Source organism: Tubulanus polymorphus, chromosome 2 (genome assembly GCF_964204645.1).
Source record: "Tubulanus polymorphus chromosome 2, tnTubPoly1.2, whole genome shotgun sequence".
In the NCBI taxonomy this organism is placed as follows: domain Eukaryota; kingdom Metazoa; phylum Nemertea; class Palaeonemertea; order Tubulaniformes; family Tubulanidae; genus Tubulanus; species Tubulanus polymorphus.
Window position 1 is genome coordinate 7,935,194 of NC_134026.1, and position 60,948 is coordinate 7,996,141.

The window sequence follows — 60,948 nt, forward strand, 5'->3', positions numbered from 1 at the left end:
TTGATATGTACCACCGAGATTCGCTAGATTTACTACCCAACATCGATAATTACTGCAGTGAATGTACTGGTTCTAAGTTGGGATTCAACGTTTTATCTACTTCATGGTTAATGGAATTGTTTTAGGAATAAACAGCTGCCATTGAGAACTGCTGGATACTGCCCTGTACAATTATGAGATTTAATAATGAACTGCTGCTAATTTACCCAAGTACTATTTTACCAACCTGTTCAGGTCTTTTACTATAACATTTCACCATTTGCCATGCACAACGAACATTGATATTCAATTCAGTTACATTTTTATTTTGTACAATAGTCAACTTTCACAAAATCTGAGAGAATTGTGTCAGTGTTCTAAGAATTTGTTTTCTATTCGACGTTAATAAATCTACAGATGAGTTGTAGCTGTTATAGAGACTTAAATGATACCTATATATTAAAGTTGGATTAATTTTCCGATACGTGAGAAGACACGATCAGTTCCAGAACATTCTCAGACAGTCAGTACACTCTCAGGCAATCGATACTGTCTCAGACAATCAGTAAACTCTCACACAGTCAGGACACTCGCACACAGTCAGGAGACACTCTCAAACAGTCGGTACACTCTCAGGCGATCAGTACACTCTCAGATAGTCAGCACACTCTCAGACGATCAGTACACACTCGCATTTGAATCATGAATTCAACTCAGATAAATATGGGCAGAACTTATAACAGTTACATCGTTCTCTTGACTGTGGAGAACAGATCTGGGATCTACCGCACTGTGTCACTGGTCATTCTGCCTATCGTGTTCATGTTTGGGGCGTTTGGAAATTCAAGTACCATCCTGATAATGATAAGTCGTAGATTTCGCAGTTTATCTTACGCTAACTATCTTATCATCTTGTCTCTCAGTGATTCCATGATCTGTATGAATCATACACTGATGCCTGTTTTACAGTTTGTTCTCTTGAATTTAACAACAGGTCCAATATTCATCATGAATTCTCTGATCAGTTGTCAAATATATGAATTTGTAATGGCGCTTGCAGCCTGCAATAGTTCGTGGTTTATAGTAGCAATATCTCTAGAACGTGCTTCAGTTGTGCTTTTCCCGTTCACATCTCGTTTGATATGTACACCGAGATTCGCTAGATTTACTATATTGATAATTACTGCAGTAAATGTACTGGTTCTCATTCTTCTACCAACTTTGACGATTCATTTCACGGACCAGTTTTTCGGTTGTTACTATAGATTAGTTGACCAAACGACATATTTCACGATTACTGCCATCCACGTTTATCTCCTACCATTAACTTTAATCATTACATCAAATACTGTTATAATAATTCAGTTATTCAGACGTTCCGGAATGGTTTCGTCTGATCAGAAAGCTTCAAAATCAAAACGTACAACAAAAATGCTTATAACGGTTTCACTCGCATTTGCAATGTTTACACTTCCAAATACTACCATCGCATTTTCACCAGTCTCACCGGAACAAAGCGAATTTCTCTTCGACATTTTCAATCAATTCCTGTTGTGTAATTATGTGGTAAATTTTTACATATATCTATTACTGGGGCGAGAAATTCGTGAATATTTCTGTATGAAAATCCACTGTAGAAATTCAAACAACCATTAGGTTCAATTTGAATCACTTCTTACAACACTTTTCAAACCGTTAGTAAACTCCGCTTACCTCAGATCTCGTTGGACCAAAAAAGGTTCTCCGAGAAAAGCAAATTTTGAGGCAGCCAGAGTGATGTGATCCCGATCACAATTTTTATTAGAATTAAATGTCAACTTCCTTTTTACGGCCTTTGTAGCTCAATGGTCTTCACAATAACCAGACAAACTACGAAACTAGAGCTCAGTAGACGCGTGGTTCCCGTATGTCTCCTGATCCAACCTAGGTTATGATTCTGGTGTTTGTCTCTTCAATAGAAAATGGAGCGTTTCTCTATTTGAAATAACAATAAGGAACTTCCCTTGAAAACTCCTTGACCACTCCTAGCTGCTGTCTTGTGTCCTGTCTCTCTCCCTTTCATTCGGGATCTCGGGCACTCTGTATCTCTATCAGCATCTAATAAATTAGACTTTAAATTATATATATCATTGTCTGTGTTGGTGCCATCCGAGGACCTTGTATCACCATTTCAAAATTCAAATTCAAACTAACTTTATTGGTCCTTAATGTTACACCAATACATTATTGGTTTAACAGTTCAAAATGAATTCTGATACAACGTACATTTTTCTATATTCAATTTAGTGACATTTAAGTTTTACACATTAATAAACATCACAGATTGTGTCAGATTTCTACGGAAGCGATAAAGGGCCTCGAGTTGTCGCTTTCCAACTCGCCAAGTCGCCATATTTATGTCGACATATCGCGATATATCACGTTAAGTCGACATAAATATGTCGACATATCGTGACGTTTTGACGACATATTTCGTCTTCACGACCATTTTCCTCGTGACAAGTCGACATATTCATGACGACTTGAAACTCAGTCGTCATATCACTGTCGTCCTCATCTTATATTTCGACGTGTCTTCAAATGACGGCTTGTCCCGTGGAAAATGGGCGAAAAAGCGAAATTTGTCGTGACCTGTGTTTTCCCGTATTGAACTGATAGATATTTTCCAACCTATTCAGATTTTTTTCTATGACAAATATCACCATTTACAATGAATTCTTTTACAATGCATATTGATCTGAAATTACGTTACAATTGTAGTGTACACAACGATAAACTTTCACAAAATATGAGTAAATTGTGTTAGATTTCGGAGAATTGATTTCATATTCGCTAACAATAGATCTTACGAATGAATTATGGCGGTAATAAAAGCTCGTGATATCTTTATATTCAAATTAAATATTTTCTAAATCAATTTTTCAATATGCGATCAGTTCCAGAACATTCTGACAGACAGCCAGTAAGTTCACTATCACACAGTCAGAACACACTCAGACAATCAATACACTCTCACACGGTCAGTACACTGTCAGTTGATCCTCATGAGTCATGAATTCTACTCGGATGCAAATCGGCAAAGCTTATAACAGTTACATCGTTCTCATGTCTGTGGTGAACAGGTCTGGAATCTACCGTACAGTGTCACTGGGCATTCTGCCTCTTGTGTTCCTATTAGGAGCCTTTGGAAATTCAGCTACTTTTCTGATAATGATAAGTCGCAGATTTCACAGTTTATCTTACGCTAACTATCTTATCGTTCTGTCAGTCAGTGATTTTACGTTTTGTAACAGTTATACACTAACGCCTGTTTTACAGTTTTTTCTCTTGCACGTTCAAGATGCTCCTATATTCATCATGAATTCTCTGACCAGTTGTCAAATCAATGAATTCACAGTGAACCTTGCAGCCTGCCAAAGTTCGTGGTTAATCGTAGCAATATCTCTAGAACGTGCGGCAGTTGTGCTCTTCCCGTTCACATCTCGTTTGATATGTACACCGAGATTCGCTAGATTTGCTACATTGATGATTACTGCGGTGAATGTACTGATTCTTTATCTTTTACCGACTTTTTCGATAAATATGAAGGATCCATCGTTCGGATGTTACTATAAACTAATTGACCAAATAAAATATTTCTCCATATTTGTAATCTACGCATATATTTTACCGTTATCTTTGATAATAACCTCTAATGCTGCTATAATAATTCAGTTATTCAGAAGTTCAAAAATGGTTTCGTCTGATCAGAAAACTACGAGATCAAAACGGACAACAATAATGCTTGTAACAGTTTCACTTGCATTTGCCATATTTACACTTCCAATCACTATTACTACATATTTACCAATCCCAGTGGAACAGAGAAATTTTCTTTATGACATATTTGTACAGTTTCAAATGTGTAACTATGTGGTAAACTTCTACATATATCTTTTACTGGGACGAGAAATTCGTGAATATTTCTGTATGAAAATCCGCTGTAGAAATTCAGTCAGATAACTATTGATTTCAAGTTCGATACAACAATTTCCATTATTCATTTAATCATAAAGTACTGTAACTCTAGTCTTATTTAGATACGAGCTTTCGCTAGTAATCAACTGTGGTTTTACCGGTAAATGAGTCCCTGAATGGGCATTGCCTGTCTTGTTACTGTTTGGGGCGTTTTGAAATTCAGCTACTTTCCTGATAATGATAAGTTGAACATTCTGCAGTTAATCTTACGCTATCTTATCGTTTTGTCTCTCAGTGATTGCAAGTACTATATCAATTTTACACTGATGCCTGTTTTACAGTTTGTTCTCTTGCACGTTAGAGATGGATCTGAATTCACAGATTAGTTGTCAAATATTTGAATTTATAATGGTGCTTGCATCCATCGCTAGTTCGTGGTTAATAGTAGCAACATCTCTAGAACGAGCGGCAGTTGTGCTCTTCCGTCCACATCTCGTTTGATATAGTTCTTAGGTTTAGAGGGTCTTATGTTTAGTAACACCCCTTGAAAACATATATCTTTTACTGGGACGAGAAATTATTTATGCCCCCCCCCCCCCATATAACGCCAACCGCCAGGTTTTCTCAATTGTACGTACATATCTGTACAAATACAAAGTAAACCGCCCCGTTATACCGCCAAAATCCGTTCTGCACCGGTGCAGGGCGGTATATCGGGGGCTGACTGTATTTGATCTGATCAGTTTTATATGATCTCGTTCTGGATATCTCTAGAACGTGCTTCAGTTGTGCTCTTCCCGTTCACATCTCGTTTGATATGTACACCGAGATTTGCTAGATTTACTACATTGACAATTACTGCAGTGAATGCATTGTTTATATGTTTCAGCCCTGCTTTGTCGGTATATTTTAACGATCGGTTTTTCGGATGTTATTTCAAATTATTTGAGCAAATAACTTTTTTCACCATAATCACCATCGACGTTTATCTCCTATCATTAACTTTGATTATTACATCGAATGCTGTTATAATAGTTCAATTATTCAGAGGTTCAAAAATGGTTTCGTCTGATCAGAAATCTACAAAATCAAAACGTACAACAATAATGCTTGTAACAGTTTCACTCGCATTTGCAATGTTTACACTACCAACCGCTGTTTATGTACTGTTACCAATTCATCGGAACAGAAAAATGCTCCGTTCAAAATTATCGATCAATTTATCCATGTTTGCAACTATTCGGTTAATTTCTACATATATCTTCTACTAGGACGAGAAATTCGTGATTATTTCTGTATGAAAATCGGCTGTAGAAGAAATTCAGTCAAATGACCATTAGATTTCAAGTTCGATTCACTTCATGCAACCTCTTGTTTTCCCATGTTAAGGAACCTGGAAATCAATTACGCTGCCCTTGAAAATTCGTGACAATGGACCTGATAAGAAACATGTGATAATTGATCGATAGTACAGTACTATATATACTCATTTGGCTGACTTCACAACCAAAAGGTGGGATATGGATGTGAGATCTGACGTCACCTCCCACGTGTTTATACATGCACGTGGGCCATTGTTTGACATGTCACTCCCCGGCCGATGCGACAACGTTAATTTGCAGGATTTCGCAAAAATTATGTCTTCTCGGGCCTCTACTATTCTTACTTTACACCAACAATATTACAAAACCTCTCGACTCTGTTTGCAGATGACACGACTATATTTTACAGCGATAAAGACCCTATAGTTCTCGTTAATATAATTACTAATGACAGGCACCTCAACAACCCTCTCAACCGAAGGACAGTTGAAAAAGCATTCATTAAAGGTTCTAGGCCCCGAATTTTGGAATATTAAGTACATATATTAAAAGATCAAAAAGTGTATTTTTGCAACAAGAAAGAACGATAAGGTCGGTGATTTAGATTGAAAAATGGCCAAGCGCCCCAGCTGCTTGGTGTTATTATCAGAACACAAAATACGTAATATTTACAATAAGCATAGGTCAAACGCACCAGCTGTTTGACCTAATTAAATTAACTAGGAATTAAAAAGTTGATCTACTCGTTACCATGGCAACCCCATGATGGTAACTAGGCTATGACAACAAATAGTTGCCATGGCGATGTATAAACTGAACGTTACAAATCATAAAAAATGGGATACAATATAAAAGATTGAGTCTTTACTATGTATATTCAAACCAAAGCAAGCTCAGCGGGATGTTGGGTGGGTAAAAAATTCTTTACTACTTATCGTTCTGTCCTGTTGCGGTGCGAAAGAAAGAAAGATCAGATGCAGTGGCTGTGATTGGCTGGTGGTAATTTGTAGAACAAAGGCGCCACTGTACGGTTACTAAAATGGATCTTCTTTTCTAGTAGCAAAAAATGCGATATGCAACCAGTCACATATCTTTGATATATGTATATGTATATGTACGTCGATACGCTATAATAATGATCCGTATTTTGTCGTTTTTCTTCTCCTTATTTTCATCTTATGTATATTCTTTTTCTGTCTTTTCTAGGGCAGCTTTCTTTAAGCTAACTGTTGTTTCAAAGCAGTCATTCGTTTAATATCATTACATCTTTAATCCGTCCGTTTCCACGTTTCCAGGCTATTCAACTACATTGTCATCACTGAACATTTTAACTTACAAAATATTGAGTTCAGTGGTACTAGTTTGGTTGACCGGATATCCGTAATTCGAACCTAGGTTTGGATTCAACTGTTTATCTTCCTTATAGAAAATTGAAAATAATGCTGGAGTAAATAACTGCCCTTGACAACTCCTGGCTACGGAGCTGTGTAGTGTATTTAGGTGATTCAATAAAGAACTGATGCCATTTTTACTTAACTTATAGACATTTTCCGAACCTGTTCAGATATTTTTCTGTGAGATATTACACCATTTTACAATTTATTTTTCTACTACAAATATTTATAGTTAATTTAGTTACATTTATATTTTACGCTACAAATAATTTTCACAAAATCGGAGTAAATTGGGTAACTGGTTCTTCAACTGTGAAACTAAAACGAAACGTTCATGGTTTATGATAGCAATATCTCCAAAACGTGCGGCACTTGTGCTCTTCCGGTTCACATCTCGTTTGATATGTACCACCGAGATTCGCTAGATTTGTTATATTGATAATTACTGCAGTGAATGTACTGGTTCTAAGTTGGGATTCAACGTTTTATCTACTTCATGGAAAATGGAATTGTTTTAGGAATAAACAGCTGCCATTGAGAACTGCTGGATACTGCCCTGTACAATTATGAGATTTAATAATGAACTGCTGCTATTTTACCCAAGTACTATTTTACCAACCTGTTCAGGTCTTTTACTATAACATTTCACCATTTGCAATGCACAACGAACATTGATATTCAATTCAGTTTCATTTTTATTTTGTACAATAATCAACTTTCACAAAATCTGAGAGAATTTTGTGAGTGTTCTGAGAATTTGTTTTCTATTCGACGATAATAAATCTACAGATGAGTTGTAGCTGTTATAGAGACTTAAATGATACCTATATATTAAAGTTGGATTAATTTTCCGATACGTGAGAAGACACGATCAGTTCCAGAACATTCTCAGACAGTCAGTACACTCTCAGGCAATCGGTACAGTCTCAGACATTCAGTAAACTCTCCCCCAGTCAGGACACTCGCACACAGTCAGGACACTCTCAGACAGTCGGTACACTCTCAGACGATCAGTACACTCTCAGATAGTCAGGACACTCTCAGATAGTCAGTTCTCGCATTTGAATCATAAATTCTACTCAGATGCAAATCGGCAGAACTTATAACAGTTACATCGTTCTCTTGACTGTGGAGAATAGATCTGGGAGCTACCGCACTGTGTCACTGGTCTTTCTGCCTATCGTGTTCCTGTTTGGGGCGTTTGGAAATTCAAGTACCATCCTGATAATGATAAGTCGTAGATTTCGCAGTTTATCTTACGCTAACTATCTTATCATCTTGTCTCCATGTTCTGTATTAATTATACACTGATGCCTGTTTTACAGTTTGTTCTCTTGCATTTAACAACAGGTCCAATATTCATCATGAATTCTCTGATCAGTTGTCAAATAAATGAATTTGTAATGGCGCTTGCAGCCTGCAATAGTTCGTGGTTTATAGTAGCAATATCTCTAGAACGTGCTTCAGTTGTGCTTTTCCCGTTCACATCTCGTTTGATATGTACACCGAGATTCGCTAGATTTACTATATTGATAATTACTGCAGTAAATGTACTGGTTCTCATTCTTCTACCAACCTTGACGATTCATTTCAAGGACCAGTTTTTCGGTTGTTACTATAGATTAGTTGACCAAACGACATATTTCACGATTACTGCCATCCACGTTTATCTCCTACCGTTAACTTTAATCATTACATCAAATACTGTTATAATAAGTAAATAATAATCAGTTATTCAGACGTTCAGGAATGGTTTCGTCTGATCAGAAAACTTCAAAATCAAAACGTACAACAATAATGCTTGTAACAGTTTCACTCGCATTTGCAATGTTTACACTTCCAAATACTACCATCGCATTTTCACCAGTCTCTTCTTACAACATTTTTCAAATCCTTAGTAAACTCCGCTTACCTCAGATCTTGTTGGACCAAAAAATGTTCTCCGAGAAAAGCTAATTTTGAGGCAGCCAGAGTGATGTGATCCCGATCACAATTTTTATTAGAATCAAATGTCAACTTCCTTTTTACGGCCTTTGTAGCTCAATGGTCTTCACAATAACCAGACAAACTACCAAACTAGAGCTCAGTAGACGCGTGGTTCCCGTATGTCTCCTGATCCAACCTAGGTTAAGATTCTGGTGTTTGTCTCTTCAATAGAAAATGGAGCGTTTCTCTATGTGAAATAACAATAAAGAACTTCCCTTGAAAACTCCTTTACCACTCCTAGCTGCTGTCTTGTGTCCTGTCTCGCTCCCTTTCATTCGGGATCTCGGGCACTCTGTATCTCTATCAGCATCTAATAAATTAGACTTTAAATTATATATATCATTGTCTGTGTTGGTGCCATCCGAGGAACCTTGTATCACCATTTCAAAATTCAAATTCAAACTAACTTTATTGGTCCTTAATGTTACACCAATACATTATTGGTTTTACAGTTCAAAATGAATCCTGATACAACGTACATTTTTCGATATTCAATTTAGTGACATTTAAGTTTTACACATTAATAAACATCACAGTTTGTGTCAGATTTCTACGGAAGCGATAAAGGGCCTCGAGATGTCGCGTTCCAACTCGCCAAGTCGCCATATTTATGTCGACATACCGCGATAACGAACTGATGCATCATTGTAACTTGTGTTTTCCCGTATTGAACTGATAGATATTTTCCATCCTATTCAGATTTTTTTCTATGACAAATATCACAATTTACAATGAATTCTTTAACAATGTATATTGATCTCAAATTAAGTTAAAATTATAGTTTACACAATGATAAACTTTCACAAAATATGAGTGCATTGTGTTAGATTTCGGAGAATTGATTTTCTATTCGCTGCTAACAATAGATCTTACGAATGAATTATGGCGGTAATAAAAGCTCGTGATATCTTTATATTCAAATTAAATATTTTCTAAATCAATTTTTCAATATGCGGTCAGTTCCAGAACATTCTGACAGACAGCCAGGGTACACTCTCACACAGTCAGAACACCCTCAGACAATCAGTACACTCTCTCACACTGTCATTTGATCCTCATGAGTCATGAATTCTACTCAGATGCAAATCGGCAAAGCTTATAACAGTTACATCGTTCTCATGTCTGTGGTGAACAGGTCTGGAATCTACCGTACTGTGTCACTGGTCATTCTACCTCTTGTGTTCCTATTAGGAGCCTTTGGAAATTCAGCTACTTTCCTGATAATGATAAGTCGCAGATTTCATAGTTTATCATACGCTAACTATCTTATCGTTCTGTCAGTCAGTGATTTTACGTTTTGTAGCAGTTATACACTAACGCCTGTTTTACAGTTTTTTCTCTTGCACGTTAAAGATGCTCCTATATTCATCATGAATTCACTGACCAGTTGTCAAATCAATGAATTCATAGTGAACCTTGCAGCCTGCCAAAGTTCGTGGTTAATCGTAGCAATATCTCTAGAACGTGCGGCAGTTGTGCTCTTCCCGTTCACATCTCGTTTGGTATGTACATCGAGATTCGCTAGATTTGCTACATTGATGATTACTGCGGTGAATGTACTGGTTCTTTATCTTTTACCGACTTTTTCGATATATTTGAAGGATCTATCGTTCGGATGTTACTATAAACTAATTGACCAAATAAAATATTTCTCCATATTTGTAATCTACGCATATATTTTACCGTTATCTTTGATAATAACCTCTAATGCTGCTATAATAATTCAGTTATTCAGAAGTTCAAAAATGGTTTCGTCTGATCAGAAAACTACAAGATCAAAACGGACAACAATAATGCTTGTAACAGTTTCACTTGCATTTGCAATATTTACACTTCCAATCACTATTACTACATATTTACCAATCCCAGTGGAACAGAGAAATTTTCTTTATGACATATTTGTACAGTTTCAAATGTGTAACTATGTGGTAAACTTCTACATATATCTTTTACTGGGACGAGAAATTCGTGAATATTTCTGTATGAAAATCCGATGTAGAAATTCAGTCAAATAACCATTGATTTCAAGTTCGATACAACAATTTCCATTATTCATTTAATCATTAAGTACTGTATAAATCTAGTCTTATTTAGATACGAGCTTTCGCTAGTAATCAACTGTGGTTTTACCGGTAAATGAGTCCCTGAATGGGCATTGCCTATCTTGTTACTGTTTGGGGCGTTTTGAAATTCAGCTACTTTCCTGATAATGATAAGTTGAACATTCTGCAGTTAATCTTACACTATCTTATCGTTTGGTCTCAGTGATTGCAAGTACTGTATCCATTTTACACTGGTGCCTGTTTTACAGTTTGTTCTCTTGCACGTTAGAGATGGATCTGAATTCACAGATTAGTTGTCAAATATATGAAATTGCAATGGTGCTTGCATCCATCGCTAGTACGTGGTTAATAGTAGCAACATCTCTAGAACGAGCGGCAGTTGTGCTCTTCCGTCCACATCTCGTTTGATATAGTTCTTAGGTTTAGAGGGTCTTACGTTTAGTAACACACTTTTACTGGGACGAGAAATTATTTATGCCCCCCCCCCCCCCCCCCCATATAACGCCAACCGCCAGGTTTTCTCAATTGTACGTACATATCTGTACAAATACAAAGTAAACCGCCCCGTTATACCGCCAAAATCCGTTCTGCACCGGTGCAGGGCGGTATATCGGGGGCTGACTGTATTTGATCTGATCAGTTTTATATGATCTCGTTCTGGAAATGATCCGGGGGCGAAGAAATTTTGCCACCGTCAAAACCTTGATAAAAATCCTTGTACTCGAGTCGGGGGTTTGGTTTAAGATTCCGGAACAAAAATAAACGAACAGCAAAATGAATGGTTTTATGAATGTAGGTTTTATTCGCCTTGATTTCATAAAGACTCAAATTCCGGGTTCAATTCTTTCTAATCAAATACTTCCAACTTAATTAATTATTTTAACGTCACTTCTGGTTTACATGTTGTTTTTGACCGAAAAGTTTTAGCACACAACACAATAATAAATGTAATAACTAACAATTCTTATATCATATCTGACGAAAGTTATCAAATCAGAAAATATGAAATTCAACTCAAAAAAGATCCTACAGTTTTATAAAACATAGCATGTTTTATATAAAAATCGTATTTTTCCTAAGCTATCAGTGAGGAGGTGCTCGTAAAGCTATCAGCAGCTACCCCACACTAGCTGTCATCAGCAACCCCAGTGTCAATTAAATAACCGATTAACCCGAATAACTACTCAACACAAATAATAACTTTTCAATTACATAAATATTCAATTAATTGCAATTTACAAATCAGTTTTATATCAATTAATGATTAACTGTTGATTGACCGCGGCTAATAATGACAGGTCCCGGTTGGTTCTAGAGAGGTATAAGGCGAGCCGGAAAATAAATGAGCACAGACAGTACCTGATATTGGGCTATTTCTTTCTGCGAATAGAAACTAACAAACGACGCGTAATTGTAAACCATTTTTTGATTTGCATATCATAAAGGGATTTAAACATCAATCGATTATCAATCTACTTTATTGAATGTATAAAAATCCGATAGTAAAGCTTACTCCGGCACAAATAGCACATATATAGGAATGAAGTTCATTCCGTAGATACTATTCAATGCTGTAAGCAATATTTATCAGTAAACTGTAAAATGCACCCAAAATACATATACGCCATTCAAAATGCAGCGTAACAGAGTCCATTGTTGACTCGAGTAACCATGGTGTCAATCATCCACGGTGATTCGGGTAAGGGAAGATTAAGTATTTCGATGCCTCGAACATGAAATAGTTTTAGCAGAAATTAATATTTATTTACAAACACGGAACAAATTGCTTGAATACTGTAATAATAGCTAAACTGGTGGAGAAACAAAGAGAGAGAAGAGTTCTGAGTTATCAATAAGAGTTCTGAGATATCTATATGAGCTCCGCATTGTTCTTAAGAGTTTCGAATTGTTTATATAAGAGTTCCGAATTGTTCACAAGAGTTCAGAATTGTTTAAACAACTTCCGAATTATTCATCAGAGTTCCGAATTGTTTTTAAGAATTTCGAATTGTTTATTAGAATTCCGAATTGTTTTAGTCAGTTCCGAATTGTTTATAAGAGTTCTGAATTGTTTATAAGAGTTCCGAATGGTTTATGAAATTTACAAATTGTTTATGAAAATTCCGAATTGTTTTTAAGTTCGGGATTGTTTAAGAGAATTCCAAACTGTTTATGAGAATTCCAAATTGTTTTCTAGAGTTCCGAATTGTATAGGTACAGTATGTATATATATATATCATATGTAATACAGGATGTAGATCGATCATAGTCCGTTCAATATTCATCGTCAAATTGCTCATCTTCAGGTGGAGCAAAACCTTCCTGTAATACATAAACGTTACAATCAGTACTAGGGGTTGCAAGGTGTTGTGTGTACAGGGGGGCAGGGGGACAGGGTACCTACTGATCAGACATTCCTGGATATATGTTTTCACCGAGGAAAATTTCAAATTTTTAGGAGCTGTCTACATCACTTTCATATCCCAATTATTGTATACTCCTAAATCGGTACTGTTTATCCTGGTAAACCCAGCACCTCGAAAAGCATTATCCGTATTGAAGGAGTTTTTAAGGAATCAAGGAGTTCTAGGGAAGAGGACATGATACTAACCTCAGTTGCGTAAAGAATTCCGAGTATATTCTTTAAAACTGCAGGTCTCTCTTCGTCTTCTCCTCCTTGACACAAAACTTCAATGTCACGTAATTTACTGAAATAAAAATCTCTCTCTTTTTCCAAACCTTCGACCGTCAAATTTAATTCGTGCACCTAAAAAAAAATTCATTCAAATCAAACAATATTGTTCAGAGACACACGACATGGCGACCTCCATAAATCTCCCGAAGACATCATAACTACCTACTTGCCTAAGTAATGTGATCTTTGCACTACACAATTCATGTTATAGATCCAATATTGTGGATAAATGATGTCATAGGGCATGGTTCCCACAGTAACACATTAATTAAAAATTCCCAGGTTTTCCCCAAGTATTTCATGGGTGATTTTTCAATTTTCCAAAATGGAACATGGGGCCTTCAAAAAAATGAACAGATATCATCATACTACAGTCAACATCTTAGTGGTGACAAGTGATATGCATGAAAAATTGCTGAAGATAGTTGCCCTGGGATGTAGATGAATTTCCCAATTATTTCCCTGATTAAAGGAAAATTTCTCAAATTCCCAAATATTCCAAACTGGGATTTACTATTTCCAAATTCCCAAGTTTTTTCCAATTTCCCTGTTCTGTCGGAACCATGATAGGGGTATTCATGCCGAGGCCGCCAAGAATAGGTGGCCATATCTTAAGACCGGGCCGACGGAAAATAAAGGCTGTACCTTATTGCTCAATTCTTCTAATTGTCTCGCATCACCACCAGCGCCCCCTTGTGTTTGCCTATGTGAAGCGACACCTTTAGGTTTATAAGCGCTGGTCTGTCGAGGAGGCATCGCTGCTTTAGGAGCTGTCAAAATACAACCACATACATCTACATCATCATCATCATCATCATCATCATCATCATCATCCATTTAGGGCTGGGGGAGGAAGGGAATGGGGACATTTCTCTCTATGCATCACATAATTGGACGGTGGAAGACAGTGTTGAAATGATGGGTTGAATCTGTCCTAGGATCAGTTTCACGGGAAAAAACTGATCTCTTTTGAAAATCATTATCTAAGGCATTTGGTCTTAAATCGATTTAAGATTTAATTGATTTTGGTGAATGAAATTGGGTCCAGAATGTTGAATATAGATACCAATAGTTGATACATACAGGGTCGTTTAGTAACAGATGCGACCGGTTTTACGCGGCTTCCACCGGGATTATCAATCAACGGAGCTCCGCCTCGTCGGGCTACAGCGTCGTACTCCTTTCCGTCATAATTAGCGTCGAAAAACCTCTTAAACCACTGCAGAAACTCAAAATTATCCTGAAACTTCGATTTAATAAGTCGGTCGACTGGAATTTGCTGAAAAACATATCATTTACATGTAATTTCTCGTATGCGAGAAAGGGGCGGAGTCTAGAAGAGTTTGATTAACAGGTTACCTTATCTATTCCTAACTCTTTAAAGAGTTTCTGCACAATTTTGAAGTTGTGAATAAATTCGTGCTCCAATTTAGCTCCAAATTTCACTTTATTAAATACTCTATGTATGAAAAATAAACAATAAAACAATATTTATGAATACCAGGCTGATGGGGAGTGGGGCCCCTTAAGGGTCAGGGGTAAAACAAACACTAGGCTATGGTGGGGCCCTACCTGTCACGGATATGACAACCACCAGGCTGAGGGTGCCCCTAAGGTTAGGAAAACGCTAGGCTGACTTGGGGCCCTAAGGGTCAGGGGTAGGACAAACGCTAGGCTGAGGGCCCCTAAATGCCGGGCTAAGGGCCTGAAGGGTCAGCGGTAGGACAAAGAGCAAGGGCCCTTAGGGTAGGAAAAACACCAAGTTGAGCTGAACTGATAAACTGATAAACAACAGACAGATTGGGGGCCCTAAGGGCAGGGAAAGCCCTACAGTCAGGAAACACACATCATCTGAGAACTAAATACATACTTATCTATATCAAACAACATATCTAACAGCTGTATATACGCACAACCTGTAAATACACAACAACATTCAAATATCATCATCATCGCTAGTGACCTTGAGAACAGGACTAGCAGAGCACTAGTGGACTATGAGAGGACTGGTCTTACCATTAGACATTTGTTCTATTTTAGTAAAGTTTCCATCTAATGAACTGTTTAACCAAGCGATCATCTCATGACGACTCATATTGTCAGACGTAGCGTTCGTGCTCATTACATTGCGTACTTCAAGTGACATTGTGCTGGCTAATAGGTGGTGCTGCTCCGTTCAAAATCAGTCTATTGTATCGTATGATGTGCTGCTGTATCGGTGATTCTCAAATCGGCCACTAGGTGACACTGCTCTCTCAGTCAATCACGGCTTTAAATAAATAATTAGGGGCCTACAATTAGTAATCTTTAAATTTGGGACAAGATTTATAACTCTGACAAACCCGAACCCCAGAGGAGCTTGTATCCCCCCCCCCCCCACAAGCCTGCCCTCGGTTCCTCCACCCAGACACATACATTGTCAGACTGACGACGCCAGACTGAACCAGACTCAGAATCTCTGCTGATGTGGAGGGACCGCTGGGTCAGGGAAACGCCAGCTGGACGGAGAGCTGTCACCGCCCTCAAGGGCAGGACTTGAGCTACGATATAACGTAGAGGAAACACCTACAGGTGTGAGGAGGACGAGTGAGGGAATCTTGACTGGCCCTGGCAGGCGAGGTTGATTTGATTGATGACTAATTTGAATGAACACTCCTTTACTCGCCGCTCAACTCACCGACCCCTGATCATATGAATACACACGTATATACATCATTGATTAACAATAAACAATCATATGAATACATGTATTTAATAAAATACGAACCAATTAAATTAGAACGTAGCGGCGAACCTGTGGTGGTCGTGCTAATTAACAACACTAAACAATTCGACAGCCCGGCGCCGACTCGATCAATACTCCTCCAGTCCGATCTTAGCAAATTAAACGTAAATAGTTTCGTATCGTAATCTTTTAATATATTATCTTAAATAAAATCTGAAAGTGTATTTAGAAATCCTCTGAAATGAGAATAAACTTATTAATAATAAAGTCAGGTGCAAAGAGGTGGCAGCACGTGATGGTGTTCATTATTTTTACCGATCACAACTGTAAAGCTGAATAAAAAATAATTTACAGTAACGTAAATCCTCAAAAAAATCAATTGAACGAATCTCGAAGACCAAGCACTTCTTTCATTTACAGCTTCAATACCAATAAATATCAATTCAATTGATTATATTTATAAACCGAGCCGGTTCCGATATGCGCGCGCAGCTCGTATCGAAAACTCGGTGACTTCGCAAAAAATAGGGGAAGATACGTCGTTTTGTTTATTTGTAATTTGTGGGTGTTTTTGAAAAGATTTTAAGATGGAATGCCTGATTGGAATTCAAGGCAAGGATTTCGTGTTAGTTGCGGCGGATACTTCAGCGTCAAGAAGCGTGCTTACTATGAAATTAGGTATCAAATCTTACTTTTTCTTCTTCGAAAATCACTAAATCGAATGACTGACTGAACTTTTTTACACGTCACAAGTCTCTCTACACCGAGCCTGGTGTAAAACCTTTCATCTTTTGAGCACAGTATCCTCGGTACTACTATTAGGTGCCGCCTATATATCAAGAAAAAGTATTACATACCCTGTATGTATGTCCGACCTGGGCTCCTGGGTGGTAAGCTTTTTATAATCGGATGGGCTTATACCAACGTTAGGGATGACAAGGACCAAAACACGTAAAAGTAACACTTCAAAAATATACTTTCTATCCACTTCAGTCCACAATTAATGGCTTAATTCACAAACTAACACGGGTACCTTTCGAAATAATCCAATTCTATGTATGTTTCGAGTGATTAATCAACATTATTTTGAGAAATTAATTAATTTCTTTACAAATTTCGCCATTGGCCGCCGTTTCTCTGTATTGCACATGTGGCATGATAAGACAAGGGGACCTACAAGGATTTAGATAAAACTTTCAAGACGAAACGACAATTTTTATTTTTGATGGTTTTCCAACCTATATTTCAAATCTTCGTGTTTTCCATTATAAATAATGAAATAATAAATTCTGGTAAAAGAAAAATGTGAATAAGTGTTGATTTCTTAATATTTTTCAATTTCGTCGTTTCGCTTCGTTAGTTTGTGCTGTTGTCCTGGCCTCAGTCCACAGGTGCCAGCACCTCCAGTAATTTTCAAAATGGCAGCTGTCGACTCTACGGAAATTTACTCTCACTTTACGGCCGATTTGCACATGGATTAAGATCGTCAGGTGAGGTGTTATAGGTATCAGACAAACTACGAATCTGTTGTGTGTCGATTACAACAAAAATTTGACGGATATCTTAAGAGACAATGAAATGCCAGGCAAATTACTTGTCAGTCAAATTGGCTGACGAAGATTTCATACAAAAATGACCTTCCCATTCCTGACTGTGGTTTGTGAAAATATCCGATCGTGAAACTAAACCACAGACAGGTTACTGACTAGGCTCATTCGTACAAGATTTTTGTTCCAAAACCCTAGCTTATTAATAGTAGGCCCTGCCGTGGCCAAAAGTGATGAATCTCGATGGCGTTTTTGTTGATTTTGTTGTGAATATTTTCAGATCAAGATAAAATGTTGAAAATGAACAGTCGTCAGATAATGTTAGTATCCGGTGAAGCTGGTGATACAGTTCAATTTGCTGAATACATCGCAAAGAATATACAACTTTATAAAATGAGAAATGGTTAGTGTCTCTGTGTGCCATCCCTGGACCCTGTATATGTCCCTGTAGCTGCACTCTCCCTCCCCCGCCCAGACCTGGCTGTATAATAATTGCGTTGGTTGTTTTTATTTTGTAGGGTATGAACTATCAACGACTGCCGCCGCTCACTTCACCCGTAAAAATCTCGCCGAATTCATCAGAAGCAGGGTAAGCTCCAAATAACAGTCCATTTACTGAGTTTATTATCAGCATCCCGATATAAATCCATTAGAAGTTACCTTACACTAGTGTTATCTTCAAATCAACAAATATTTTTATCTTGTGATCCGAATAACAGTCCGTTTGCTTAGTTCAGTGTATAGGATTACGATAGACCTAACACTGGTGTTACCTTGTTAACTGTCTACTTCTCTCGATACAGACCCCGTATATGGTGAATCTACTATTAGCCGGTTACGATGATGAAGATGGTCCGTCTCTATACTACATGGATTACCTCGGGTCATCCGTTAAATTGCCATTCGGTTGTCATGGATATGGGGCGTTTATGTCTTTGAGTATATTGGATAAGATGTATAAACCGGGTAAGAGTGTCTGCTCACGTACGGCAGACTCAGAATGTTTGTTGAAATGCGTATTTTTGTGAAGTTATCTATGAAGTGGGACACATTTTTACAGTCCCAAAGGACTTGAGCGGATAAACTGACAATCAAATGATGATATTTCAAAATGCTATTTGAAAATTTTATTTTTCGCAATTTTCAATAGAAAAATGATATTTCGAAATTTCAAGGAGAAGCCTTGATTTCATTTGTGAATTTGTTTCAGATTTGACGAAAGAAGAAGCAATAAAACTATTGGAGAAATGTGTTACAGAGGTAATAAATACCCTGATGTAGTGCCACACTCTTAAACCCTAAATTTAATCTTAAATATTATACCTGATGCTGACACCTAACACTCACCCTAGCAATTAAACTAGTGTGATTGGTCTGATAACATCCCTTACGCATGTTCTCTTAAGTACCAAGTTAACCACACAGCCTTGTACGCACCCCCTCCCGGCCCCAGGATACATGAATACGAATAACGTATTTGTTTCAATCTCTCTTTCATTAAACAAGCTTTTTCTTTTAATCTGAATTTCTTTGAAATTTCCTGTCTTTTTAGATCCAGAAAAGACTCTGTTTGAATTTGAAGACGTTTAAAGTGCGTTTAGTTGACAAAGATGGTATTCATGATTTAGCAGGAATTCCATGTGAACCAGCTGTAGCCTAAAAAATCAATCCCTCATCACTCCGTCAGTGACAGGGCCCGATTCAGTTTCAAACATCTCTGTGTAAAATATTTGTAAAAAATAAATACAACTAAATGTTTATAAATTCGTGTGGAATTTATTGCTACTATTTGTTCACTCGCAACTACCTTGCTTTGGGTTATTTTCGCTAAGCGAGGAACGTGAGCCCGCAAAAAATGTCACCAGTCAGATGCTGCCATCTGTGAAACCGCAAACATGACTCTCCTGTGCTGCCATCTAGAAGCTGTTAGATGAACCTCTGTTGCTACAACGTTGCTAGGCGAATCGCATTGGCTTCCTGGTTCAGTGTTTTGAAATTTTATAAGTGATCGCTACCAGTAAAATGTCAACGGGTTTTGTGTTACCAGATTTTGTCGAGAGGAAGGGTTCTCTGTTTTTACGATGTGATCACATGAACTACAGTCGGGCTACTCTGAATTCTAACTGGTAAGTCCGAGTTGAATTATTGGCCTGCCTTATTAAAATTTAAAAAAATGTCTGTCTATTTCAACTTCGATTCGTCACACTTACTTACTTGACTTGTTGACTTGAGAGAGCATGTGGCCTAACTCATTCATTTTAGGTGGTACATACCTGATAAAAGTCTTATTAGGACCAGAAAGGACTGGCAGTTGACTACTAATGTTTAATCCATTTTTTACTGTATTGCGATGCATGAGGGATATCCAAAAAGTCTTCATTGAAAGGGGTTGAAAAGAGAAAATTTAAAAAAGTTTAACAATATGTTTCCATGCCTACACAGCAAACTTCACTTGGTATGCACGGACAACATATTGTTCATTTTTCAAATCATGGAGTCTCTTTTCTCTCACAAACCCCCTTTTAATGCAGACTTGCTGTACCTATATCCTTAATGCAGTGAAGAATGGATTAAAAAACAATGTTTTAGGTCAACTGTCAGTGCTTTTCCGGTCCTAATAAGACTTTTATCATGTAGGCTATGTACCATCAAAAATGACTGAGCTAGGCCACCTGATGTCCTCTCAAGTCCAAGTTCAAATTAGACATTGTGTACACCGCACAAATTTACCAACAATGGCAACCAACCATGGTCCATAGACCATAAACCATCCCTGTCTCAGAGTCCAAACAAATTTTGAATTGTTCTTTTTTTTAAAACTATTTTCAGGCATCAGGCTCGAGAATCAGAAACTAAAGATTATGAGATCAGCACAGATTCAGTTCGAGATCTGCGCAGAGCTACGTATAACAGAATAGGAAATATTACTGATGGGGTGAGCTGAGGACGAGTGCCTTCATCTACGAGGGAGGGCTATTTAAATACAGTAATTCAATTGAAATATCATTCAACTAGCCTAATCGCATTGTTTGATTACTATTTTAGACGCTACCGAACACAACTTACCAGGAATTATGTAATCAAAGTTTACTTAAAAATCAATTTCAAGAACAAGAAATTGGAAAATCATTAGTGAATGAAGAAACTTTTGGAGATATCAACAATGACAGGTAAAATACTATAAAACAAAGTCTGCTAGGGGTAACCCTTTAAGACGTACTGATTGGTATTCACACTGTTCCAAGAGTAATCAGTAAGACGAACTGCTATTCAGGGGTTCACACTGTTCTATAGGGGTAATCCTAAAGATCAGCTGGCATATTCAACTCTAACTCGGTATGCAGGCTTTCAGTTAATCATTTAGTTTTGTTTGATTGCTTTTTTTAGAGATACTGGTGCACCTAAAAATGGATACGGATCAGTTTTACCGTGTCATAATCCGGACCACGATAAACAACATCTAGAAACAACTCACAGAGCCGATTATATACCTCCCTATCCATATACACCAGCTGAGGTTAGTAGGCCTGATACCTTCCTACATACCTAGGGGGGCCAAACAAGTTTCATGGGTCTGAACCCCTGCCTTTCCACGAAGTTTGCCCTTTTTGTCAAGACAGAGATCAGATACAAATTTGAAACCGATTCTGTCAAGAATTGCATTTTAAAGGTGTTCTTTTTTAAATTTCTGGCCCTAATGGTGGGACCTTACTTGTGGGCTTCAGCAAGGCTAGGAAAGCCTTTCATTTTCTTTGAGCGCGACCCTGCCTTCCAAATGTCCGTAGATCCATCCCAGCTACGCCTTTCCTGTCCATCTATGTATAGAATTGTCCTCTTCACTTTCCGCAGCCGGGAAGGATGACATTCTTTTCATCTTCATTGTTTTTCAGGAGAAGCCGAAAGATTTCGCGGATCACTCTTTAGCGTATAAGAAATGCAATTCACAGTTTAGTGATACAGCAGATTATCGTAGACTGGGACGCAATACGTGGCAGGACGAGAGCGGCATTTATACAAATACTCACTATAAGCGTCAGCTATCAACTTATCAGCCCACTCAAACAATACCGGAACGATTACAATAGATATGTCCGGACTTATCTGCCGACTCAATGAACATATCCGGATTATTTCTCAATAAAATGAAGAATAAAACAATTTCAGATTAAATGTGAATATATTTGTGGCGCGTTAAAATTGATGAAATTATGAAACGAGGTATTAGAAAAACATGTTCTTGACATGTTCTAGGCAATGAAATTCGATGTATATAGCCTGCTATTTATCTGTTTATGCGATACAGAAAAAGGCAATGATCAATATTTTAATTCAAATTCCAGGAGAGAACTTCCATTATCTATTTTAGTTATTAAAAATGATATAAATGCGATGGTGTTCATTTCGTTTATTATATTCGAGGATGTGCAAGCATCAAACTGTTCAAAATTATGAATGAAAAAATTTGGCCATTAGTGATTGCTCGGTGCCAATTGGTCTTGAGGTGGATCGTTGTCGTTTACCATCCACTCCGGGCCTTTTATCCACATTGACCTCATGAGTTCGTCATGCGTAAGTCTGCTAGATTTTGTTTCGATGGTGCATTGTGCCAATCATATGTATTGCTGAGCTGTTTAATGGCTGTGACTCGTTTTTTGCTAACAGAATAAGACCTTTTTTTCTGACTGCAAGGCGAGGTTCGCTGCCATGACCATGCCTTCTAATTCGAACTTTGGGACTGTCCACTTGGCCTTTGCTTTGGAGATGACCTTGTTCTCCGAGCCTATGAGACGCTGAGGTATCTTGTCCTCACTATTCTGCATTGCAGAATACAATCGGTGTAATCGGTAACTGGATGACGAATCCGAGCCATCTTCAGATTTCGATCCGACAAGTCTGGTTTAGCTGGTTTTGAATGACATTTCAAAGGAAGCGTAGATCACATTTCATGTCTTTCTCCATCAGTTGCACCGACAAAGATACACGTGCCATTCCGGCTGATGGGTAGGACACCATACTACCAGTCCGGATGGTATCTTCTAATGGGTAGGAGACCACTCTACCAGTCTGCATGGTGTCTCCTAATGGGTAGGACACCACTCTACCAGCCTAGATGGTACATGTATCTTCTTATGGGTAGGACACTACTCATCCAGCCCAGATGGTATCTTCTAACGGGTTGGACACCTTTCTTCCAGAGTGGACGGTATCTCCTTATGGGTAAACCAGTCTGGACAATGTCTTACCCTATGGGTAGGAGATAATTCTTCCAGTATAAAAAGAGTTCCGATCCGACCCATATCTCAATGAAATTAGAATATAATCATTTATTTTTTCAACTACATTTAATTCATTGTCAGCTATTTTGCCTCCATAGTTACAAAATTCAAAAATCGACATTGGTAACTAGTGATAACAATTACTACTACGTATCCAAGGGAAGACAAAATGGCCACCGAATTAATGATGCACTAAACTCTATAATATAATCAAGCATTCAAAGATTTCTTCATCTTGGCAAAAATTGGTTCAATGAACTTTTAGATGTTGGGAAGAATTCTTTGAATAAGATGAAAATGGGTTCATATCATAGAGGGGGAGGGTTCGTTAATGCATCCACAAGGGAGGGGGTTGAAAATCAGCAAAATCTGGTGAACTAACTTCACAACCACCAATTCCCCTCACCCATGGATGAAGGAGTAAAAACAATGAGTTTAAAACCAGAAAAATTGCCAGGATATCTGAGTCAACAACCTTGGAAATTTGGAAAATCAAATTAATCTAAATTGAATCAAATAGTTTCAGTTTCAATCTCATTTGTTTTCTTTCCTTGTGAGAAATTTTCTTTAAAATTTAGCAGATTTTGGAGATGGAATACATGAAAAGTAGTATTAACTTTATCAAAACTCACAAAATTTGCCCAACTTAAACAATGAAGGAAGTCTACAAATAAATCTAACTACATTATGAAAAGCATCAAGCTGTGATGACAGTGGTGGTCAGTACTGTGACCAGTGACCACAGTGGTCAGTACTATAAACATGATTTTTAAAGTCAAATTTGGTTGTTAATATATAAAATCTATAAAATCATTTACAAAAAAGTATCAATATAAAAACAATATAATTTCAGTATAAAATTTGCACCAGATAGTTGTGTTTTACTTTAAAATCAAACATGATTATCAATGCTATTTAAGAATCCTTAAAAGTCTCGAGGAATTTTACCACAGTGACAACAAGATACTATCCAAATCCAAGTCCAAGTCCATGTCCGAAGCAAAGTTCATGAGTCCTATTGTTTTCTAGTTGAAGGTGAAGCTCATTACAACCGCGACTTCAAAGTTCCGTAATTTGTGGATCGCCCAAATATATTCATAACAAATTCAAACACGAATTGTAATGATTAGCGTAACCTATAGTTTATCTGACCGGACAGCCAGTAACGATATCCCCAACTTGCTTAGAGCCTCCGATGTTTGCATCTTCATTGTTGATTTTCAGAGCAAAAATACAACCGACGTATTGTTTATTAGTTTTCCTACCACGAGCGAGTGCCGTTTCTACAAAATGCAATTCAAATACACCGTATTAAACAATTTATTATCGATTTAAACAAAATTGTCATTAAAACCTGCTCGATGGAAGATTATTCTGCTTAATCTATCTGAATGCTAATTTACAGAGATTAATGCTGTTTAATGTGGATTTAATATGATTAAGGAGACATCCTAATCCTGATGTGGGCTGTTAAGTAAATGTCAAGACTATGTATTTCTACCTAGTGAGTTTGGAGCGAGGCCGTACAACTCTACATTATATCAATCACTGGTTTATAGAGAGAGCATGAATGGAATAGGTTTACCTGGGATACCACCAACGTATAAAGGATCATTAGTATCAGTAGATGAAACTCCAGCATCCCCGATACCTCTCTCCTGTCCATCAACGCCATCTACCTTTAACATCACCACATTCTTGGCTTTTATACCTAAAAAAACAGTTACCACAGTCTCCTTACTACACATATGTAAAATACATGATTCAATTAGGAGTCCCAGTTTTTGTCATTTTAAAGGGGTACAGAGGTAGCTAGCATAAATTTCCAGTTTCTCAATGTAGGGGGCGCTGGTAGAAGAGGAATTTGTGCCAGTTTCTCATTGTAGAGAGCGATTTTAGTATCATTTGGTTCCATTTCCTCACTGAAGGTGGCGCTGGTAATGTGAGTAATCAATTCCTGTTTGCCACTATTATGGGATCAGTAGGGCGCGCTTACCGATAATTTCATGCCATTTGCCGTCACAGAGACCGCCGTTGATTGGCGGTATGTATTTCGCGGTGATTTCCTCGTTGCCGTTATCGACACTGAATATCAACTCTCCGTTCACCATTTGCATGATGAGATAGTCCCCTCTCTGAGACGAGACGGACAGCAATATTCCGTCCATCGACCTCGGTCGAATCCGCAGAATGAAACGACGATCCAATCCGACCTTGAACTGATCGTTGATGACCGCGTAGCCTCCGTCTGCTCCGTAGTAAACGCCCGGCTCGACGTTCATATAACACGGTTGAGTGTGAAACTGACGGTTCGCGGTTCCGAACGATTTATCGTTGATACGGAAATCTCTGATACAACCAACAAATCCATTAAACGCAATATCCTGAAAATTACGAACAAATTCACTTGACTTGCGCTTAGGTACCAGTGGCGGAACCAGCCTACCGCGATTACCGCTTCAGCGGTACTGAAGATTTTCCCAAAAAAATTTTCAATGTAGTCAATATTTGCCTGCATGTGACTTAACACACAAACATGGATTATGTTCGTCCCTCCTATCATCTCTTGTATCTAATTTCAAGAATCTGAAGCTGAATAGTTATTAATGAGCTTATCCATAAATATTGTGCTGTGATTCTCTTTGTCTAATACTAATATAATAGTATGTTTACTATTATTATTATCATTATCATTAGTAATCATAAGTACAGCCCTGGGCTTGCACTGTGTCCCTCATCTTATGTCTGTAAAAACTATGTTTAACTCCTATGTAGTATCTTGCATGACATAATGATGAAAATAAATTATATTATATATTTTTCCAAAACTTGTGGTACGTTTGTAGTGAATCGGTACACGACCGGCACTAGGCTTACTGACTCGTCGATTAGTTTTCATAGTAATTCCTGTTTTCAACTTGATGAGATTTTAATTGTTGAAATTTCAAATTGCTTTGGGGAGCACCCCTCTTGAACCCCGGCGTCGGGCAGTCGGACAGCTACTCGGGGGAAAATATTGCTTTGAGCAGTACTCGGATTTGAACCCTGGATCTGCCACTGTACGCAGGTACTTAGAAGTCCCTCTAGATATAGGTACTCGGTACCAGTAATGACAGTTACCTACAGGTGCAAACAGATGCTGACAGCAGATGTCAATGTGACTATCATTCTACTGAGAGCAGCTGTACTATCAGTCTGCTGTTGACAGCAGGTACTTGCAGCTGCTCCTTTGACTGAATTCAATGACAACATTTGACAGAAAGAAACCTATAGAATATCAATGGTACTCACTCGAACTTCTCCTTTAGTAAGTTTAGCCGCTGTATTGGGCATACCTCCGACGTAGAACGGAGGATTCACATTTATAGCTCGATTTCTCCCTAAAGATTTCGATTCTCCTAATAAATCATCGTCGACATACAGACGTCCAGTGTGACGATTCCTCCAGAACTTCACCTAACAATCACAATAACACAATATCAAATAAACACCACACAATACGATAGTTCAATTCGGTTCCACGAGATGGCGCTACATACCGTATGCCACAATCCGTCGTTATATTTGCGTTTAGAGGTGACTGTTGCGGCTCCACTGCCGGTATTAAACGAGTACACTACAGCACCTTCTTTCATATAGAGTAATATATAATCATTCTGCGATGAATCGGCGACAAAAAATATCAGTCCATTTTTATGGGTTGTTTTTATTTCAACTTGGAATTCATAACTGAAACAAATACATTACACCCAGATGATACAAAGATAAGTCTCATTATCATCAAAGGGAGGGTTGGAGCAGTTGTGAAAACAGTTACTCAGTTTACTAACAGTTGATGATAGTGTCCAGTGAAAACTGTGTGTAATTTTGATCTAAATCATTTATCGATTTATTAGTTTTTAATGTTATGGGTTTTCTACCTGTCTCTTGCACTCAGAGATTAAGACTAATTAAAAATGCAGTTTTGCATCAGACGACTGTGGGCTCAGAGGTCCAGACCAAAACGCCGTTTCATACTTACGAGATTCTAAATCTACCCGGGACGCTGTCGTATTCAAATCGACTCTCCGACTTCAGTCCGAATCTCATTGCCGATTTCTCGAAGATTCCGCCCTTATCGAACGTCGTCTCGGCAACTGGCAATACGCATTGTCCGGGAGTCATGGTAACACCTGTAATATCGGAATCGCTAGAACCTGCTACATGCAAGAACGGGAGACGAGAGAGAAAGAGAAAACAGAGAGAATGTGTCAGTATTCGACCACTCAATCGATAACGCAATTTGACCAGTTTTAAAAAGCTGTAAATTATACGAACAGTGCAACAATAATAGGAACAATGATTAATGATAGGAACAAATCAAACGGTGCAGGAAGTGGATGCAAAATATATTTGAGTAAAATTTGAGTAAACTTGTGGAGAATATCTTTTTATAGAATTTTTCAGAATCTTTCTAAATAATCTCAAATGCATTTCAAAAACTTGAAAGTAAACTTCAAAATCAAAACACATAGAATATCAGGTTTACAAGCTACAAACAATAGATTCAATTCAGTAAATACAACAAAGTGAACCAAATTACACCATTAAACCATGCAATGGGTTCCTCTTCATAAAACCCTTTTGATAATTAAATCAGAATTAATTTATTCATATGAATGTAATTTGTTTGTGGCTCAAGGTTCATGTATTTTATTCAGTATAATTCTAGATCCAGTTTCACGCAACTCTTTAGTTAAAAACTCTTAGTTTCATCGATCATATGACTCCAGAATTATATTTTTTTGTGAAACTGGACCTAGGATAGAAAGATGTATCAGCAGCGGTCAAAAGTAACTTCGAGGGAACTTGCGTTTAAAATTGAGCCATTTCAAAGAGGCTTTCAATCAGTAAATACCATGAAACATGAGTTTTAAGTTTTGGGTTACAAGAACAAGATTACAATATTACAATATTAACTTGGCCAAGATTCATAAAGTCATATCAAATGATTAAGCTTCAATTGTCGAAAGTAATCAATAGCAATCTTCAGTTGAACGTGTGTCGTTATGTAATCTTGACCTTGTATATAAAGTATGATGGTTTATCCTTGTAATTAAAGAGGATGTTATCATTATCAAGACGTGGTGAGAGTGACAAAAAAAGGTTAAATTTGATTGGTTCATGAAATAAACGCGAATTGACAAGAATCCAATTTGAATTTGTGTTTAAAATTAATTGAAAAGCGTCAAACTTTGTATCAAGCAGAAACTTCAAACTATCAACGACACAAATACAAAACAATTATTCAAAATATTCATATCTTTCTTATACAATATCAAAATATGTTTCAAACTGTAAATGATATATCAGATATATAAAAAATATAAAAATATGTAAATGATATATCATATATGTAAACGATATATCAGGTGTGTAAATAATACATTGTATATTTAGATGATATATCAAAAATATGTAAATGATTTATCAGATAATATGTAAATGATATATCAGATATGTGAATGATATGTCGGATAATATGTAAATGATATATAATGCATGTAAAAGATGTTGGATATGTAAATGATATGAGATATGTAAATGATATACAAGATGTACACATAATATATCAGATATTTCAATATTTGAATAATTGTCGGCTAATAGATAAAATAAAGCAAAGAAACTGGTCAAACAGTTAGTGTTATTTTTGCCCAATAAAGCAGCAATGGTACAACTATCTTACTATTTCTCTCTCTAAAATCTTAAAACTAAAATCCTAAATCATTATCAAAAAGATTATGATAAAACAAAGAATAAATCAGGTGAAGTAATTCATCAGCTAGTCGGTAGGCTATACTGCCTAACTGTTGTCCGGTTCTGACTAAACCACAGACCGGTTACTAGTTTTTACATTTTTGTCTAATCTAGAACTGGTGAGGGAACAATTAAACAAAAAGAAATGTAAACAGATAAGACTGAGACTGATGATAAACTGAGGATAAGTTCTTACCTCCAGGTAAAAGCGGTAATACAATAGGAGCCACGGTAGGATTAACATCCTGTATAGGACACCCAACTAGTGAAGAACCCTTGCGCTCTGAGGGCGCCGCGACGGCAAAATTCATAAACCTACAAACATTTAACATACAATACATATGTAGTTAGCGAAACCACCAGGGGAGTTAAATTATCAGATATAGAAAATCAATCACTGAGAGGGAGTAAACATCTACTTACTTCCCGTTGACCGTTACGTCACCAACACACCCTATAAACCGTCTCGACGTAGCGACATTCCTAACAACCACTTTATAATTATCAGGGGCGCCACCGAAGAATAACGGACTGCTAGTTGTAGTTTTCCGGCGTTTAGCTTCGACTGCCGCGACCTCGGAATCATCGACATCCAACTGCAATCTGAATCAAACCGCAACAATCAAATATCAGTGGTTCTCAATTGAATTGTTTAACCATTTCAGTGCGGTGTAAATCAGTGATGGATTTTGCTAGTACATCGCACTGCGGTGTATTGATGTAATTATTTTTTATCTCTATTGATAGATAGCAACACCTTTCAAACATAGTGAAATATTAGTAACTAACAGTACACTGCGTCACGGTGTAGACGCACTATTGTGGTATTCCCGTTCTTCAACATCAATACTAAAATAGGGCGGAATTTTTCACAATTTTCAAATTATCTCCAGCACTATAGGGTATTAGCAAGTCAGCACTGAAAGGGTAAAGATAAAGTCCACATACCTGGTCCCGTTTTTAGTGAATGAGATATAATGCCATTTTCCATCACCGTATATCGCTGACGGAGTTGGTAAAGTTGTAATGTCACCTCTAACATTATTCATCACCACTATTTTACCATCTTTCAAAGCGAGGGAGAAAGAGTTCGACTGAAAATGTAGATTTTATTGTAATCACAGCAATCTTTACAAACTAGGCTAAATCTCAACAGTTCTAAACCCTGTTCCACAGTCGTATGTTCGCATTTTTTAATGAACACTTTTTGTCTGAATTCAGGAATTCAGAAAACTCTCATGTCTGCCTTTGTCAAATTATAACTGTGGAACTGGATCCTTCAGTTTGGAACAGGATTTGGAACAAATGAGGAACTGTATCCAGAACCACTATGGAACTGTATCCAGAAATGTGTTCAGTATCATAGATGCGGTAAATTGACTGTAAGCTGACCTGGTCCTCATTAGCGCTGTACATAATTAAACCTTCCGATTCAGTCGTTCTGAATTTCAACGTCGTTTCAAAGTTACGATTGATATTAACAGTCGGCATGGCAACGTAACCAGCGTGCGTTGAGGCAAACGAAGCGACCCTAGCAACCTGAAACAACAACAATCATCGTCATCATCCGTTCTTTTCTTTGATTGGCCGTTGTATGTTTTATCGCAGGATTAAACCCTTACTCTATCAGGACAGCCCTGAATGATTCCTTTAGAGTGAACATGTTTCGACAAATCTCTCGCCGAAAGTCCAAGAACCAAATCTTTAATGCATCCTTCGAATCCGAGCGGGGTCACGTGCCTGAAAATACAACGCATCAATACCGAGGAACAACGGAAATCTTCGTTGTTGATTATATAAACCGGGAGTAAAACTTACGGATAGTTGAGGATATTCTTGCCGCGGAATCCGCCAACGTAAATCGATGAATCAATCGATAATTGTTCGAGGTCGCCGGGAGACGAACCAGACGCGACCTCTGAACCATCGACCTTCAAAACACCGTTCTGTTTATAGCGTTTAGCCTCGACCGTGTGCCACTGACCGTCGTTAAACTTATTGCTCGACACCAACATTGCCCTTCCACCCCCGAGGTTGTACTGGAATTGGACTTTCCCATCGCTCATCTCGAGCGAGAGGAAATCCTGAGAAACTCCCATGAACAACATCAGCCCGTTCTCGGCGTACGTCTTAAACTTCATCGAAATCTTCGTTTCTTTGAACGGTCGGAATCTGTCTTTACTGATTACGATATAACCGTTACCGTCGAATCGATAGCTATCCGGTGGCGGTGCCTGCAGGGTAGATCTGTAATTATAGAATTGTTTCGATTTTAGAACAGATCGCAACAAATATATTCAACGGTTTATTCAAACGAAAGCCTAAAACATGAATGGGTTAAAATCACAGTTGCTACAGTTTTATTTAATCAAATAGTGGAAGTGGCTGATTTTCTCAGGGGGAGGTACACAAGGGGGAGGGGGTAGGGCACAGGGGTGCTCGAGGAGGAAGGCCGCCGGGGTGCAGGAATCTGTAATTCTGTAGTGCATCTACACACACACACACAATAGAGTGGGAGGAGTCTATGAATATAACCTGTCAATCATGCCTCGTGACGTCCTAACTATAACCGGTCTTGTACCTATCCCCTTTCTTCAAAAACACACACGCAAATGAGAGTTAGTTAAATCCGGGATTTACATGCATCATTCCGGTGTTATGACTTAATCTGAGACTGGTTACCTAGCGATGCAAGCATCTCCATTGTGTTCACCTTCGATGAAATTCCACAAACCAACCGGGAATTCATCAAACGTTAAATCCTCCAAGCATCCGATGAAACGACGTGCTTGTATCGCACTGGGGATCTGAAAACAGTTAATCACCTCATTTACATATTCATAATTAAACAGCGGGGATCCGGAAACAGTTAATCATCTCCTTAACATATTCGTAAATAACCTGTGGGGATCAAATTTCGCCATTAATTATCTAATGTTAACGTATATACACATGTATTCAAATATAAACAGTGGAGATCTGAAAACAGTTTGTATATTCAAAATAAATTTTTTCAGATGCCCACACTAGTACAAGTGGTGATCTGAAAAGAGGGAAATGAGTTGAAACTCACGGTAGCGGCTGTAGGAACTCCTCCTGCATAAAATCTCGTCCCAATCGGATCTAATTTCAACACCGACATCGTTCCTGGTGATGTACCCATGGCAACCGAATTAGGTTCATCCTGCGTGCGCACAGTCAACGTTCCACTTTTGCCAATTCTAAAATATCAACAGAAAATAAATATTCAAATAATTCTCACGTTCTAAAAATAGAAACTGATTTACACCGGTATCCGTAACGCACCGCTCGGCTATTACTTCATGCCAGTTGCCATCGGCGACATTCTTCTTGTTGGAAATAACGGCAGCTCCGGAACCGAGGTCGTAACGCATTGTTACAAATCCATTAATAATCTCTAAAGCCATATAATCAACCTACAAACAATAACAACAATATTCATATATATCATGACATCAGCAGCAGCCAAAAAAAACAGTTACACAGTCAACACTTAGATTCAAGACCAGTCTAAACTTGTTTTGGTTCTATAACAAATCTAAAAACTTAAGATCAGTTTCAACGCAGGTTCTTTAATCAACTACACTTGAAAACTTAAGACCAGTGTTGTGATTATAAGGTGTTTATACTGATGCGGATATATGATAATAATAATAATCATAATAATAATAATAATAATAATAATAATAATAATAATAATAATTTAATCCATATAGCGTCCTTATACTGTATACCTGTCTTCCTGGTGGCACCTCTGATAAATCTGGCCCCATATACAGTAAGAATCCATCCGAGGCTTTCGTACGGAAGTAAAGAGTAACTTTAGTAAAAGATCCGGCAGTTTCTATTTTCTGTGGATTTCTCAGCCTTAACGTAGTGTTACTGTAGTAGGTCATCGCCACACGGATCTATATCACATAAAAACAATCATTCTTACTAACAACTACACGATCATATACTGTATTGTACTTATCTTTTACAATCTATATACTTTTGTCTACCCTTTTTAGAGATCAGAGGGTTAATTTAGTTTTCACTAGAAATTCTTAGGAAGAAAGTAGAAAAGCTTTCTATTTTGAAGTTAATATCGTATCGTATCGTTTTTACAACCAACGAGAGGCATTTTTATGCCTATTTCTAGGTTGTCTCGGTATGTCACTTGATGATTGTTGCTAGGTGTGAACCAGCGGCGGAATGCAGTTTTTGAGAGCATCTATTAATTCTGCTACTGTGCTCTTTGTTCGTACTGTTTTTGTTACCAGGATTGGGTTGTCCAAGATCCATGGAATGACGTACACCCTCCTCCACTGTATACTCACTCTATTAGCTACGCCTCTTGTCTCTTTAATCATCTCCTTCAGCGCAGTAATATTAGCTGATATATCTAACCCAATCTGGCGAATTTTCTCATGTCTCGCGTAAAGTGGTTTCATATCTTTATTCAAATTCGGTAACAAACTCAACAGATTGTTTACTACAACAAACAAAACCATTTATAATCATGAATACCAGTAATCAAATCAGTTGCCACCGGTTACACATCAGAAAATTTGAATTCTTACTCTGAGTATCGGCGTCGGACATGTTCCTCTTTGCCTCGCCGAGAGCCTGGTCGATCTTTATCAGTTTATTCTGGCGCTCGGGCAACCCGCCAACAATCTGGTCAGTTTTAATTTGTTTCGATATGTTTAAAGCGTCATTTGAAGCCTGTAGAGCGTCGCGAGCCTGGTCGCCATATCCACCTGTAACAGACAGTCACAATAGATGATATAAAGCCGGACCAGCTATCTCTAAATGTAGACCAGACAGCCTTATATCTCAAATTATACCACCTTATATCTCGAATTGTAGTAGTTTTCACCAAAAAATGAGAATAGTAGTTACCATACATTGATAATGAACTTATTATCATTACTTAATTATTCTGATTTTGAGAATATTTTGTTGGAGCTGTTAATGAGTTGACACTACTCAGAAGACGTAGTTAGGTCTGCCAAATCTGCAGATAGTTTTGATGATTTCCTTACCTTCCCGTAACATTATCAAACTCGAATTCATATAATCAACTTTATCAATAGTTTCCATATTAACAATTTCTATGTTGCTGATTCCTTCATTAGCTTTAGTGTAGCGGTCATTCAGAGCTAGAGATAGAGACACAGAGATAGAGAGGAGATATACGTATATCATGAGGGGTTACTGAGAACAACGTGTATACACGGTATATCTTACTGGAAACCTTCTGTTTCAATTTCGTAGCCTGATCCAATAAATCTTCACTTCTCAATTTACTTTCCAGCGCTTTATCGCCCAAACCTTTCGACTGCAAATAAACAAAACCCACGAATATTCACAGGTAACGGTTTATGTGAAAACAGAGGGTACTGTGTAGGTTAACAAGTCTATTTTAGAAATTATGAGCTTTTCACTACTAGTGCATAGTAGATTCATCATGTAAACGAGGTCTAGTCTTATTCACCTGATGAAGCTACCATATGCACTTGTAGCGAAAGCTACTCAAGTTAACATCTACAGCACACAGATGTATAGTTGTCAGTTCAATTAAGACGAGTTAAAATCTGTTCATTATTTCCAATATTGTTGTTTTAACTGACAACTGCAAGACTGTCTGTGTATAGTACTACATACCATATCAACGGCCGATTCTGAAGCTGTTGTAGCTTGCGTCGATTGGTTTTTAGCGCCGCCTATCGCTTTAACGATGTTCTCATAAGCCTCCGCCGCTCTGATAGCTGCATCTGCCGATTCTTTAGTATCTCTTATCATACTATCAAAATACAAAACATTTTCTCATCAGTGGTTAATTGTTTTAGTCACTGAAAGTAACAGAATCTGAAACTGAACCTGAAAAATGCTCACCTTTCTAGAATGGCTGCTTGCTGTTTGAGTTTGAGAGCGTGGTTTGTTGCATTATCAACAATTGGACGAAGTTCTTCATTAGATGCAGTCATTTCACTTCCAAACATTTTCAATTTCTCCATCGCTTGATCCAATCTGGATAACTCTCTCTCGACTTCTTTGTAATATTTCTTAGCGTTCTTTAACAGTTTCTTTGCTTCATCAATTAAATCTTGAGCCGTGTTTAACATCATTTTAGTTTGTTCTTGAAACTCGGTGATGTTTCCACTGGTCAGCTGAAATTAAGACATTGCAATGGGTCAGTAATGAGGGGAGGACCTCTGGCAGTTTAAAAGGGATTTTCTGTGAGTAGAAACCATTTATATCATCTACTCCTGAGACTGGTAATGTAAGTTCAAGCCATAAATACAAAATTCTTCTATCATGGGCCACTCGTTGATTGAAATGAATCTGTGGATAGTGGATTATCCAGTGGTCACAGATTAACCCTTTCAGTGCATCTACACTGCAGTGCGGCGTATGAATATGTGATGGACTTTGCTCATACACAGCATCATGGTGTATTGATGTTATTAGTAATCAGTTTTTATCATTATTGGAAGTTGGCTGCACCTGTCTTGAATAGTTGGATAGTTAGTAACTAATGATACATTGCACCGCGGTGTAGATGCACTAACGCGATATACCCGTTATACAACACATTGGGGTGGAATAGTTTAAAATTTTCAAATGTTCTTCAGCACTTTTGGGTACTAATCAGTCAGCACTGAAAGGGTTTAAGTAACTATTGGATGAAATACCATGGAGCAAAATTGTGACTATGTCAGTTCTGCAGGTTAAATGCAATGAACTCTTTAGTAAAATACATCCCCCCCCGGATCGTCTGCTGGTTTCATACTTACAGATATAGTAGTATATTTATCAGTATTCGTCATATCTCGATTCATCGCCGTTTTAGAATCAGTCAATGATTCCTGGCTGTGATTCAGTAGATCACGTAATCTTCCCTCGAACTCGACCATCTCGTTGTAAACAGTTCGCGTTCGATTCTTCTGATCATTGATTTTCCGTTGAAGTCCTTTCACTCTTTCTAACACTATGGAAATAGAACATTTTTTCCCAATTTCATAATAGATACGTATTACCATAACTCAAGCTAGTGTCCAGGTTTTTTAATGAGCTTCTGTTGGCTGAGGATCCAACAGTTTAAAGGGAAAGTTAGGTATAGGACCATAATTCGGGTAGCACTCTCCCCTCTTTAAAGTCTCAACATATCTTCGATGATATACACTAATTCTAACTCTAGCTTTAAGTGTTCAGCTTTTTCAGGCTGGGGATTCACGTGACTGGGGATTGCCTCTGGTCGGTCAACTATAACTAAGTAATTTTACTTACGATCTTGCGCTTTGTTAAGTTCCGACCGAGATTCTTCATCTTTCTCTGTAAAATTCCTCGCCTGGATGCGTTCGAGAATCGATTCTGAATCAGCGAGGGTCCGCGCGATGTTACTCACATCGATACTGTTCTGGATGCTTAATAAAACTCCTTGTACAAACCGCACTGCCTCTACATAAAACAATTTGATTAACATTCATCAGTTTAGTCCCTGTATTCTTTAAGGAGTCTGTATTCTTTAAGGAGGAATTTGTATTCTTTAAGGATTGAGTCTGTATTCTTAACGAAGGAATCTGTATTCATTAGGGAGGAGTCTGTATTCTTTAAGAAGGAATCTGTATTCATTAGGGAGGAATCTATTCTTTAAGGAGGAATCTGTATTCTTTGAGGAGGAATCTGTAATCAGGATTCTGTATTAACTAAGTAGCTTATATTCTAGTGAAAACTTCAACATTTTAAGGGAACCTTCAATCTTTTGGTTTTTTAAAATAACAAATGAAATGTATCTAAACCTTGAGTATCAATGCGTGATTGATAAATGGCTCCCGTCTGCCCGGCCGATTCTCTCTTCGATTCTTCTGCATCTTTCTTTTGTCTTTCAGATCGATCCAACAAAGTTTCCGACTGTTAAATTCAAATCAGATTCAACCGAATGAATTCGCGATTCTAAAGATTGACATGAACTAAATTAATAGATTCATTTTGAGAATACCTACCCGCTGGTTGACTTTCCTGGCTTTGTTTTTCACGTCACGAAGTGAATCCTGAATCGGAGTCAAATCAAAATCTCTCGGATTCACAACTAAACCGTTCACTCGAGGCTGAAATAAAATATTTCAAATTGAGATTTATCTACCATATCACTGAGATACGATGCGAGTCACTTGAGATATTTCACACCAAACTATGTACTAAATAGTATCGCCATGAAGAATCGGGCCTTGAAATTGTGTGTGGTAGTCATTTATAATATATTTGTTCACCCCCGATAGTTTCCGGTCTCGACGGGTACTGGCCATCTAAGCTCATACGGTCTCTCGGCATGGACAAAAAGATTTCAAATGGCCCAACTAAATTCCATTGCCAATAAATTGTTTGAAGTTCTGGGCCAAAGGAAATTAATCCACCCGTAGTTTCCACGGGTATAACTCTAGTATCAATTGATATACTATCAAATATATCAAACGTACCCGCAATTCTATCACCGTTTCATTGATATTTTCAAGTCGTCTCAAAGCGAAAACTCCGACAGAAACATCCTTTAAATCATCGTGAACTTGCGTGAAATTAACAGTCAACTGATCGGCTTCTTGCATCAACAAATACACACAATTATCGCATTCTAAATTGCAAATAAAACAGAACCCACTAGTATACTTATCAGTACATCAACAGCAAAAGTTGTCCTCATCAGGATAATGGCTTATCCGATGACAATTAAATTGAATTAGAAATACAAATTGGGGCTCGAGAATTAAAATGACTTCAGCATTGTGATGATTTATCCAAATGGTTATTTCCCAGTTTTGGCGGTATCCGTCATTTCTACTTACGTTGACAACCTTTCCCCGGAACCATGATCCATCCATCCTCGCATTGAGCACAGGTTGGCCCCGTGTAACCTTGCAGACATCGACACACACCAGTGACTCTATCGCAGGTGGCAGCACCGAGTCCTACACACTGACACGCTGAAAATACATCATCATTTCAGTTACTACCAACAATTTAGCATATTCATTTAGGTCCGCACTTAGTGGTTTTTCGAACAACCATCACTGCCGGCACATTGACGAATGGACGGACGACCAACCTACTGCCTCCCTCCCTCCCTCACCGGCGCCGGGCCGTAACGCTGATCAAGGCCCGGTCCGCACTTATTCGTTTTTTGAACCACCACTGTCGGTAGACTGACGAACGCACGGACGACCGACCTACTGCCTCCCTCCCTCATTAGTTTAATTTGAATTTAAACTTACATTGGCATCCGTTTGAAGTTAAATTCCAGAATCCCTCTTTACACTGGTCACACTTGTGTCCAGTTACGCCGTGTTTACACTCGCACTGACCAGTATTAACGTCGCAACTCGGACTAACCGATCCTAGTCCGCACTGACAGTGTTTACATCCCTCGCAACTGTTATAATCCCACGTGTACGGTGCGCAATGACCGCAGTTTAAACCAGCGACATTAGGTTTACATTGACACTGACCGCTTTGGTCGTTACAGCTTTCAGCTCCACAACGGTTACAGGAACATTCTACAAAATAAATATTTCAATTCTCACAATCAATCCACAGATTTGTGCCTCATGGCTAAGTCTCATATTGTAGACCATTAAGACGGTAATTGACTAAACAAGCAGCCTGGGCCACATTCGGTTATCTGAGTTAGTCGACAATAGTTGAACTAATTGAAACCGAATGTCAGTTAGTCGGAACTATATTCCAGAAATAGTTCGGAAATTGAGCGCATTCGGTTATTAGTTCCAACTACTAGTTGAATAAACACGAAAACCGAATTTGGCCCTGTCGGCTGAAACAAGGGCCACCTGCTCAGCGCGCTCTAATGTTCCGATCCGGAAAACGGCTCTATACTTTTTTGGCCCTTGGCCCATAGTACCTACATACCAAGCTTTGTCAAGATCGGATAATGATTGTAGGACTAGTAGCAACTGAATGATCTTAAGCGCCACCTATCACAGTGGAGCTAAAAATTGCATGTTTTCATCAATTTAGCAAGTTTGTTAATTTTCATATCAATCGATCAATCTATTGTTATTGTCATTATTTCAATGCCTATTGCGGTACCTCTTACTACACTATATACAGGGATTAGTGCTTTATTTTCAACATCATTTATTCATTAAACAATTGTATTTCATTGCATAATACCTCTACAATTCTTTTGAATGACAGCGTCGCCGTAGTACCAGTCCAAACAATGCTCACAGTTAGAACCGGTTGTATTATACAAACATATAAGACACGCTCCGGTGAGGGGTTCACAACTCTGAGGATCAGCGAGGTTTATATTCCCGCTGCAGCCGCACGGGTCACACGTTCCACCGACCTCATTCGGATTACCGTAGAAACCGATCTCACACCTTTAAACGATAATACAATAATTGTGGGTTATCGTGTCCTAGCAACAAGTGCTGTCGTATTTAAGGGGTTTGTACTTACGAGTCGCATTTCGGTCCGGCGTAGCCAGGGAGACAATCACACCTGACGACCAAATCCGTCGGTTCACCTTCGACTACTTCACAGGAGGTCGCAAAACTGAAACATACATACAGCACTCTACAAAACCAAATCTTCTAGGGGTAAAAACTTACACTTTACAGGGGGGTGGATAAATCTTACTTGTTAGATGTAATTGGCTTTGGACACGAGCAAATCTGACAATCTCCGGTAAGCGGGTCGCCATAGTGACCAGCTATACATTTATCGCAATGGAAACCTTTCGTATTGTCTCGACAACCCTGAAAACAACAGACACGTAGAATAACGATAAGTTTCCATAGTAACTGAATCGTAAATTGATGCGATTGTTGAATTGATACGTACGATACATTCGCCGGTTCGCGGGTCGCAGCTACGGGTGTGACCGTTACATTCACACGGGGCGCAAACGAATCCCGTCCCGGAACGCTTCTTATAATAACCATCGACACATTCCTATCAGAGAAGGATAGGATATATTTTTGATTGAATAAATAAATTCTGGTTTTTAAATTCTTTTAATCTGTAAATAGTGGGATTTTATCTTACATTCCTATCGATTTAATCATGAAACTTGGTTATAAATCCACAGATCCGAGATCAATAGCACTAACAAAGCTTACGATATAAAACCAGTCTAACACCATCTTAGCTCGCTAGGTCCAATTTTCGGCCGATCTTATGATTCGAGACCTGTTTTGAACTGAATTCACAACTGCGCAACTGGGCTTAGGACTCCAGATTTATGTTTATAGGTCAACTGCAACCACTTTCGGGTCCTAACAAGACTTTTATCAGGTATGTACTATCAAAACTGACCGAGCAAGGCCACCTGATGTGCGCTCAAGTCAAGTTGAAATAGACAGTAATTTAAATCTTGCATGATCTCATCAGAAAATAACAAGATTATGATTCTAATATTACATGAACCTGGATAGAGTTCCACAGCTCTCAGATTTGTCACTGTGAATCTGTGGAACCAGGTTCTGAGAAGGTACATACCTCACAAGATGAACCGGTATGACTAGGTGGACATCTACACTGTTCCACACTAAAAGCGATATCGCCTCGTCCGTCCGGTGTCGCTATATCGAACGATATATCGCTTAAACTGCCCTGTTCTATCATCGTGTAGTACGACGCGCGGATGTGAAGCGCTTCGAGATTCGAGAGGATTCGCATGAACTGAGAATGACTGACGCTTTGACCGCTGTCCTCATGGTAGAACAAATCCTGTATGAAATGAAATAACAGATGTAAGCGTACGGACAATTTATGGGACATGGGGCTTAGGAGTATGTGCCCTCTCCAGTGTGGGAGTATAAGACGGTCCAGTGTAGGGAGTATGGGGCTGGTCCAATGTAGGGAGTGTGCCCTCTCCAGTGTGGGAATATGGTGCCTGCCCAGTGAAAGGAGTATAGGCCCTCTCCAGTGTAGAGTATGAGCCCTGTCCAGCATATGGGGTATGTGCCCTCCACTGTGTGGGAGTATGGGTGGGCCCTCTCCAGTGTGGGGGTATTGTCCAGCATGCAACAATGGGCCCTCTCGAGTGTGGGGTATGATGTACTATGTACAGACCCACATAAGTTTGTACATAGAGATCAGAAAGAGTTTCCAGCTAACATCTTAGAGAAACAGAATCTAAAGATAGCAATCCACACGCGAAGGGTTAATGAACCAAATCTAGGACGATGTGCGCCTGTACAATGGATTAACCCTTTCAGTGCGTCTACACCGCAGTGCTGTGTACGAATCAGTGATAGATTTTGCTAGTACACCGCACTGGGGTGTATTGATTTAATTAGTAATTACTAATTATCTCTGTTGAAAGATGGCAGCACCTGTCTAACATAGTGAAATATTAGTAACTAACGATATACCGCGCCAGGGTGTAGACGCACTATAGTGCTATTCCCGTTATTCAACACACAAGGGTAGAATTTTTCAGAATTTTCAAATTATCTTCAGCACTATAGGGTATTATTTAGCCAGCACTGAAAGGGTTAACCCACAGTTTAGTGATGGACCTACTGTAAGGGCATGAGATTCAGGAACATAAAACAAAACTAGACAAACAACTTCACAGAATCTACAGATTTGGATCTAAGGGGTTGATCCAGATAAGCCTACCTCTAACATATCAGCAGATATACTAAGCGGACGCCCGGGGGCAGGTTGTTCATCTTCAATTCGCCCTATTGTCATATTATTACCCTATAAAATACAAATCAGCAAAAAATTCTAAAAATACAGAATCTGATTTCAACAAATATCATTCGAAAACAATGAATACCTTTAGAATGATGTCAGATCTGACGAATCCTTGAGTTGCTTTTTCTTTCTCTTCGTTGCCTCTCGGTAAAGTGAACATCACCGTATAACGCAGTCTACCTCCGTACGCCGTGACTTTATTGCCGAGGTAGGCTTCCGGAGCCACCCAGTACGAAGCCTCATCCATATCTCTCGCTCCGGGACGGCCGTCTACCGTTACCGTATCCCCGGTAACCGTAACCGCTACTGAATTCATGTTAGTTACCGTCCAACCTTCGATATCTCGAACCTAAACCGACAACAACATAGTGACATCTGGGGTGTAGTAGTTATCTACCCTGAACCCTGTTTGATTAAGACCATATAGCCCACTTAACCCTGAAATAAGGATTGTTAACTCTGAACCCAATTCACCCAGTTTCATCCAATATCCTGGGCCCAGTTTTATAGACTGGTGTTAATTTTAACCCGGGGGTTAACTCAATTGAAAATGAATTGAGTTAACCCCTGGGATAAAGGTAATACCAATGTACAAGACCGGGCCCTGATGTTATCCCAAACCCTTCCCCTAAAACTAAGTAAGACTAGGTTTAATCTGCTTTTGCCTCCTTTGAATTCCGAACTAGCCGATATGCTGAACCTCAATGCTGTAGCTTACTCTAGAAACCTGTTGCTATCAAGAACCCTGTACCCTGACCTGATGGATATACATTACCTGCTCCTGTCTCCAGTTGGAACTCTGACATTGATCCGTCGTCCCGAAACAGAAACAGTTTGTGCAACCTTTATGATTGCGATCATCGAGGAAGAACGTTCCCGGTTTACACGTCTCACAGAGGGCGCCTTCCGTGTTTTCTTTACATAAACACCGAGCAGTTCTCTGGTCACAAATATCGTCGGTTGTTCCGCGTGGATCGCAGTTACACTTCTCACAATGCGGATAGGCGTAGTAGCCGGGCGTACAGCGGTCGCATTGACGTCCAGATACAGACTCGCGACAGTTACACTGACCGGTGTGAATATTACAGGACGTGTTACCACCTCTAACACCATCTATCTGACAGTTACACTCCTAAAATATCAAACACGCAATCTAGATATCAATCTCAAAACAACATCGGGATATCACCCAGCAAAATGATATTGACATGGCAATCTCGCCACTTGATGTATTTATCTCAAATCAACAGAGATATCTTGAAAAGCAGCTTGATATCTGAGATTCCCGATATGAGATACGCTGATGACACTGAAAAATCTAATGGATGAATGAATACGTGCGATATACGAAGTACGGTAATAACGAACCTCACATCCGATCAGTGGATCATAACCAAATGTTTTAGAGATGCATTCATCGCAATTATCACCGGTAACGCGAGGAGGACAGATACATTTACCGGTATCCTGAGCGCACAGTCCACTAGGACATTCGCAACCTACAAAACATAGGCATAATCACCAGGCAAGAACTTTCTTCAAATTATAACGACAATTCGAAATCGAGGGGTACTCACGTTGACAATTCGGGAAACCATAGAAGCCCGTTTTACATTTCGAACACGTTCTGCCGATGATATTACTTTTACATTGACATTGACCGCTGAATTCCTCGCAGTCAAAACTCAGCGAACCATCGATATTACAGTCACACGCTATAGCTCCGTTGTTGTAATCAGTAGTTATAGTGAATACACTGTTCTTACAGAATTCCGAAGCTGATGATCTGAAATAAGCGTATTTATCCAAATAGTTATCTATATATCTATATATTTGATAAGAATATCATCACATATTTATCCGAATAGTTATCTTTATATCTATATACTAGAAAAGATTATCATCACATATTTATCCGAATAGTTATCTTTATATCTATATACTAGAAAAGATTATCATCACATATTTATCCAAATAGTTATCTTTATATCTATATATTTGAAAAGAATATCATCACATGTACCCTCAATTAATACTTATCATGTTAGAATCTCAAATTGTTTATATATAACATTAAACCATCGGTATATGTCCTCCCTCTCCCTCCTCTCTCTTCTCGTCTGCCCCAATAAATAGTTTTGCTTACTTCACTTGGAATGATTCATCCACACAGTTCGTCAAGAAGAATCCGGAATTATCAATTGGCAAAGGTTTTGTGATATCCTCTTTAAACTGTTCATCAGGAATCACAATCACATAATCCTTAAAATAATCAGTAATGAAGTATCAGTATCAGCAGCTGTATAACATCAGCTCCTCGCTCCCTAGAGTCAGTCCTACTTACCACCCAGATAGCATCTTTGTTTGTATTATTGAGAGTGATTTTGAAGTTATTGGAATCTAATTCTAGTGTTGTTGGACCAGTGGCATTAGCAAATTCAATCACAGCTCTACATCCAGCTGTACTCGGGCAAAAATCTGCCTTGATTTTACCTGAAAATTACAACCATTTCATTATAAGAGATCTTAAATCGGAGTTACTTTAGATTTAAGATGTCATCTCAAATAACAGATGTGTCTCAATGAATTAGAGAAACTGCTTTAATATCTCCATAAATCATATGTAAAATATTGACAAATTTGAGATATCATCCTTATATTTCAATCAGGGAAAGAAGTACCTTACAGTGAAATGATGGCCCATGAGGGAGCATTTTCGCAATGGCTTTGTCTGAATACTAGTCATGTAAACCAGTCATACCCTATTTTCTTGTGATTAAGCCGACTCAGCCAATAAGCCGAGGGCAGTTTTTTAGCCTACATGGATTTCTTAATGCCTTCTTAATTTACCAATAAGCCGAGGCCCTTCATCAGGAGATTTTAATTCACAGATTTGTCAATTAGTTTGTCTTAATTGACGATGTATGAGGCTGACCGATGTGTGAGAGTGCTGTGTATACTATCATTGCCGAGTCACTGTTATATATAGACTCGCTCAGGTGATTTCTAACACACAGAATATTGCGCGCAAAAAATGCATAAAATTCAAATTTGGAAGGACTTTTTATCAAAAGGAGGGTTTTAGAGTCAAAAAGAAGGACAAATATGATATTTGTCCAAACTTTTTCCAAAAGAAGGACAAAGAAGGACTTAGAAGGACCTCTGGATACCCTGTCAACACATCAAAGATGATCGATAAACTCACCGTGATAGATTTTATCTCCTACTTCTACAGTAACATTCACATCAAATCTAGGTTTATACGGCTGATAGTAATGGAGCACATATTTATATTTGCCTAAACGTCCAACAGTGCTCTTTATTTCAATAGTATTCTGAAAACATAACATAATTCAAATCAATGTGATTAACTCAAAATGGTTTAAATAGTTTCATGGAGTGGGTTTGTCAGTTATCTTTTAAGGTAAATCCTCAACCTGGGTGACAACCACCATAGTAACAATGAGAAACAAAGTTAATAACTGATAAATTTCAAATTTCAAAATTTTTTCCCGTCCAGTAACTCAATATCTCATCATCTCACCTGATCTTTGTCCAGTTTGATAACTTTCGCTTTGATATCGATATTCGGAGGTCGCTCTTCGATGTTCGAGATTTTATCTTTGTTCTCGTCGGTCGCTATGGTAATTTTTGCCGCAGGAGCGGTTGGCCATTCTGAGGTCGTGCATCTTCAAATGAACAGAAATCATCTTAAGAGTACATCTTACAACAACAGAGCATGACCGAGCTAGGTAGGATTGAAATCAAGAGTATCTTTCACTACATGGCTAGATTATAACCGAGTTGAGTAGAATTGAAAGATACTTACTTTCCATTTACTTTTACGCATTTAATCCTAGGTTTAACTATTCCGATATCCCATTCATTCACGGGTATAGCTACTACTGAATCCTGTAATCAACGATAGATTTATTAATAGATCACAGATTTTTAAATAGAATGGAAATGTTAGTTTTTCATTTAAACAAGGTTTGATTTCAAGTCACAATTTAATTCGGGACTCACAAGTTCCCTCTCCCTCCTCCCCGATAATCAGAATGCACATGTCACCATATCATCCACCCAAACCCCCTGAAGAGTGGTACGATAACCACAATCAAACGTGGTGAACAGATGATAAGATAAAAACCCACTATTTACAAATTAAAAGAAATCCAAAATCGAGAACTTATTTATCGAAACAATCTAAAATATAAGAACACAATGTTTCTATCTCACACTAGAGATCATCATCTTTTTAAATAGTGGGTTTTTATCTAATTCCCTGAAGAGTATTGAATACTTACAATTGCGACTTTCACATCATCTTTGCCAGTAATAGTCAGCGACACGTAACCAGTCGATACGTTAAACACAGCTAAATGTCCGTTTATTTGATCATGGACGGCAGCTCGACACAACGAACTGTACGAACAGTCGGGTAATTCGATCTTTCCTTTCTCTCGTCCGGACGTCGACGCAACTTCTACTTCGATCACGTTATTTTTACCTTCCTCGGGAGTGTAGTACTTAAACACTAGTATATACATACCAGGTTCAGGCACGTTCAAATCCAAATACATCGACGGCTAAAATGATACGGATCATATCACTTTCATTAGATTAGCCCTTCATTAGATTGCTAAAATGCAAGTGCTGAGAAATTGGTTTAAGTAAACTAGTGCAGTGGCGTTGGAAGTGCAGCGACGAAAGCTGTGGCAATAATTTACTGAATATTATTATCATTATTATTATCATTATTATTATTATTATTATTATTACTATTATTATTATCATTATTATTATTATTATTATTACTATTATTATTATCATTATTATTATTATTATTATTATTATTATTATTATCATTATTATTATTATGGTATTGTAAGCGCCAGAATCCACTTGTGTGATCAATGACACTTTATTACTGAATAAATCTAATGTGGTGAAAACAAATGTGTTTCGAGGCTTCTCTTGAAGACAGAGATACTCGAAGCCGCTCTTACATGGCGAGGAAGGTTGTTCCACAAATGTGGAGCAGCGACTGAGAAGGCTCTGTCTCCAAGAGAAGCTAATCTTGAACAGGGTTGAGTAAGCAAAAGATCATCTGCTGAATAACGTATTTTTCTTTGAATACCATGTTTTTGAAGAAATTAAATTTGCTCTGCAACATATGAGTAACTGTCAAAAATTGCTTCCTACGCACTTGCAGTGGACAATACTGACAATTATTGATAATCAAACTACACAATTTAACAATGTCTTTCTCTCAAACTTTCAAAAATTTGAGCAACTGCAGCCCCGGGAATAACTCTCATGTTCAATAAGTTCAATCCCTACCTGTTTTACGTCTAATAAAGCCATAGCCGGTGTTCCCAACTCCACCAGAATATCGGCATCTTTGAAATCTTGCGTGCGAACACGCTGGTTGTCGACGGCGATAAAGCCGTCCTCACCGCGGCTACTTGGGAACGTTTTAACATCGACGTAAACGTAATCGGTACATCTAAAATAAATCGACAAAAAACTGCATGAGACGAACTGCATTACTTACATTTACAATAAATATTGGTGAAACACTATTCCGTGTTGTAACCATTATATAGAGAATCCTGCACTAATATAATGAGAAAGAAGTAGTCTGAAAAGTTTTCTTCAAATTAACCCTTTCAGTGCTGGCAAATCAATATCCTATAGTGCTGAAGATAATTTGAAAATTCTGAAAAATTCCACCCAAGTGTGTTGAATAACGGGAATAGCACTATAGTGTGTCTACACCCTGGCATGGTATATCGTTAGTTACTAATATTTCACTTTGTTTGACAGGTGCTGCCATCTTTCAAGAGAGATAATTAGTAATTACTAATTAAATCAATACACCGCAGTGCGGTGTACTAGCAAAATCCATCACTGATTCGTACACCGCGGTGTAGACGCACTGAAAGGGTTAACAATTTATTGAATCAACGTTTTGACTATTACCTAATCAATATTCATCTTTGACTATAACCTAATAGTCATCTTCCGGTCTTCCTGAAGATAACTATTAGGTCGAAACGTTGAATATAGTCGAAACGTTGAACTTTCTGGACTTCATCTTTCTCGTTTCATTAATCTAGTGTGGGATTCTCTATATTCACAGAAACTACTGCCCAACAGTAACTTTCCATTATCACATTTGCTAGCTCTGACTTTGAGTAGGCCTAATGAGACTCTTTTACTCCAGGAATGGCCGGTTCGACACCGATACTTACGGTTCAGTTTCACCCAGCTTACAAGCATCGTTTATAGTTTCAATCAAAATATTCGCTTCATAAAATGCTTCCGGCAACAATACCGCGTAATCCTGAAATTACAATATAACATAATCAAGAAATTACACTACAGCTTTATCCTGAATTTACGATACAATGTAATCATGGAATTACAACAGAGCGTAACTCTGAAATTACAATACAAGTGGATTAATGGAACAAGATGGTTGGGTGCAGATTGAAAATAAACTAATAATTCAAGGGTAGAATTGAACCAATGCAGAACTGCCAATGTAGAAAACAACGAATACTTACAACAAACACTTTATCTTTAGGTACACTCAGTGAAATGGTCCATTTGCCCGGACTAAGAACGTAAGATGCGGGAACCGTTCCAGATACTGAAGTAGCTAATCTCGGATCATGGGTCGACTGAAATATCACTGATCCTTCCTGTTCCTGTTGATCGTCATTTAAACCTCCCCGTATAGGCGCGATACTGATTCGAGATGTTACTGCATCGAATCCTGTATTGATATATCGATACAAAACTCGATATATACTCGGTTTTGAGATCTCGACATCAATCACTACAGTAGGCTGTAAAATCAAAAACATAAGTTTCAAGGAGAGTTTGTAACATTCACTGTTTGTACACATTTTTATGTCAAAACTTTTTACTGTATCAACACTATAAATCACAATACAACCAGTTCAATACATAAGGTATACATTTTGAAATTCGAACACAATGAAGGACAATCCAGCAAGCCAAAGGCAATTTACACAGTGACAACAGCCCTGACATGTTAATGAGAAGGGAAAAGGAGTCTATAAACCAAAACTTGCCCCATTTTCTTATAAGAGATTTTAAAGAATTTTTTGTTCTGAAAATCATAGAAATCCATTATCCATTTTCCGTTATCTTAACTTTGTGTTGTACAATTTGTATATTTGTACCTGAATTTTTGAAAATATGGCGTATCCTTTCCACGAATATTTAGGGAACAAATTATCATCGAATCCAAATCGAACTTGACCTCCGCGAGGCGTGTGACCGTCCTCTAACTCGTACTGATGCTGATAAAGTGTCGGATAAAAATGAGTCCTTTCAGGTCTACAAAACATCGATAAAATATTTCGTCAGTTGCTGAAGTGTTGTAAGTTGTATATTCACAATAGGGGGGTTTCGTTTATGGATCATACCTGTCACATTTAAGTCCAGTAACTCTAGGGCGGCAGCGACATTGTCCGGTGTATTTGTCACAATTATTGTCCCAAGCTCCTCCGATATCACACTTACAATCTACAATCACATTTTCAATTTACATCTTATCAAGGAAGGATGGATGGAGAGTATGAATTCTCACTGATCTCTCATCTGCACAGACGGAGAGTTAGAATTCTCACTGATCTCTCATCTGGACAGATGAAGAGTTTGAATTCTCACTGATTTCTCATCTGGACGGATGGAGAGTTTGAATTCTCACTGATCTCTCTTCTGGACAGATGAAGAGTTTGAATTCTCACTGATTTCTCATCTGGACAGACGGAGAGTTTGAATTCTCACTGATTTCTCATCTGGACAGACGGAGAGTTTGAATTCTCACTGATTTCTCATCTGGACAGACGGAGAGTTTGAATTCTCACTGATCTCTCATCTGGACAGACAGAGAGTTCGAATTCTCACTGGTATCTCATCTGGACAGACGGAGAGTTCGAATTCTCACTGATCTCTCATCTGCACAGACGGAAAGTTCGAATTCTCACTGATCTCTCATCCAGATCCAGTTCTACAGATGTTAGTTAGATTTTAATCTACAGTTAACTCATCGAAAATGAACTGATTTGACTGTATAATTCACATCCATGGAACTGGATACAGGGCTGATGAGCGGAGAGATTGATTCCGCGCTGATTCAGTGAAATATAGATAACTTACCCATACAACCATAGACATTGTTTATATCAAGATGATAAGTTCCGTCTTGACACTGATGACACTGTAAGCCGGAAGCGAACAGCTTACACGGACACTGACCCGTATTCTGATCACAAATATCCAATTGTCCGATCGTTCCAGCTTTATTACAATTACACTCTACATAAATAACCAAAACAACGTCAGTTACTGTATCTAAGCGGTATCAGGACAATTGCCCCCCCCCCCCCCCGGACAATTGCCCCCCAAATTAAATCTTTTTAATCTTAAAGTAACACAGATATTTACTTCAAATCAATTAGACAAAGCGAACTAATTCTAGCTAATTAGTGCAGCTAATTACTATAGGACTGATTTAATGTTTTTGATTGGCTAAAGTAACACCAAAACTAATTCCAATAAATTAGCCAACGTTAAGTAATGCACTAACAAGTGGACTTATTAAGTTTCCTTTAATTTGGTAAGTGAATCATAATTCCACAAGGGCTGATTTTAAGTTTTTGATCTGCACACAACATCAGTAATTCTATAGCTTATAAACCAATATTCAATAATATACAAATTAATTTCTAAGTAAAGGCAATTGTCCGGGGAGCAATTGTCCTAGGATCGTCTAAGCATGTTAATTATAACAATCAGTTAGAAATTCAAATATCTAATTTCGTACCGTCGCATGCCTTCTGATTGTTGATGTTCAGATTCCAGAATCCAGGTTTACATTTATCACAGATTCGGCCCTCGACTCGCTCCTTGCATTCGCACAGTTCTCCGTTTTTATTCGAGCCGCATCCTCCGACCGGTAATCCGGGAATAGACATCGCTCCAGCCGGATTGCAGTTACACTCTGCGAAATAAAATATCATACAAGTCAATCACTGAGTAAAACGGTTTGTAGAAGCGCCAGAAGAATAGATACCTTCACAAACCGGATAATTATAGAATCCATCTTTACACTGACTGCAACGGTTCGTTTCAAAATTAGCCAAACATTTACATTGTCCCGTTGACTGGTTACACGACGAGCCGATAGAACCGTAAGGATCGCAGCGACAATCTGTAAAAACAACCAATCAAAATACAGACAATCAAATCAAACAACCAATCAAAATACAGCGGTCAAATCAAACAACCATTCAAAATACATCAGCCAAATCAAAAATACCAATCAAAATACATCAGTCAAATCAAACAATTAAAATATCGCTGTTGAAATAAATAGTCAGATCTATTTGCGGTGTTTCAACAATCAGATTGCGAACTTACCGTTACATTCGGGGTAGCTGTAGTATCCGTGGGAACAACGATCACATTTAGTTCCAGAGAAATTCACGTTACAATAACATCTTCCAGATTCATCGCAACTTTTCCGTGAAGAACCGCTCGGGTCGCATTGACACGCTGTAAATTAAACAATATTGTCGGTAATACTATCACCGTGTTTGAACTGTATTTGCAAAAGAGACGCTTACGAGAACAGGTCGGGAAGTTATAAAATCCATCAGCGCACTGATCGCATCTCTCTCCGGAATAATTCTCCAAACATAAACAACTGCCAGAATCTTTACTGCAGATATCAGATGTGGTTCCAGACGGGTCGCAGTTACAAACTGTAAATACAAAAACAATACCTTTCAGTTACCATTGAGACATACATCCGCTATTATAGAGATACATTATCATAAGTCACTGGGGCCAGTTCCATAGTCGAAGTCCGAAAGTCTTAAGATTGGTCTTAAGCTGTTAGATAAACTATAGAACTAAGATAGTCTTAGACTGGTCTTAAGTCTAAGCCATGACTATGGAACTGGCCACATCGGTCAGTTGTTTAGTCATGACTAAAACCAACTTAATGCATCTAACGAGTAAAGACCAGTCTTAAGATTTACTTAAGAGTACTTTTGGGCTTAAGTCGCGACTGCACAACCGAGGCCAGAATCTCAGAAGACACGCTTTAACTCACTCTAATTACATGTATATGATCTTACAGATACAAAAATACGAATGTACAAATTGAAACCTGGAAACTGGAAATACTTACAGCTACAATCAGGGAATCCATAGTAACCGTGATCACATCGACCGCAGTCTCGACCTCCGTAGTTGTTCTTACAGTTACAGTTACCGGTTATAGATTCACAAGTTGAACCGATCGAGCCATACGGGTTGCAGTTACACGCTGAAATATCACAACAATAGCAATACACAACGCCATTATATCACGATGAGGGGATCGTGCAGAAAGTTGAAGTGTATGAACTCATAGAAATAAACTACTAAAAAACACACATTACTTGATGTGGACCGGGGAAGGGAGGAGGGGGGAGTTGCGAGGTGGGGAGGGGTGATGCTGAAAACTATGCATTACTACTACACTACTAAAATACCTTTCACTAATGAACCATCATAATAACCGTGTTCAATTTCTACATAGGAACAATATGAAAACAAATGAGTGATAATATCGAACTGATATGTCACCAGGATGATACAATCAACCTGATATATCACTATCCAGCAATAATACCAAATTGGTATATCACTATCAGTGATAAATGATATATCACTACAACGATCCTATCCAACTAATATATCACTATCCAGTGATAAAACTAAACTGATATATCACTGGTGACAATATCGGACGGGTATACCACCATCAGTGATAGTATCAATCTGATATCGCTATCATTGATAATATCAACCTGGCATATGCTACTGTTGGTGATAATATCAAACTGGTAATATCTCTATTCATGATATTATCAAAATGCTATATCATTTCTGTGATTGTATCAAACCGGTATGTCACTACCATGATAATATCAAACTGATACATATGTCGCTTAACCGATACAAAGCACAGAATTAAAATTTTAGTCGGCCAATTAATATCTGCGGTATTACATAATCATGCAAAGCAAAGCATATATTTATATTAAGCCAATAAGCATTCTTACGGATTAAGCTTGGAGCTTGGAGTAGCATTGAACAGATAGGCGTTGAATTACATACATTGATAAGCTTCGAGTAGCATTTAATCACATAAGCATTACGCAGTTAATCCTCATTCAACGCCGGGTTTTAGGTAAAACCTACCTTCGCAAGTAGGAAAATTGTAGAAACCTAGCGCGCACTGATCGCAGTTAATACCGGCGTAGTTAGGTTTACATGGACACTGTCCGCCTCCAACTTCACAGACTCCTTCCTCGGTTCCGTTCAAATGACATTGACATGGCACGCATACCGGATAACCATAGTAACCAGGAGCACAACTAAAAATAAAGTTCAAAGAGGGAATTAACGTTCGATTAGAAAATATATGTACAAATGTTTGATTAGAAAATAAATGATCAATTGAAAATAAAGGTTCAATTAGAAAATAAATGTTCGATTAGAAAATAAAGGTTCTATTAGAAAATAAATGTTCGATTAGAAAATAAAGGTTCTATCTGAAAATAAAGCTTCACTTAGAAAATTAAGGTTCAATTAGAATATGTTCCATTAGAAGAATAGAAAGTAAAGGCTCCATTACAGAATAAAGGTTGTTATATAGAATTAAGGTTCAAATAGAGCTGTTGTCGTATTTACCTGTCACAGTTTCTTCCTGCATATTCTTTCTTACATTTACAATGACCAGTTCCATCTTCACATTCACCAGTAGAAAACATGTTATCACATTGACAAGCTGTAATTGAATGATAAGAAAATATATTTATCACATTATAAATCAATTAGAAAACCCGTTATCACATAAGGAATCAATTAGAGAAAACATGTTATCATATTAGAAATCAATTAGAAAACATGCTATCATCAGAAATAAATTAGAGAAAACATGGCTGACTAATATTGTAATGAAGCTCTGAAAATCCCCATTATAGTTACCGGTACCAACTTTTAAGAAAATCGCACGTAATTTGTGGTGCAAGTTTCGAATAGTCTGTTTCGAAGCTCTGATCGATCGAAGACTGCGTGGGGGAACATCATCCACCCACGGCAGGAATTCGAACCTGATCGCTACACTCAGCCATGGCACGAACCCCTGCCACAGTAGGCAGACCAGGTCCGCAGGTACATGCACAGCTTCGCTGCACAAAAACTTGCGGCACCAATCATATTGCTCGTTGTATAATCGCGGAGGTAAATTTCAGGGAAGAACTATAAATGGTAAAACCCGGGCTAAAATAAAACGGGATATCTGATTGGCCGATAATGACATAAGCTGCGCGTATAGCGCGCACTCGGTCTAGTGTTGCAGGGTTTCGTACCGTGGCAATCTCGATGCCATCGGGTTCGAATCCCTGCCGGGGGAGGATGGGGAACATAGGTATTCATTAAGTCACGCAAGTAATCTGGAGCTTGCTGCGTGTAGGGCTAAGTATCTTGTTTAAGGTCTTCTTTAAGGTTTATACGCTAACAGTAAAGTATTTATTTCAATTCTAGTGGACTATGGTAAGCGGAGGAGATGATGAAGAACAGTAGAAATATGATCAAATCGAGGAGCACGGGTAATAACCAAACACGCGCGCACGAGTTCTGGTGAAATTGAAGCTTTTCAATTAGTTCCTCAGTTATTTCTTACAATTTGACTCTCAGATCCCGTAATTGAATCTATTTACCTTCGCACGCATATGTTGAGTTAACTGCAACACCATTTCTTCTGTAATACTTTGGTTTACATTTCTCACAGTTGATACCTGCCGTGTTGTGCTACAAAACGCAAACCTACACTTATAACTCTTAAATCTCAACAGTTTCTCGATCCAGTTTCATCGTTTAAATCGGTTCATTTTTAGACACAACTGTAGAACTGGATCCTGATTTTTAAAAGAACACAGACCTAGAAAAAAACTTATCACCGTGATGGGAATATGGTTTTTTGTACCAGTATATCTTTTAGAGAAGGCAGTCGGTACAGAACTCACAGAACTCACAGAACTCAAGTGTTTTTCTTATCTCGTGAATATCAGTGAAGTTATTTAGGTTGAACTATAGAAGAATTTCCTGTGCTGGTTATTTTTAACGCAGACCAGACTCCAGTCTGTTTCTAGTGTAAACAACATCTGGAGAGTAGGAGATTACAGAGAAAACTTTTCCCTCTACCACAGCCTGTATGCACACAAGTGTACACATCCAAGGGAGAGTTCTCACTGCATCATCCTGATCCTAGCATCATCCATTACATATAAAAAGCTGGTAGCAAGAAAGCATTTAAATTTGCTGCCCCATGTCTCTGGAATGCTTTACCCATCTACTTAGTCCAACAGGACAATCTTTTAAATCAAATATGAAAACTTATCTTTTTACAGCACATTTCAAACTAATTTCTTTCTAACTTGTATCTTTTTTACTCCTATCGTTTTGTATTATGCTATATCTATATATGCTATATCTATCACTTGTATGGTCAGCGCATAGATTATATTACCAGTTATGCGCTACATCGCTACATAAGAAATAAATTATTACTATTATCATTATCATCCTTAAAACACATTTCACACTTAATGTCCATATGTTCAAAACTTTCATAGCTCATCAAATACTGTTAAATAAACTATGCTCCTATAATTTCTATACATCCTCAGTGAAACTACAATCAGCAAGTTTTTATCAAGGTTATTGTGATTCCCGATGAAATATCAAGATATCTCAAGTATGGTGGAATATCAGATAAAACAGTGAAATACAAGATATCTAATATCTGATATGTTAAGTGAAATATATCAGATATTGCCAAGCTCAGATAGACACGAGTTTATTGATATATTTACCTGACAGTTCTGACAGACTCCTCCACCTTCATAGTTACCGTGAATATCGAGACTGAGCTTTTTAGCGGCGACATCTTCGTCATAGATACACTGATCGGAGTGACCATGACAGTTACACGCTACAATCAAATATAATACCCGTGTCAGACCCACATCCCTATACAGTTTTCTGTAATTTGTAGGCTACAGTGAACCCCCCTTGATATGCAGCCTCGATATACCCCCTCACTCCCTATACGGCCAAAATCGTTCTGCACCAATGTGGGCAGTACATCCGGGGTTGACTGTATTTTATGTTGCTATCATTATTTTCTAAGCTAGCATGACACTAAGCCCCGATTCCCTGTAATATCAACATCCAGCTCCTTTCAGTACAACCCCCTTACACACTATCCCCTTACACACTATCCCATTTTACACCCATTGTACTCTCTATGTACCGTATGATATAGAGATCGACACTAATTTTGTTTTCAAAATGACAACAAAAATCCAGAAAACCCCCTTTGAATTTCACCCTTCATTTCCTATCACCTTCCTTTAACGCAGGGATGGATCTAGGTTTCTGAGTACTGCTCAGCCGTGGAAGAGCACCTATATCAAAGAAATTTTCTAGGGCTCTGAGATGCAATCTGCACATATTTGAGGCATCAAATCTATACTATTATGCATCGACAAAATATATATGGCATTTTGACCGGTTTAAATAAAATATTATCGATAAGAATACTATTTTCTATTAGTACGATAACCACACTCAAATGTGGTGAACGGATAATAAGATGAAAACTCACTATGTACAATTAAAAGTATTTAAAATCGAGAATTCATTTCTGAAATGTAAAAACACGACGTTTCGATCTCAAACTAGTGGTCATCATCAGGTACAAAAATCCACCCTAGTGTGTTGAATAACGGGAATACCACTATAGCGCGTCTACACCACGGTGCAGTGTATCGTTAGTTACTAGTATTTCACTATGTTTGACAGGTGCTTTTCCATTTTTCAAGAGAGATAATTACTAATTACAAATTACATCAATACACCGCAATGCGGTGTACTAGCAAAATCTATCACTGATTTATACACCACAATGCGGTGTAGACGCACTGAAAGGGTTAATGAGCTTCACTGCCGGCATATTATTGAGCAATAACTTTTTAGGAATATAATCAAATTCATTGGCTGGATCCGCCCCTGATACCGATCTAATCCTTACGTTCGCACTCGTGTATATCATCCTCGGTTGCTTTCATCCATTTTTTCTGCACGAATCCCTCGCAGCAGCGTTCACACTGAGCTCCGCACGTGTGATGTTGACATCGACACAATAGTTTATACTCTTCGTTCGGGTCTTTCTCGTCACAGAATTCCGCGTGTCCGTTACAAACGCAACGACCTCCGATATTTATATCCTTTATACTGTAGAAATACTGCAAAATAAACCCACGACATGAGAAGCAGATTTTGAGCGCTTATCGATTATAATGGCGGGTATAATTTTGTGATACCGTTTTTAACAGGAGAAATTCTACCAGAATTTACCACAAATGCCTTCGTTATATAGAAGTGCTCATTAGATTACCAGGGCACGAATTCAAGTTGTGGTTGAAGTAAAAATCCCCCTTGGTAAAAATTCCCTGAATTTCATTTCAAAAAAACTTAACAGTTTCCAAAAATTTCAAATTTTCCTTGGTATTTTTCACAATGTTCAACTGGGATAATCTGTTTGTGACTTTTAACAAGCTACACGCATATAAAAATGACAATATTCACTTTAGCCCTTTCAGTGCTGACTAATTAATACCCTATAGTGCTGGAGATATTTTGAAAATTTTGAAAAATTCCACCCTAGTGTGTTGAATAATGGGAATACCACTGTAGTGCGTCTACATCGCAGCGCGGTGTATCGTTAGTTACTAGTATTTCACTATGTTTGACAGGTGCTGCCATTATTCAAGAGAGATAATTACTTGTTACTAATTACATCAATACACCACAGCGCGATGTACTAGTAAAATCCATCACCGATTTATACACCGCCCTGCGGTGTAGACACACTGAAAGGGTTAAGCATTAGCAATTTATGCATTATCATTATCGTAGTTCTGAAGATTTCTATGAAGAAATATAGTTCAAAAGTAATAGCAAAATATTTATGTACCTTAATATCTGTTTTCGTTGAGGTTTTATACTTAAGTTTGACAGAAAATTGAACTAGAGGGATTTTTACTGTGTAGGATTTTTATATTACCAACAAACATCTTATCTACCTTGGCCTGGCCCTATTGGCCATGTTATTGTAAGACAGCACCCATTGTAGAGGTCCCAAGTAATCGACTAACATATATAGGAGTTTATTTAATAAATTGTTTGAATCTGGACTAACTGAACTGGTGTTCAGAGGGTCCAGTGATTTTTCATAGATCAAACATTCTTCTAATTCTTATCAGCTTATACTACTAGTGTAAACTGATAAGAATAGGAAGTTCTAATTCTTATCAGTTTATACTAATAGAGTAAATCAATACGGATTAGAAGAAAAGTTTAAAATTTCTTAATGATAATTATCAAATAATCAAGTGGAATATGGGACAAAACCAGATCTCCTTTCAATAGATGGCGCTGATCCGCTGATCCGCTGATCTGCACTTTAACCCTTTGAATTTCAATTCATACTTTGCTAAAATGTATCCAGCAATGTTTGACCCAAAAATAGAGTTTGATGTGTGTAGACTAGTCTGTTAGTTTGTAAGCTATAACCTTTCAGATAACATTGTGACATGTTGAATGATGACCTCTGATAAAATAACAGGTCAAGAGGCTATCAGGGTCAAGAGGCTATCAGCCAGGGAGATACTGTGTTTTTAAACACTATAAACCTCTAAATGACATAATAAATCGATAACTTACCCGCCTGGTAACACTAGGCGCCTGTCGAGCTACAGCCATTAAATGTCCCAGTAAAGTTTTAGTTCTCAAAAGTCGAAGTCGAACATTCGTAGCTTTAGTGAATTCTTGTAAGTCGTGAGCATATGAGAAATTATTTGCACTTTTACGCCCGTTAACCAAAGAGACCACAATCTGAGAGAAACAATTAGATTAATTCAATACCTTGAAATTATTTTTACATGTTTTGATCGAAAAACAATAGTGAACTTTCTGCCTACCTCGCCACCTTCCAATGGAACGACTTTCGAGAAATCTGTTGTGCAAATAACGCTATTGTCATCTTCAATCTCGTAAAGGGTCGTATTAAAATAGTTGAGACAATCGTGTTTCGAGGTAGCGAAATACTGCCAGGCGTTCCAGGTTAGACCGTAATCAGTGGATCTCTCTAAAGCCCAGATACCCGGTCGAGGAGAGTTAGCCATACGTATGAATACATAGGCCACGTGGAATTCCTAAATACAAAACATTTATATCGATTCAAAACACAATTTTTTATTGATTTTATAACATCCCCTTAGAATTAGGTCAACCATCTATAGAACTTCTGAGAGTGTGGCCTAGATGCATACAACGTAATTCTTTTTTCAACAAGCAGCCAACTCACTTAAAAATCATTCCCAAGCATAATTGATTAACAAAGGCCTAATCAACAAGGTGTCTGGGATAATTAACATGTCAACTATTAATAAGTGAGGTAATTAATTGTTATTCTAAGAGGAGGCAATTTAATCAATAAGCCGAATAGGCAGCCCCACTTCATTAGAGCAGGAAATTCCAATGAGGCAAAAATGTCAGATGAGAAACAAAGGAATCGTTTCTAGAGGTGCGGAATTAGAAGTTTAGTTAGCACTGAGTGTAGATACAGGACTCCACCAGAAAATCCTACCATCACTGACAAAAAGTATATCACAAGAAATGACTTATTATCACTAGTAGAAGTGATTTAAAATCTATTGTTGTTATGAATGTTCCTACTACATGTCCTATGGATGACGAAAACATCCCTTTCAAAGATCTTTGTTTAATTAAGTACTAGGCCTAATTCTAAAACGTTTAGATTCCATGGTTAGATGCTTTATAATGGTTAATATCTTATTCTTCCAGGCAAAATACCTTAATATTTAATCATTAATCATTAGAATAATCGAGTTGATAAGCCTAATTCAATACCATGTATAACGAAATAAAACAAATGATATTCAAAATTTACCTGTCCCAAGTCGATGGTTAAGTTAATGGCATTATATTCCATACCCCTGGATAAGGGGGGACTTTGCCACCATCTTTCAGATCCATCCACCGCATAGTCGGCAGGATGCGCGTGGTTCTGGTCGTTAGCGTCGCAATAATCACAATACTGTCCTTTGATTAAAATTGGATCTTTAATTTGTAAATTCGCTGAACTGCTTCCAATATTGGCGTCGGGATTCTCTTCCCCTGCGTAATTAGTACCGGTCAGTTTACAATACCATTCTCTATCTGAAACTCCCTGACCACAAGTATCCGACGCGTAAATATGTTTTCCCTCCGCTAAATTAAAATATGGCGGGTTTAAAACTTGCGATTTAACAGTAGTGGCGAATAGTATAAAACAGCAGAGCGTCACTGCTGCGATGCCCGACGAGGCCTCCTCCCTCGATGCCATCTTCACAACTACTGATTGCTGTTGATTACAGCCGCACGTGTAATACTAGCTGCTTGCCCGATGTCTTAGCTTAGTTCATATCCACCAATCAAATCTCTTCAATTGGCTACGGATTCTGGTTACGGACACATAACCAGTGGCGCCACCAATTTCTGGCGCGAAAACACGAGAAACGTGTTTACGAGTTTTACCATGGATAAAGTAGGTCGTGAAGACGAGTGACGAATTGACGAGTGAAGAAATTCGTAATTTTGCATTTCTCAGTGCACCACAGGGTCCCCAGGGACCTTTTAGGATGTAAAATACGTGACCGGGCGCGGGCCCGGTGTCGATATGGCTAGCAATAACAAGAGTTACAGCAAAATCTGTTTACCCTTGTAATTAAAACATGGAAACAATGCCACCGGTAAAAATGCCACCTGTGAAAATGACAGTAGGATAAAATGCGACCAAATTCTAAAGCTTGGAATGAACAATGATGGATAATAAAAACACAACAGTTTATTTTGAGACTTTCTATCCAGATTATATACATACATGTATAAAGGCATTCGAAATTAAGATAAAAAACCACTGCATACAAATTAAAAGTTTGAAATCGACAATTAACCAATTACGACGTAGAATAGAGTGAACGGTTAGTGAACGGTCATGACGACGGGTTGCTTGCTCCTTGGAAGACCATGAGCTGGGAGAATCTGAATCTTAGGAATGCCGGTTCTTTTCTACAAAAGGGTCCAGAGTCTTAAGAGTGCAAAGTTCTAGTATTCGAGTCGTAATTTGAAATCTCGAGAGGACGGTTACCAACATGTGTGTAGGCTAAAAATTGTGTATTAACATGTTTTAACCGGTAAAGTAAGATTGATTGTGTAGGCCTATTAACGAATTTGGCCCACTGAAAG

The 60,948-nt window shown here is 38.1% G+C and overlaps 4 protein-coding genes across 4 annotated transcripts; 2 read left to right on the top strand and 2 right to left on the bottom strand.

Moving 5' to 3' along the window:
• Nucleotides 1–11,480: 11,480 nt before the first annotated feature.
• On the bottom strand, nucleotides 11,481–16,264 carry LOC141899421 (microtubule-associated protein RP/EB family member 3-like). Its single transcript, XM_074785710.1, has 8 exons — nucleotides 16,164–16,264; nucleotides 15,413–15,665; nucleotides 15,267–15,312; nucleotides 14,756–14,855; nucleotides 14,480–14,675; nucleotides 14,042–14,166; nucleotides 13,313–13,468; nucleotides 11,481–13,023 (listed from the first exon to the last, which is right to left on the bottom strand). The coding sequence occupies exons 2-8, from the start codon at nucleotides 15,540–15,542 to the stop codon at nucleotides 12,976–12,978; spliced, it is 801 nt and encodes a 266-aa protein (XP_074641811.1). The 5' UTR covers nucleotides 15,543–15,665; nucleotides 16,164–16,264; the 3' UTR covers nucleotides 11,481–12,975.
• Nucleotides 16,265–16,615: 351 nt separating this feature from the next.
• LOC141899369 (proteasome subunit beta type-2-like) lies at nucleotides 16,616–19,471 on the top strand. The gene is made up of 6 exons (XM_074785623.1): nucleotides 16,616–16,799; nucleotides 17,949–18,071; nucleotides 18,187–18,257; nucleotides 18,472–18,634; nucleotides 18,879–18,928; nucleotides 19,221–19,471. The coding sequence occupies exons 1-6, from the start codon at nucleotides 16,709–16,711 to the stop codon at nucleotides 19,326–19,328; spliced, it is 606 nt and encodes a 201-aa protein (XP_074641724.1). The 5' UTR covers nucleotides 16,616–16,708; the 3' UTR covers nucleotides 19,329–19,471.
• Nucleotides 19,472–19,624: 153 nt separating this feature from the next.
• Nucleotides 19,625–22,032, top strand: LOC141900627 (cilia- and flagella-associated protein 95-like). Its single transcript, XM_074787606.1, has 5 exons — nucleotides 19,625–19,794; nucleotides 20,498–20,603; nucleotides 20,714–20,838; nucleotides 21,056–21,185; nucleotides 21,559–22,032. Exons 1-5 carry the CDS (start codon nucleotides 19,691–19,693, stop codon nucleotides 21,751–21,753), a joined length of 660 nt encoding a protein of 219 aa, XP_074643707.1. The 5' UTR covers nucleotides 19,625–19,690; the 3' UTR covers nucleotides 21,754–22,032.
• A 945-nt stretch (nucleotides 22,033–22,977) lies between these two features.
• LOC141898378 (laminin subunit alpha-like) lies at nucleotides 22,978–60,046 on the bottom strand. Its single transcript, XM_074784234.1, has 64 exons — nucleotides 59,612–60,046; nucleotides 58,620–58,853; nucleotides 58,363–58,533; nucleotides 56,669–56,882; nucleotides 55,449–55,567; nucleotides 54,294–54,384; nucleotides 53,263–53,359; nucleotides 52,771–52,946; nucleotides 51,713–51,850; nucleotides 51,144–51,281; nucleotides 50,938–51,072; nucleotides 50,591–50,728; nucleotides 50,342–50,518; nucleotides 49,675–49,833; nucleotides 48,939–49,038; nucleotides 48,693–48,849; nucleotides 48,048–48,332; nucleotides 47,733–47,824; nucleotides 46,819–46,984; nucleotides 45,783–46,064; nucleotides 45,305–45,387; nucleotides 45,020–45,164; nucleotides 44,681–44,810; nucleotides 43,820–43,968; nucleotides 43,622–43,737; nucleotides 43,053–43,261; nucleotides 42,844–42,974; nucleotides 42,251–42,607; nucleotides 41,558–41,824; nucleotides 41,395–41,478; nucleotides 40,267–40,497; nucleotides 39,610–39,720; nucleotides 39,406–39,524; nucleotides 39,226–39,321; nucleotides 38,935–39,146; nucleotides 38,019–38,300; nucleotides 37,593–37,730; nucleotides 37,230–37,381; nucleotides 36,756–36,860; nucleotides 36,552–36,663; nucleotides 36,040–36,210; nucleotides 35,547–35,740; nucleotides 34,645–34,919; nucleotides 34,414–34,552; nucleotides 33,997–34,087; nucleotides 33,792–33,908; nucleotides 33,327–33,506; nucleotides 33,084–33,238; nucleotides 32,499–32,672; nucleotides 32,050–32,180; nucleotides 31,817–31,964; nucleotides 31,426–31,550; nucleotides 30,562–30,990; nucleotides 30,366–30,483; nucleotides 30,136–30,282; nucleotides 29,692–29,837; nucleotides 29,167–29,346; nucleotides 28,940–29,058; nucleotides 26,966–27,116; nucleotides 26,484–26,673; nucleotides 26,236–26,400; nucleotides 24,941–25,328; nucleotides 24,530–24,655; nucleotides 22,978–24,227 (listed from the first exon to the last, which is right to left on the bottom strand). Exons 1-64 carry the CDS (start codon nucleotides 60,044–60,046, stop codon nucleotides 24,088–24,090), a joined length of 10,932 nt encoding a protein of 3,643 aa, XP_074640335.1. The 3' UTR covers nucleotides 22,978–24,087.
• Nucleotides 60,047–60,948: the final 902 nt, after the last annotated feature.

Bases quoted from the DNA above. Each gene is read 5' to 3' on its own strand.
- LOC141899421 (XM_074785710.1), bottom strand. From the start codon at position 15,542: ATGTCACTTGAAGTACGCAATGTAATGAGCACGAACGCTACGTCTGAC. The intron at 15,313-15,412 runs GTAAGACCAGTC...GTGTATTTACAG, and splicing joins AATAGAACAAATGTCTAATG to GTTGTGCGTATATACAGCTG. The intron at 14,167-14,479 runs GTATGTATCAAC...GTATTTTGACAG, and splicing joins ATCTGTTACTAAACGACCCT to CTCCTAAAGCAGCGATGCCT.
- LOC141899369 (XM_074785623.1), top strand. From the start codon at position 16,709: ATGGAATGCCTGATTGGAATTCAAGGCAAGGATTTCGTGTTAGTTGCG. The intron at 16,800-17,948 runs GTATCAAATCTT...GAATATTTTCAG, and splicing joins CGTGCTTACTATGAAATTAG to ATCAAGATAAAATGTTGAAA. The intron at 18,929-19,220 runs GTAATAAATACC...CTGTCTTTTTAG, and splicing joins TGGAGAAATGTGTTACAGAG to ATCCAGAAAAGACTCTGTTT.
- LOC141900627 (XM_074787606.1), top strand. From the start codon at position 19,691: ATGTCAACGGGTTTTGTGTTACCAGATTTTGTCGAGAGGAAGGGTTCT. The intron at 20,604-20,713 runs GTGAGCTGAGGA...TTACTATTTTAG, and splicing joins TAGGAAATATTACTGATGGG to ACGCTACCGAACACAACTTA. The intron at 21,186-21,558 runs GTTAGTAGGCCT...ATTGTTTTTCAG, and splicing joins ATCCATATACACCAGCTGAG to GAGAAGCCGAAAGATTTCGC.
- LOC141898378 (XM_074784234.1), bottom strand. From the start codon at position 60,046: ATGGCATCGAGGGAGGAGGCCTCGTCGGGCATCGCAGCAGTGACGCTC. The intron at 52,947-53,262 runs GTAAATACGACA...CTTTATTTTTAG, and splicing joins GCAGGAAGAAACTGTGACAG to TTGTGCTCCTGGTTACTATG. The intron at 41,825-42,250 runs GTAATGTATATC...TTGTCGGTTTAG, and splicing joins CCAACTGGAGACAGGAGCAG to GTTCGAGATATCGAAGGTTG.